The 60,948-nt window shown below is 32.0% G+C and overlaps 3 protein-coding genes across 9 annotated transcripts; 1 reads left to right on the forward strand and 2 right to left on the reverse strand.

Moving 5' to 3' along the window:
• Positions 1 to 23,990: 23,990 nt before the first annotated feature.
• On the reverse strand, positions 23,991 to 26,490 carry LOC18105067 (phospholipase A(1) DAD1, chloroplastic). Its single transcript, XM_006375078.3, has one exon. The coding sequence runs from the start codon at positions 26,283 to 26,285 to the stop codon at positions 24,981 to 24,983; it is 1,305 nt and encodes a 434-aa protein (XP_006375140.2). The 5' UTR covers positions 26,286 to 26,490; the 3' UTR covers positions 23,991 to 24,980.
• Positions 26,491 to 41,439: 14,949 nt separating this feature from the next.
• Positions 41,440 to 44,472, reverse strand: LOC18105068 (uncharacterized). The gene is made up of 4 exons (XM_052447017.1): positions 44,072 to 44,472; positions 43,671 to 43,808; positions 42,862 to 42,982; positions 41,440 to 42,543 (listed from the first exon to the last, which is right to left on the reverse strand). The coding sequence occupies exons 1-4, from the start codon at positions 44,441 to 44,443 to the stop codon at positions 42,428 to 42,430; spliced, it is 747 nt and encodes a 248-aa protein (XP_052302977.1). The 5' UTR covers positions 44,444 to 44,472; the 3' UTR covers positions 41,440 to 42,427.
• A 2,314-nt stretch (positions 44,473 to 46,786) lies between these two features.
• LOC18105069 (uncharacterized) lies at positions 46,787 to 57,172 on the forward strand. Of its 7 annotated transcripts, none has more exons than XM_024584695.2 (12): positions 46,787 to 46,944; positions 47,040 to 47,233; positions 47,937 to 47,991; positions 49,364 to 49,564; positions 49,672 to 49,896; positions 50,064 to 50,148; positions 52,391 to 52,512; positions 52,618 to 52,821; positions 55,371 to 55,412; positions 56,415 to 56,507; positions 56,585 to 56,689; positions 56,798 to 57,172. In XM_024584695.2, the coding sequence occupies exons 5-12, from the start codon at positions 49,690 to 49,692 to the stop codon at positions 56,861 to 56,863; spliced, it is 924 nt and encodes a 307-aa protein (XP_024440463.1). In that variant the 5' UTR covers positions 46,787 to 46,944; positions 47,040 to 47,233; positions 47,937 to 47,991; positions 49,364 to 49,564; positions 49,672 to 49,689; the 3' UTR covers positions 56,864 to 57,172. The 7 variants fall into 7 exon arrangements, with proteins under 7 accessions (XP_024440463.1, XP_024440460.1, XP_052302839.1 ...); XM_024584692.2 differs by having other exon boundaries at positions 49,416 to 49,564; XM_052446879.1 differs by having other exon boundaries at positions 46,854 to 46,869; positions 49,416 to 49,564.
• Positions 57,173 to 60,948: the final 3,776 nt, after the last annotated feature.

Below are 60,948 nucleotides of genomic sequence, written 5' to 3' on the forward strand. Positions count from 1 at the left end.
GGAAATTTCTGAAATACCCCACCGAACTTATCAAGCCATCAAATTGTTGAAGATATTTTCAATGTATTAAACGATTTATAAGTAAACTTAATAACTAGTTAACTCAGATTTAATCCAGATTTTTAAATAAATTTAGTAGGAGTTGAAATCAATTAAACTTAATTGACCCAACAAGTTAGTCCGTAAGAACTCAATGTAATTTTTTTTTTAATTTTTTTAAAATAATATTATTTTAAATGGATATGAATCAACATGTTTAATTAATGATTTGAGTTTTATACTATTGATAACTTTAATATTTTTAGAGATGTCACCCTCCCTAAAATCAAAATTGTACGTTATGGCCCTCCACTTTAGCAAGTATGGACAAAAAACATACCCACGCCATTAAGTGATAGTTATATGATGGACCGATAGTTTTTCATAAAAATAATGAAATATATAAAAAATATTACTATGCGTTGGCCTGTCTGTATGCGAATTAAAGCTATTTGATTTAATGATTTAATGAAAAATATGGTCCCTAAAGACATAGGATTTAAAATTTGGGTTTTATATTGACAGGTTTCAGGTTCAAATTCTGAAAGGGTTAGAATAGCATTTGGATATGAAAAAAAAAAAAACAATTAAGTGGATTACTTTGAATGCATAAATAAAATCAATAATAAGTACACTGCAATTTTCATGCAAAATATTGATGGTGGCAAAGTGATAACATTTGCTGTGATTTTTTCCGATTATCCAAAATATCTTCGTGGGCCTTTTTGATCAAGTGCATTTTAATCATGTGAGGGAAAAACCAAAAACCGAGCCTAAGCTCGATGTTCTTTGTACCAAAAACCATAGCCGAAGAAGGAAAATCTGGAAGAAAAAGAAAGTTGTCGTGATCAATATATGCTTCCACAGAAGTATGAAGGCATAATGATTTATTCAATACTTAAATCAAATTAGGTCCTATGAGTTCAGATAAGTTCCACTTCAGTTCCTATAGTTTGAATTAAAGTTTTCACTATTAAATCTCACCATTATAGTAAAACTAAAAAACATTAAAAAGAAACTAAAAATATTCCAACGATAAATTAGAGATCTATTTTGCAAAATAGAATTTTAGGTATCTATTTTCATTTTGCAATTAAAAAATTTCATTTGGTCCCTAAACTTTTGAGTTATGTATTTTTTAGTCCTTGTTATTTAATAATTTTATATTTTAATCTCATACTTTATTTTTTTAACATGTCAATCTCTAGTATTGAGAGTGAAGATAAAGTTACTGGAAAATACGGAGGAGAGAGAGTGATTGGATGACCATCATCATAAAACTGATTTTGATCTTAATGGATTCACTTTATTAATTACTAAATTAACAGCTAATGGACCTAACAATATTGTTCTTTCATGTTTTCATCTCATTCTTTCTTCCAACTTTATATACAACTAGCTATGAGACTTTTGCTTCGCCGCGGGTTGGATAATTATTTAAAAAAAAAAACAAATTTAGTCGACACAAACATGTTTAAAAGAAAGGATTGAAATCGAATGATAAAAAAAAAAAGCAAAAAAAAAAACAATGTCAATCTATGTTAACCCATCAAGCCCGTGACCCGAGTCATTTGACCAAAAGCAATAAACTTGAAAAAAACTTGAAGTTCAATTCTCAACAAATCAAATGTTGAAGGATGAAATTAAAAAAAAAACAAAATCTAATATACAAAAGGATAAAAAATAGCAATTATAAGAAAAAAAAGACATGAGTTGCTCGATTAAACCCGCCAAACATATAGGTCAAGTTATGTGATTGAGATAACCTGACAGAAAAGCAAATTAAGAAAAACATGAAACTTGATTTTTTTTAAAAAAACCAATGTCGAATTATGAGATGGAAAAAAAATAAGTAAAAACACTGATGCTAACCCTTGTTGGCTTATAAAACTCGTGCCCTGGACCATTTGATTGGAAGCACCAAATATGAAAAAACCACGAAAGCCAGTTCTTAACAAATTAAATAATCAAGGATGAATTTTTTTAAAAAATCAATAAGACAAAAGGATCTGAAGGAAAAAAAGAGAAAAAAAGGCGCGAGCCTACTTGGGTTAACTTTCCAAACTTACTAGCCATGTCATGAGATCAAGATAATCTTATATAAAAAAGTAAAGAATACCATGAAGCCTATTTAAAAAAAAAATCAATGTCGAGTAATGAGATCGAAAAAAAAATTAAGTCTATAAAAAAAATGATGGGAACCCGTGTTAGCTCATAAAACTCGTGACCTGAGATATTTGATTAGAAGCATCAAACTTGGAAAAATCATGAAGCCCTAACCTTAAATTAAAACAAATGTCAAATGATGAAATTGAAAAAAACACTTTCAATCACAAAAAAGAACTAAAAACATATAATAACAGTTAAAAGAATGACAATCAACCTTAAAAAATGAGAGGGTGGATAATTTTGGATTGAAGAAATAAATTAAAAAGAAAAATTAATTTTTCAAAATAATTAAAAGAAGAAACCAACCAAAAACACAAAAAAATGAAATGTTTTTTTTATTTAATATCGAGAATACATTTTATGTATAAGTTCATAGTCTTGTATATTAAAAGAAATAAAATAATTTTTTTTTGGTGTTTTAGAAATACAGACAAATTTCTAATGGGTAATCAAAGGCCTATTTTAGTTTTAAACCAAATAGAGTTTTAAACCCTTGACCCAATTTTGACCTGACCAGGTTAACTGAAATTTTTTGTTCGATCATAAATCGAACCAAAAATCATGATTTGACTAAAAAACAACCAAAAAACAAAACTAAAATAAAAGAAGATTAAACACCATAACTAAAAATTATTGAACAAAACGGATTAAACACAAAAAAATAAAGGACATGAAGAACACCAAAACCCAAACCCAGCAACGTGAAACCCAAAATAGACTAAACACGGTTAAAACAAAGGCACATACATGTTGGAAATCATGCAATGATAAATAATTTAGCATCAATTCACTTCAATAATCACTTAAAAACCATGATTTTGTCAAAATAAGTTTCCGTTGAAAACCAAATTTAGGATTAAAATCTATCAAAAATTGTTATTGATGCAAATAAGCCCTAGATTATTTATTAATCAAGCATAAAGAAGGGTTACGTGAAAAGAAATGGATCAAAACTGGTTCAAATAAAAGGTCTAAAGTAATGTTCTTCTCAAGAACACGAAGAACATGCCCATACTCAACCCAGAAACATGAAATCCAAATTAGACTAGATGCGGTCAAACAAAAGGCACTTATATGTTGGAAAGTCTTGCCTCTCACCAACCTATTATCCTCTTAAAGCTTAGAAAATCTTTTTTGTTAGGCTCCTAAACCGTTACATTTAAGTTTCTTATAAGTACTTTCCAATTTTTTTTCTTTTTTTCTCCCTTTTTTTTTCAACTCTCTTCTTAAGGGGGTATTTATAGGATTTTGATAAGGTTTTGGGAGATCTTGAATCCATTTCAAACCTCTTAATCTTGAGGTAGATGTTGTAAACCCTTTTGTAAACCCTTGATAAGAACTCATTTAGGACTTTTAAGTATGAGCACAAAAAAAGAAGGTCGGTTATTGCATAATCGTGTTTTAGTTATGGTTGACCGAGCTGCCTATTTTCGAGACCTCGTTGGAGCAATTCTGACATCATCGTCACCTAAAGTTGATAGATGGGACTCACACCTTTCATTTGGATCCAACCTTGTACAATTTGAAGGTCTGTAGCTCTACATTTATTTGTTTGAAGTTGCCAACTCGATCAACTAAAAATGTTAAAAAAAGGCCGGTTTACGGAATGACATGTGACTCATATTCTCTTTATTAACTCTGAATGACGCGTCATTTATGGTTTTTAATTTTGGATTGGCAAATTTCAATAGAGTCCTTGTTCTCCCAGTTTCTTTAAATTGCACACATAATTGCCTCAAAACTTTTAATTTCATGCAATTACACTATTGCCAAACTCAATTGTCAGCTCCTAAGTTGATCACCTTTTTCATTTTGGTCCCTCGTTTTGAATTTATGCATTTTGATCCTCAATTGACCAACAAACTTTCAATTTCTTACATTTGACTCTTGATTTGGTTAATTTCAGCCCTTACATTCATGTTTTTTTTTTTTTTGGTTTTGTCATTGGTTTTAGATTTCTTCAATTAAGTCCTTAATTCCCCCATCAAACTCAATATTTATGCAATTAAGCCCCTGATTTGATCAAATTAACTCTTAAAAATTGCACTTCGACAATTAAAGTCTAAATTGACTTCAAAATCATTTTTTCTTGCAATTAAATCCTCAATAAATTTAATTAAATCTTGAAAAAAAATCCAATTGATTCCTTAAACTTCCAATTTTGAATTTCCCTCCTCAAATTGAATTTTTTTTTTGTCAAAAGGGCCTTAATAAGTCGAAAATACACTGTCAGATTTTCCAATCTTGTATAACTTAATCCTCCTTAACAAGTGTTCGGTAATTTCCTGGGCGTTCTGGTATATTCTTCTTACTGATATATTTTATTATTTTGTTCCAACATTTTTTCAATTTTTTGTATTTTCTCTTTTCTTTCTTTCTTGCTAATTTTTTTATTTATGTGAGGCTCCAAAATTGGATAACAACATTATGTTATGAGAATTATATATAGATGTATAATTAGTTTACTTTTTAATAAAATATTATGTTGTGTTAATTGGTAGTTTTTTTATGTGAATTGTGTTTTAATGCTAGAAAATTGATTATTTATGATTGTGTAAATTGTTGTTGTTTTAGGCAGGGAGTTGATGACAAAATAATTGTCCTATGATGTCTTTATTAGAAAAATCGCATATACCATCTGCAACACGTGAGTTGCAATTAGCATTTGTGATTGGCGTGTCACATATAACATCTGCGACTTGTGTGTCATATATACTATTTACAACATTTTCAACTTTACTAGTTCCTAATTAGTTTTACACCTACATTATTTTATAATTTTTTTTTAAAAAAATTTCTTAACAACAAACCTAATCGCTCTCGTCTTCTCTTCACAATTGTAATGATTATCCATGAGTACTAAGCTTTTCTAAATACCGTACGACGAATCAATAAGTTTGCTTTGCATTCCTTCGTGACCATTTCCTTTTTGCCCTTTTTTTGTGGAACTTTACTCTAAAGTAGCAGTCATTTGAACATATGTGCACGATATACATGTGAGCACACCAATTTTCCCCAGTAAATAATTCAAACCAACTGTTTGGAGTTTAAAACAAAAGAAAATATAGTACACAGTCAGTTGAACTGTACAAAGACCAATCGCTGCATGCAACTGAAAATAACATAGCAAAACACCTATGGTGTCTCTGTTTTTTTTTTAATTTTTCTTTTTGGTACTTAACGAACATGATTTTCTCGAACTCGTTTTTATGCACCTTAAATTCTTAATTTAGTGTATTAGAGTTCTTTGCGGGAATGACAGGTGAAAATCAATTTTTTCAAAAGAGATTTTAAGAAGAATCAAGAATTCAATATTTTAATTGTGTTTTCTCAAGATTAATTTTCAACAATTTACTATTTAAAATAGCGTTTTTAACGTGAAAACCCTTTAATTTATGTCCAGCTAATTATGCATATAGGCAATCATCTAGTTTAGCCTAATTAATTACACCAAATCTAACTTGGTACAGCTATACATCTAACATAATTATAGGCTTTTCTAGTGGGTTGGTTTGGAAAGCAAGTTAAGCCCAAGATGGAGAAACTATGAAATTCCTCCTAACGAGGAGTCTCTTTCAATTAAACCCAAACCCAGGTACTCATATCACTATTAACCTAATAAATTTTTTTTCTAAAACTTATTAAAAAATGTACGAGATTCAGGGAAAAAAAAATCATGAGCATTGCGCACTGTATCTTTGCTTTCCTTTCCTTGTAGATTTCTTTTGTTAGGAGAGAAATGAGTATACGAGGTTGGTATTTTTTTTTTTTAAGGGGAACAGGTATAAAAATACAATTAAATTTTACTGGCACGATCTCCATTTCAACAAAATCTACAGTTCAAATCCCCCCCTCATAAAAAAAAAAGAAAATAAAAAGATATCTTAATCAAAATAACAATAAGAAATATTTTGATTCAGAAGTTTCTCTTCGATGTTCTGGTTGAATTTTCTCGACCACATGCTTAATTTCTTGCCTAATATTGCTCACAACCTATTGTGTCATTACCGTGAAAAAAAAGACAAGAAATCATAATCAAAATTACAATAAGAAATACTTTGATTCAGAGGTTTCTCTTCCATGTTTTGGTTGAATTTTCTCGACCACGTGCCCAATTTCTTGCCTGTTATTGCTCAGAAACCCATTGTGTCATTATCGTGATTGGACAACTCGACCAAATATGGCTCACCTATACTTAACATCTGGTTCTACTAATTTCACAACCTCTGCTAGCATTCTTGAGTTTTGTTTTGCACATTATCACCGGTTATTTTATTTTATTTATTAAGAGTAAATAATATTTTCTTTTCCTTTAACTTAAACTTATTTTTCCTTTAGATTATTGTTATTACATTATGCAGTATTAATAAAACTCTAGCCTTCTCCTCTTTTATTTTTGTATTTCTCTTTACTTTTTTGGATTATTTAACATGATATCAGGGCATAGTTTAATGAATGAGACTTAATCTCAAAGCTTTTACGAATCCACATTAACACTCTTTTTAGAGTGATCATATAACTTTGAGAAGATCTTTTTTTAGTTTCTACAATATGATATTTTGTTTTCCTTTCATTTGTTTTCTGTTTTTTTGTTTGTTGATTATGACTATTGAAAGTAATGATTCAATTTTAGTCTGTGAGTGTGAGGTTTGATGGAAAGAATTATCCTTATTGGAGTTATATGATGAGAAATTTTCTTAAGGGTAAAAAGATGTGGTGATATGTTAGAGGAACTCTTGTGAAACCTAGGAATACTGATGATGATTATGCTGCTTTGATAGATCTCTGAGAAGCAAACAATGCAAATATTATTACTTGGATTAATAATTCTGTTGAACATTCCGTAGGTACACATTTGGCGAAGTATGAGATATCAAAAAAGTTTTGAAATCATCTGGAAATATTATTCACGCAATCAAAATTTGCAAAGTAGTATCAATTAGAGAATGACATACAAGCTATTCATTAGAAAAATATGAGTATTTAAAAGTTTTATTTTTGTATGACAAATATTTGAAATCAATTGGCTCTAATAGAGGCGACAGAATTAAATGCATCTACTACTTATATTGCTCGCAGAGAGCAGCAACGATTGATATAGTTTTTAATAGCACTTCGTAGTGATATTGAAGGACATAGAGGTTCAATTTGACATCATTCTCCACTGCTTTCTGTTGACTCAGTTGTCAGTGAGTTATTGGCTGAAAAAATACGTCTTCAGTCTTATTCTAAAAAAGGAATTCTTTATACTTTTAATCCTTCTGTGTTAGCGGTACATTCTAAGTCATTCTCTAGCAATCAGAATAAGCCTGACATAAGAGTTGCCTTCGACGAGTGCAATTTTTGTAAGGAAAAGGTCATTGGAAGACTTAATGTCCCAAGTTGAGATAGTAGAATCAAGCTTGGAAGCCTGACAACTAGTCACAATCTAATGCTTATAGACCACCTTAGAGCTACAAACCACCATACCACAATAATGCAATAGTAGTTTCATCAAGTCCTTTCATCTATCTTACTACTCTAGCTAAGCAATTTTAGAAGTGTCTCTTCTTACAGTCACAAGCTATGTTTGCTTCTTCTTCCATAGATCAATTGCCTCATAGTTCTTTAGGTATGTCACATTTTAAATGGGTCGTGGATTCTAGTGCTTCACATCATATGTCTCCAGATTCTTCATCTTTTGCTTCTGTGTGCCCTTCGTCTTCTATTCATGTAATGACTATTGATGACACTCTCATGCCTTTAGCAAGTGTTGGTTCTATTGTCACACTTCACTTGTCTCTCCCTGATGTTTATCTTATTTTGAAACTCGCATTGAATCTTGCTTATGTGGGTTAGTCATGTGATTTTGATAATTATTTAGTCATCGTTTCCTCTTTTTTTTTGTTAAGAACATGATCTGCAGTCTCAGAAGCTAATTGGGATAAGCCCTAGAAAGAAGGGACTATATATTTTAGATGAGTTAAAAGTGTTTGTTATTGCTACTACTAGTGTTGATTTATCTTCTTTTCGTTTACATCATTCTCCTTCTAGTTTTTATTTATGGCCCCTCCTAGTGTTTCACATGACTCTAGGCATGTTTGCAAGCTCAAGAAAACGTTATATGGTCTCAAACAAGCACTTCGTGCTTAGTTTGAGAAAGTTTCTATTGTGATCTCTTCTCTTGGATTTGTTTCTAGTCGTCATAATTCTGATTTTTTTTTAAATACACTAATGCAGGTCGTATCATTATGTCTTTATATGTTGATGACATGATTATTACTGGTAATGATATTTATGATATTTTAGTTTTGAAGATAGAGTTTGTTAGACTGACAATTTATACAACCAAATTGTCATTTATCTACTTATCTCACATCTTATTTCGCAATCTACTCTTGATAATATGCATAACAGAAAAAACTCTCTCCACTATAGCAGTTTCAACTTGTAGAAGTAATGACAATTTGATAAACATTTATACCAAGCATATATATATTCAATTTGAAAAACTCTCTCTAAATTGTCATTATTTGTTTTTACCATTTTTTTCGCAAGACTAGCAAAACTTTTAATACCAGAGAACTCATCATCATTGCATAGATAAATAATATACATATCAAGTTGGTCACCAAATACCATTAGGTCCACTATAGAGAATTCACTGGGATAAAAATGAGCAAGGCAAATAAGCTTTTCTTTGTTGAAAATAAAGAAAGAGTCACTTGGGTTTAAACATGCCACGCAAAAAAGTAACTTTGTACTCGCCTCGGTGAAACAATCATCCTAACTCATGAAGTTGCATGTTAATGATATTGTTAAACAATTAACACAACTGCACAATAATTTATTGTTAAACAAAAATCAGTTGAGTTACACAATAATCATTAGAACATTACATGGATTTGACTATCAAACAATTTCAATTATATTTAATTCTAAAGTAACAAACATTCATTATATATCGGCAAACTACTCAGTCTCTTAACTAAAAAATATAAGTCCTAAAAATTTGATTTTTGTTAGATACCCATTAAAACTTGAATATAAAATTCTCAAACTTTCTTGAAAGAAAAGAAAAAAAATGAAATAACTACAACTAAATTTGTTATTTAGAAAATTAAAAAAGAAACTGACACTAAAAATTCAAAAATCATAGTAATTTCAAAATTTCAAAAAACAAGTATGATATATATTCAGTCAATTGCGCCCTCTTACCCCAGGTGGCTCCGCCCCTGTGCGCGACCACTAGATTAATTATTTTCAATCGCATATACAACATGCAGTTGAAAAAGTCATAGGAGCTGATGGTAATTTGACATGAGTAATTCTTAGATTTTTCTAACCAGGCCATTTCAAATGCAAAAAAACATATCAAGTGTGATCAGTTGTTGTGCATCTGATATACGCGTAATCTACAGGTCATGCATATAGAATATACACAATTATTGTTTTTGTGTTACAATGAAAATTATTTTTTTTAATATGTTAATTTAAAAATAAGTTTTTTTTTACCGTGTTGACGTGGGAAAAGACTAGCATTCCTCCATGTTTTTTCAGTAAAAAGCTAGTCTTTTCTCGAATCCAAAGCAATATATATAAGACAATATCTTGCACCATAAATATGTGGATTTGCTCTGTTTGCAGTGTACTTTCAAATCTCATTTAGTGGGCATTTAATCACCCAAAAGAAGGACAAGATTTAACAGGAAGTGGGTTGGTGTTGTAATTATGTGGAGTGTTCTTTTAGGTCTTAAATCTTGTATAGCGATAAATAGTAAATTGTTTATCTACAGTTGATGGCCAGATCACACTGACCGGGTGGCACCCTCCTTATACAGGTGGTAATATACGTCACCAGAGGCAGAGAGGAAGCTAAGATACATGCAGTTTTAGTGACCTGATCCGACGGATTTGTACCCGGTTGCATAAAAACATACAATGGGTCGTACCTTACACAACCCTTTTAAGCTAATAGCGGATCATGGTACTTGACGATATTTATTATTCTTTCCCATTACTATCAAGTATCACCCATCTTTTTCGAACCCTAATGGAGTCTCTCAAGAAAAACACAAGACGAGGCAGGGAGACAGTGGAAAAACTTGAGCAAAGAGGTATTTTTTTTTTCTTCACAAATCTCTTCTTTTCAAATTTATTTTTCGCTCTGTCAGATGATTGTGATCCACACAAAAGTATATGCTTAATTTGTGTATTAGGGCTAGGGCTAATTAGTAAATCACTCTAAAATACATGTGGGATTGTGCCAAATGATGGTTTTGTGGTTAGGTTTTAGGACTTGGATCGAGGGTCATCTCTCTCTCTCTCTCTCTCTCGCTCTCGTGTTATGAAAACAAGTAGATCTGACGGCTATTGGCCTCTTTCCATCAACTTCAACCTTTCAAATCTTGTAACTTGGGACGATATGAATTTTGTATGTTAAGTCGTCAAGATTCTCTGAATTTTTTAGGAACAGTAATTACAAAACTGACTGTGACATGGTGCAGCGTGCAAAAGTTATTGTAATCAACAACTAGAACCCTGATACTCTGAAAGCAGTGTGATGAAATAGATGGCTAGCTATTCTATCGCTCGTTTTGATCTTAAACGGGGCTGTTGTGTGAAACCTGTCTTCTCTTGACAGCTATCTTCTTTTCAAATTATTTTTTTCTTCGTAGGCTTCGGAGTTTGAAACCGTCAACCAATCAGAATTTGGAAAAATAAAATGTTGGCCTCTCGTTCTCTGATGTACAAATAAAGGTAGTAAAAAAAAAAAAAAAAAAAAAAGGTAGTACTTCCTTACCGTCCCATGTTCTGTCTCTATTGGCAAATCGCAATAATTCACCGTGATTTTGATTCACCGTCTCCACAGCACTTGAAGCTGCAACACGTAGGCACCTGTCAGCTAAGGTAAATGCTACACCTCTAATCAATTGCTTCTAATTTGCCGGTGTTGAGGCACAAGTTCTTTACATTAGTGTATATTCTGTTCATTGATTAGTTAATTAATGATTTCCAAACTAATCCATTTGTCTTGGGTTATAGAAATTAAGTTTACTAAAACTTGTGGTTTAGATATTCTCTTGTACTATATATTAATTAATTTCTTCTCAAAACACATGCAGGCACAATACAGACGAGGTGAGGTGACAATAACGAGACATGGACCGTGTGGAGGTCTGATAAAGGAGCACCAACGACGGCTAACCTAACAGAATATTAGAAAGAACAGGTGATGTGTAATGACAAATTCAGACACTCTCAGTTTTTTCTTGCTAATCTCTTTCAGATTGTTTATGTTTATTTCTTTGTTTCTTAGATTAATAAAGAACTTAATGGAGTTGCAAATTACTACATCTCACATGAAACTTGGATGCGTTGAGTCTATACGACACATATTATCTATCCAACTTGATGGCTTCTTTAGCTTTGTGTTATGGTTAATTACATTTTGCTGAAAACAAAAACAGTGTTCTTATTTGTACGTAGTTCTCTTAACTATGGATAGGTTTTTTAATGTCAGCAACACTATGGACTCTTTTAATAATCGCTAGCAAACAAAAGCAATCTCAATAATATATACAAAAAAATTAAGAAGACAAGAAAGAAAGGAAATCTCAAAATTTTATTGCAAATACAAAAATACATGGATAAGTAATTAACAAGTAGTGTCACACTATTAATATTAGCCTTTACTGTCACTTGGATGATAACAAGGTTGACATCACTTATTGGAAATCAACTGCTCCTTCCTGCCAATAAATATTGCTGGAACTTTAGCTTTCATATAATAAATACTTCAACCCTTTGGAACCTACATCAACACATCAACATAATCCTTATTTTTATCACCATTCTTTCCTTCGCTAGACTCAATCTATCTGTTTCCCTTAACTCTACTTCTAATGTCTTTGTCTTGATAATTAGAACTTGCACCAATTTCCTCTCTCCCCAAGCAACTTGCCTCGGGCAATTAATGTTTGATATAATCTTGAAGCAATTGAGGATTAAGGTGATGGGCTTAACTGTCTTGTAACCACGCTTCTTCTAGTTTGGGTTTGGATGCCCATTGCACCAAGAACTTGTTATGACCCTCTCTTCTGGTAGACACATATTTATGTCTTAATATTGAATCTATAATTTCTGGAGTTGGCTAAACTCGAGGGATTGTTGAAGGAGGATTCTCTAGTTCATGAGTGGATGCAAAACTATGATAAACTGTGAGATCTTCCACATTTAAAACTAGGCTAAATTGGAATTTTGTTGGCAGATCAATCAAATAGGTATTAGTTCCTGAGTTCTCGAGGATCTTGAATGGACCACTCTTCCTAGCATGCAATTTGTTATATGTTATAAGGGAAACCTTTCAGGTCATAATCTGATTAAAACCAAGTCCCCTTATTAAAAATACAGCTCCCTCATATGTTTATTAACTTGTGCAGTACATTTGACAACCTGATGTTTCATCTTGTACTTGACACTCTCATGTAAAGTGGACATAAATGCTATACAATCCAGCCTTGCTTAATTCACTAGTCTTTTGAGGTAGAGGCAAGGAAGAAACATCTGTAGGAATCTTAGGACACAACTCATATACCAGTTCAAATGGTGTGATTAAGTCTCAACTCACAACATGATCTGTTAGTGACTTTGGTTTAGCCATCGGTTTATGGGTGGATGACACTAGAGAAAAGAAGTTTCATTCCTAGTTTACCCCATAGTGTCTTCCAAAAGTAACTAACAAACTTGACATCCCTGTTAGAGATAATTAAAACTGGAATGCCATGCGGTCGCATGATTTTTTTTAAGAAAAAAAAAGCAGTATGGGAAGCATCAAAGGTCTTTCATTAAGGAACAAAATAAATCATCTCAGAAAATTAATCCACCAACACCATGATAAAATAATTACCACGAATTGTCCCTGGGAGTCTAAGCACAAAGTCTATACTCAAAACAGTTTAGGGTCTTTGTGGAGTTGGTAATGGAATATATAGGCCAGTATTGTGTTTGTTTCCCTTGTCTAGTTGGCAAACTCTACACCTGTTCATAATGGTATTGATCGTCCTCATGTTTAGCTAATAAAAGCGATCAACAACCAATAATGATGTTTTGTCGTGACTTGTCATTCATTCTCCATGCAACTCCTAAATAATAAACTTAGTATTCAACTTGTTCTGAGAATGTAAGTACTTCAATGAGTCATGGTCTGTAAATAGAATGAACTCGCGATGGATAAGGTAAGGTCTCTAGTGTTTCAAAGTTTGAACAAGTGTATAAAATTATAGATCATATGTCGAGTACTCCTCCTAGTATCATTCAATTTTTCATTGTAATTTGCAATAGGATGTCCTGCCTGACTTTGCACACCCCTAATGCCAATGGGGGATGCATCACAGGAAATTTTAAAAACTTGAGAAAAGTCAGGAAGTTTGGGAATAAGAGCCCCTGCCATCTTTTGCTTGATGACTTTAAAGGCCCATGTTGTTGTGGAAGACCACTTAAAGAATTTGGCTTACAGACAATGTGATTGGAGCCATGATGGTACTAAAAGCTTGAATTAATTGACAGTAAAAGTTGGATAGACAATGAAAGCTTCTGATCTCAAAAAATGATTGTGGTTTTGGCCACTTCATGATTGCCCGAACCTTCTCATGATCGGCTTCAAATCCTTGCTGAGATATGATAAATCCCAGAAAATTCACTTTGGATTGAAGGAAAGAAAATTTGTTATAATTAGCTTAAAACTTTTCTTGTCATTTAAAATTTGCTTTAAGTGTTCTAAATGCTCCTCTACATTCTGATTGAAAATAAATATGTCATTAAAATATACTACAATACACCTACCTAGAAAAGATTTCAAAGTCTAAATCATCACCCTTATAAAGGTGCTTGGTTCATTTCTTAGGCTAAAGGGCATCACACAAGTCATCCATACAACCTATCTTTTGTTTTGAAGATTATCTTCCACTCATCTCCAGGCCTTACACGAATCTGATAGTAACCGTTCATTAGGTCTAGTTTAGAAAATAATCATGGCACCCTCTTCAATTTTCCTTCTAATAAAATTAATAATTATTTCTATAAAAATTATCTATTTGTTTTGTTTTTAAATGTAATCTAGTATATATTAAAAAATTTCAACCACATTTTCAAACATTATCTTATCTTGCTTGGCCCATCCCTACTTTTTTTTTTTTTTTTTTTTTTGATTTACGTGGGGTGTCCGGGCCAGCTTACGCGCACCACGACTATTCCCCACGGCCCACTGGACATCCTGCAAGCCCAGGAGCAGGTAAGGCACCGCGGGGGTGACAGGCGTGCACATAGAGGGTCGAACCCGGGACGGGAACGGAACAAGTCACACGGTTGACCACAGCAGCTAGACCCTCAAGTGCCATCCCTACTTATTTTTGTTCCTATCTGTCTTAGCTCCTCCATTGAATCTATATCCTCCTCCCTTCTTCTTACAATGGCAGAAGAAAGCAAAGAATACACTTTTAGCCTTCTTTTTAGGCTTCGAACACGTTGCAAATACATGCAGGTACGTAGCACCGTCATAACAGTACATGAATTTGTTAGAGTCTCGTATTGTAGGCGTGATTACCAAATGAATATTAATTATTTGCTTGCTGGCATCCATTTTGTTTCATTATTTAAAATATTGTTTTAAATTTGTCGGATTTCGAAGGACATCATCTCGCAGTAAAAAAGTTAATAAATAAAAAATAGTCTTAGCAAAATTTAGTTTGGTTCTTAAAAAAAAATTTCTTTTATTTTGAAATGGTTATATTTTTTAGAAGTTGCAAAAAATTCACATGTGTTATTATTTATTGACTACATCAAATTTAGTTTTTAATTTTTTTATTGCTATATATATTTTTTTGAATTTTTTTTTATTCTTTGTGAGTTTTATTTTTTAAAATTTGATTTAATTCAATTTTTATATCAACTTTTATTTTTACTCTTTTGATTGTTATTTATTTATCTAATCCTTTTTTTAATTGCAATTTTCTTATTTGTTATATTTGGTCCTCATTTTTTTATTATTATTTGTTTTATTTACAATAATTTATAAAATTAGAATTTATTTTTCAATTTCATCACCCTTCAACTTTTTAATTTGTCAGATTTGATACTTATTATTTTAATAAACTTGAAAAAAACTTTAAAAGTTATTTTTCAGCTCATTTTTCATAACATAACTAAAAACTGAAAGTGTTTTTCAATTTATTTTTTATGAAAAAATAATTTATTTTTTAAAAATCTACTTTTCATAAAACTATTTTCTAAAAAGAAACTACTTTTTGGTAAACTAACTAGCCTAAAAATATAAATTTCTTATGGACACATCTCACATCTTTTAACTTGAGTATTTATTTTACAGAAAAGTCTTGCACAACACCATTGTAATAGTGATAGCTTCTTAGCAATTGCAGTAACAAACCGGTTAATGGTAGTAAAACAAAGGTAAATACTACATTGGGTCAATTTAGCTAGAAAGCGTAAGTGGGATAATATTTGATTTCCGAGGGAGGGATACAGTAGTTTGTGTATCTGGGCTTAAAATGGTCATGGTTTGTAGTAAGTGGACCGTGAAAAACAGAGGAAACAAAATAAAATCCAATCTCGATCGTACCTGGTTTTGAGCACTCAAATGCCTTGAGTGGCATTGGCTATTTATATCCCAATATTTCTTAGTTAACATTTCTAGTAAATTTTATTCATACAATTATGTTTTTAATCATTCCTATCCTTTAAAGCTTCGGAACTGACCTAAACTAACACGAGTCATGATTAATTTCTAGAATTCTGGAGTTTAATTTTGTAAGATATATAGACAAGGTATATAGACCCTCTTATGCAATATAGCTGGTATGGAATAGTAATAATTTTGTACTAAATTGATAATATAATATAATGATGTTACCTTATATTTAATTGATCATATATATAGTTTTGTTGTTTTGCTAAGTACTACTCCTAACCCATTCTGACCTAGGATTATGTTTTGGATTCTACCTTGGGATAGCCTTCCAATCAAATATATTATTAAAATTCGAGAACAACAACGTATGACGAATTTGTGTGATTTAAGTGATTAAAATATTAATTGCAAAGATATGACAACAAAGGGTGATAGAACCATTTGAACCATATTTGTACGGCCCAAATGAAGTCCCATGATAAATATTTGGCCTGAACTAATACTTTCTTAAGAGTTGAATTATGATCGTCGACCTCGTATAAGTATTGGAGTAAAATAAATTTTATATCAAGGTGATGGGCAACCTAGCTATGAGATTATTAGATAAGTTGAGTACACCATTAGCCTACGCACTTGGATTACTTAAAGTAGCATAATGTAAGACCCACAATAATTTATCCCAACTTGTACATGTTTTGTGAGGGTTGTATATTAAATTTATTAAATTATAAATTATGAATAAATACCTCTCGGGAGTTAAAAACACAAGATTAATGTTGTGTGGCCACGATATGATGGTAAATTTAATCTTAAATATTCAGACATTGTATATTAATATTTATTTTCGCAACAATCAGATATATTTAAATACTTTCTTCAACCATTATTATCCCATAACTCAATGTGCCTTCGTCAAAGGAGAAGCTCATAGAAGAAGTTCAGCTTGTTGTTTTTTTTAACTAAATTTAATTTCATATAATTAATGAACTGGATCCAAATAGAATTAGATATCAATACAAAATATTTAACTTAATACAGAAGCATACATCATAAGAATTAAAATACAATAAAATAGAAAGTAATTAAGTGTGGAAAACTAATCCCAGCATAGTGTATAAAAAACAAGTACACGTATAACAAATTCACACAAAAGGTAAGAGAAGAGGTTGAGATTTTATAAATTCATCTAATATTTTCTTCTTCATCAAATATGCTTAAGTTTTGATAGTTCATCTTCAAATACAAGATTTTTAACTGTATTTATGAGTAGGGAAATAATAACAACAATGTAACTATTTAGATCTAAAATGAACCAAAAGGAGGTTGATGGAATACATTTTAACTATAAGAAAAGAAAGGTAGAAAGAGAGAGAGAGAGAGAGAGAGAGAGAGAGAGAAATTGAGGGAGAAGATGGTTTCTAAGTTCTCAAGGTTCTGATTTGATCCCTTTTCATTGTCACAAGAACAGGACTCAATAATGGTGCCAAACTTCTTGCATTCTTTAATTTGTGCCGGTCTTCTTTGAATCTCCTTACAGTTTTACTATTGATATATTCATTGTTAGACAGATATCTTTCTTCTTAGGAACCACCTACTCATCAGTTTGCATTACAGCCATACTCTGACTAATAATTTGCCACCGACTTTTGTTCAAAAATTCAAAAGCTGAGCAGACTATCGTAACAGCGACCTTGAAAGTAGCTTTCCCATCAAATAAAAATCAATCTCTTTTTCAGTTCAGCCTGACTCTTTTGCCAGTTTCGACTAGGTGAATTCAAGACTTTGATGTTGGGTCACATGAACCTTCTTTTTCCCTTTATCTAGAGGATCCTTGTAAAGCTTTCTCCAAATATTGTGCATAAAGATGATAGTTATGGATGTTGTTTTCATCCAAAATCATGGATTTTTGGTTCACGAGTATCACACCTTGGTAAATAATATCCATCACGTCCTTTTCGTAGAAGGTATGCTATCTTCTTTGATATTGCCTGGCTGTTGTGTTACTTCTCAGGCTCTCACCTAATTGTATGTATTTTCCATTCTTATGACGCTTTAGAGGTCAATCTTATGAATTTTGGATTGGAGAGATTTGCGCTGTTGGCTTGATATTTTACTCTATTTGAGATGTTATTTGCCTCAGGTGAACCATATTATGGCATGCTGCATTAATTTATTTATTGGCTCGATTTCGCTGGAGATCTCGTGTACACATCATGATGCACTTGTTTTACCCTTGCAAAAGACATATTTTTACAAGGAAAAAGAGAGGAGATCTGTACAGAATTACAAATGGTGCATTTTTTATAAAATCTTAGATGAAAGTGAGACAGAATGGGAGGGGGAGCGTTAGGCATGATTTCATTACTGTTACAGTATGAACGCCGTTTTTTTTTTGTGTCTTCTTCTAGCATTGCCACTATCTTCATAGGTCATCTCATATAAGATTTGATTTTGAATTATTTCTCTTTCATGGGCCAAGTTTGGTGGGTTGATTCTTCAGACTATAGATTTGTTATATGCTTTGAAGCCGCAGATCTCTGCTTTGTTTTGATGCAGGAAGCAGACTTATCAGTTTTGATTTCTTAGCACATCGATCGAGGGATGCTCTGCCAAGTGGAGCTCAATGACCGAACTCTTCTATTTGTGAAGTTTATGCAACAAGGTAAGTCCCTTTCGTTCTTATATACAAAGTTAAATGGATGGAGGGTTCCACAATTAACGTAAAATTAATAAACCGTGTTGAGTTTAATTACTTGATGTAAGAATTTGGCTAGTGGTAGGTCAGGGTTGGCATTGTCCCATCTAGATTAGGGAGTGGAATTAGAAAATCTGAAGTGGGGTTGTCGCATAAAAATTATAAAGACAGACTTGAAAATGAATCAAAGTGAAAAAAGATTGGAGAACAGTTATGTAGCTTGATTTGGCGAGGGGGGAGGGCAAGTGCGTTAACTATCATTAAAAGGTCGGCTAATGGTGTCCTTGAAGTACTTTTCAAGAGTCATTTAATCAATACTTATAAGTAATTATAATGTTTATTTTTTATTTTAAACACTTAAAATATTACCAAATAAAACAATGTTTATTTAAATATTTAATAAATGCATTCATATAATGTTTTTTTCTCGAATTATATTTAAACTTTAAAAGGGCCATGTCCACCCATATTCAAAGCATAATGTAATAATTTTACCCTATATTGAAAATCCAGTAGAGTGTATGATTGCATGATTATCCAGATAAGCAGGGGCGGAACCAGAAATTTAGGATTGGATGGGGGTTTGGGAGGGCTAACTAATAATTTATGGGGGTGTAAGGTATTCAATTTGTTAAGAAAATTTAGAATTTTGGAGTGCCAATACACCTAAATCACATGCTATAGGTCCGCACCTGCAGACAAGATAGTACCACACATATCATTTGAAATCCACCGGCAATTGAGTTTTTATGAGGTAGTCGTTGCACACACGGTTTCCCCTTCAAGGCCACGAATAGAGGCGCCGGCCTTTAATACTTGCAAATACAAGGGTAGTAACTTGAAAGGACAATCTTCATAAAAATACCAATGTTCTCTAAATTTGTCCAAGGCCGCGAGCATGTTTTTTCATGACCTAGTTGCGATGGCCGTTTTCAAGAAGTATATATTGCTCAAGTTTTTTGTGGGTTGAAATGAAAGATATACTTTCATATGAATGAACGTTACCCCAAGATATTAGTCACGTTTTGGAATATGCTACGCTCTTATTTTTCTGACGAGACCAACGTTTTCCTTGGATAGATAGAAGAACACGAGGACTGACATCTATGGGACCATCTAGAAACTAGGACGTGCCTCTCTCTTTTTTCTGCGCCAACAAAATTATCATATGACAATATCCTATTGCCGTATCCTATCATTTTCGAAAAAGAAATGATGTTTACTGCTTGCTGACATGACTTCCTATAGCGGGCGATCATATTCGTTTGCGAGCCATTGCAATTTTTATGTGCTTAATTGCTGATAGCATCTTGTTTCCCTTCTCCTTTTCTTGTTTGATAGCGCCAAATGATTTTTTCTTGCAATGTGCAAGAGATCACGTGAAAAATTAGGATGGTAGAGAGATTATCCTTTACTTTTAACAAATTTGTATTCCCCTTGTATGTATGGGATTCATAGAAACAAATTAATTGTGTGTAAAATATAGAATTAAAACTTATGAATTAGTATTGTGTTAAGAAAATTATTTAAAAATGTATTAAAATAATTTTTTTATCATAACTTTAAAATTATTAAAAAATATTAAAAATAAATAAATTTGATGATTTTTCAAGTTAAACGTATTTTTAAAATATATTTAAAACATGAAGGCGCTTCACTTCCAAACGCTCACTAAACAATTTAAGATATATGTATTGTTTTTTTGACATTATATTATCTTTTATAAGTAGCGGGTAAAAAGTTTCAAGTCCTATGTTATTTATTTTATTTTTTTCTAATATATCACAAAAGTATTCATACAATATAGTAGTAGCTTTGCGCAAATTTTAAATGTAAGGGTTTCTTACTTGAGTGGCTACTTAAATGGTGGAATTAATGTGACAGAAATTGAACATAATCTAGTCATATAATTAACTCTTGGAAGATATCAAGCTGTTAGATTACACAATCTCTTAGATGATTGAATTTTAAAGGTAAAGAGAATTGAAATTTTTAGTTTTCCCGATGAACTGTGCTAAAGAAAATATAGTCGTTATGTTATATTATTTTTCACAATAAGGAATTATACAAGTGTTTAATTACATATTGTGTGTATGCGCTGTCGTGCGCATATAAGGTTAGATGCCTATGGTGATTAATCTTGTAATTTCCATGTTTATCAGTCGAAATTAAGTGCACGGATATTAATCCTTTGCAACCCAACTCATGTTTCTCTTTTGCTCTCTTGTCAGAATAAAAAATAAAGAACCCTGTTTGACATGTTTTTTTAACAAAAGAAAAAAACAAAAGAGTCTCAATGCAGCTAGCTACACAATGCGACTTAATTTCCCTTTGTATCAGGTGTGTCAAAAAAAACATTTTGAAGTTTGAAACACTATGAATTGAATTTAAATCAATTTAGAGATTTTTTTAAAAAATATATATTTGAAATTCTCTTGGGTGTTAAAAATTAAATTTCAAATATAATTTAGTCTCTAAAAATGTTATAAAAGTAAATAAGAGAGCTAACCCCTTTGATTTTACAATTTTAAAGAGAGAAATTTAACATTAAAACTAACTTTCTTATAATACTCGTTGACTAGCACTTTTTTATTTAAAAACATTTGAAAACGTAAAATAAAGATAACGAGGATAATATAGAAAATAATATGAATTAAATTTTATTTTTTCTAGACATGTGAATTTAATTTATTTATTAATTGAATTCAAATTAAGTTCAATTACAATAAAAAATTGGTTTTAAATAACTTGTCAGGGTGTAAACTCCGCTTTAATTTACTTTGTGGTATTCCAGCTGACACTCATATTACAATTCGTCATGTGTTTTTTTTAAAAATAATTTGTTGTAATATTTTCTGAGATACAATTCTTAAGAGTTTTTAATCAAAATTTTCTAATCTTTTAATATATTTTTAGAACATCTGGAAATCGAAAGTTAAACAAAAGATCTTGTATGCGTTTAAGGTAAAAAAAAAAAAGCCTGTGGTTACGGGGCACTTGTATAAATTAGTCAGACTATTGTAATAATGCAGAATTGAATTTTGCATTCTAGGGTCTTTGATGAAGAAGTTTGATTATTAGAGATATTTATATGTAAATAAATAATTGGATTGACAAAGTTCACTAGTTATATGTTATATGTTTTTTTATTAAAAAATCTAAAATTATATTTTCTATTTAGAAAATATCCTTGAATTATACAAGGATATAACTAAAACTTCTCTCAAAATGCTTTTTTTTTTTTTAAAAAAAAAATTAAACCTACTTGATCATTAAAATTAAAAAAATATTTTTTTTTCAAACAAGTAGTGTTTTTGAAATAAAAATGAATATAACCATGTCAGTTTAAATAAATTTTTTTATGATAAGATATATTGAAGAAAATGAATATTATAAAAAGTCATTGAAAGCACAAGAACATAATAAAATCTTTTCAATTATAAAAATAAAAACAGACTGAATTATTCACTCTAATATTTATTGAAGATTTACCTTTTACCTAGCGTGGCATCGTTCTTATTTTAACAGATTTCGTACACCGTTTGTGCTGTATTAAGCTGGCATTTCCTTCGTGATCATTATATCTCAAAGCACAATTAAATCTTGTGTTCATGGATTAAAATATTAAAACAAATTAATTTAAATTAATTTAAAATTTAAAATTTGACCACCTCGTTTATTTTTTTTAGTTTAATGTGGATGTACGAGTCAGTTTGCGCGTATTTCAACTAATTTCATATGCTTTAAAATTAATAATCATGTAAATCTTCAGTAGTTATCATATAAACAAGGAGAATACTTTAACCTGAAATTCCAGAAGTAACAACATCTCTTTTATTACACAATACCAAATAGAGGCTAATCATCCCATGTTCATTTCCTTGCCGTCAATAAAATCCGAGGCACGCCAAAATCTTATAGCCACAGACGTGGCATTCCCTTTTGCTGGACCAATTGGCAATTTGGCAAAAGAAATGGTTAGGGCAACCATTTAGACTGTCAAATCGCTTTTGACTTGCATTCTTTCTTGTGTGGGTGTGCTTGTCCTTTCTCGTGAATTAATTTTGCAAGAGAAACCTAAAAATGTCATCGATTTTTGAAGTCTAAGATCACGTTAATTTGTGTCTTCATTCCAAGGTGGTTGTTGAGAGGTAGCTATATTGAGGAGAGACTTGCATTTTTTTTCTTGTTTTAATTTATAGTTTGTTTTTAAAAATATTTAAGTTTTATTTTATTTTTTTATATTTTAAATTAATATTTTTTTAGTATTTTTATACACTAATTTTAAAAATAATTTTTAAAAATAAAAAAATATTATTTTAATATATTTATAAATAAAAAATAATCTACATTTCCAAATATAACTATAAAGTCTCGTCCTGGTGGACACAACGCCGAGTATGAGAGCTTTGTTCTGTTCAATACATTAGGACGGTGGGATACTTTCTGAAGCCACTGCACGAAAGGATGCTACTCCTAGCAAGGAAAGTCTAGCCAGGAGACGTGTCTCTTGGATGGAACACAAATCGTTTAGTAAAACCATATTTATTATTCAGTACTCCATTTTTATTTTTATTTTGACACCACTCGCAGCAAGTACTTATTATGATTGCTTTCTTCAATCTAGACTAGGCTTTTTAATAACTACATACCTAACTTTAAAGATGGGATTGCTTCGTGCGCAGAGACTTTCAATGCTGAAAAGTTAGAATTAATTAAAATGGAAAAGTTAGAATTAATTAAAATGTATGTCGCGTTACGTAGAATTTGAAATCTAATTATGAAATTATAATTATTATGTTTTAATTATCTCTATTTATTAAAAGATATTAATTGGTAACCATCTATTAGATAGGAATATGGTTTTAATTATCTCTATTTATTAAATGTAGGTAACCTATAACTTACCTACCTTGAAAGATAGGAATATTGCTGCCCACAATCGATAGGCAGACTTCCTATGTTAACAAAAATTATAAGAGTTAGGATTTTTGTTTTAGTCATATGATGGAGTTTCAATAAAATATTATCACACTAAATATGTTTGATGATAGCATCTCCAAAAACAAATTATAAATACCTTCAGAGAGGAGAGGGCCCCCAGTCTCTGACCTTTTTTTTTTCCTTGAATTTTAAAATGCTGTCGGTATCCTCCATATATGTATGGCACCTTAAACCAAGACGTTGACTTGCATTGTTCTTATATATCACCCTGTCATATAGACCAACTTTGGGTTACAAGGCATTGGGTTTTTGCGCAGAATTAGGAGATTCTCCAAAATTATTGAGGTAATAATGCTCATAGTCTATCATCACTAACTATGTTGAATATATCCCATGCTGATGTTTTACGTTCTTGCATTTATTATTGTACGGAAACCAACTGCTATATAGACCACACAGTGCTAAAATGGATTATATATAGAACTAGACTTGATTGAATCCTCTTACATTATGGAGAAGAGGATCGATTGTCAGCAAGGACAAATTGTGTTGCACACAGACCTACCCAGAAACGAGAAACATGAAATGATCAAACTTCTACGTCAGTCCAATTATAGTTGGAAATAATTAAGCACATACTTATACAATGACTCTTTAAGCTTTACAGTGGTAAACTTGAAGGAACTTCCATTAATGCTATTGTATAGTGAAGGACTGTCACTAATTTCCACATTAACGGTTCTGCGTGATCGGAATGGACGGCTCTTGCATTTGGTAGGGCAGCTCCGGGTCGGTGTCTTTGACGGGCAATTTTCAAGATATTGTTGGATGTAGGGGTAATTTGGTAGTTATAAACTAATTGCTCTCGACTGTATAGATTACTGCTGTGGGACCGAATTTCCTTAGCAGTAAAAAAAAGAAGGTGTATTCATCATTTAAAGACGAGTATGAATTGACAAGGTTGTAAATTTATTAGTAGTTTTTAGTTATTGTTTTGAGATTGAAAAGACAGATATTGAGGACAAGTTTTCATCATGTTTTAAAAATGTAAATATTTATTTAAAGAATATTTTATTTTATGTTTTTTCTTATCTTTTATATAAAATACGTTCTTGTCTTTTCTGTAATATACATACTAAAGAGAAAGAAAAGGGGAAGAAATGATCCGCCAAGCCCGATTAAACGGAGGCAAGAAACTTGATGAAATATGCATTTTAGTTTCAGGGAAGTAAAATCAATGGTGATTCAATTTTCAACTTCTGTTAACAAAGAATGGCAATGCCCACCCCCGCGTTTGGCGGGTAATGCCAACCATGGGGGAAAAATGAATATTTCATTCTACCTGCCCATAACAAAGTATTATTTAATTTATGTACGGATATCCTAAACCCTAGCTTCCATAGGCCTCTTGTTCTTTTATTATTATTATTGTCGTCGTCGTTGTTTATTTTATCTACGGTGGTTGCTAAGAAAAAAACGCTTTGCTTTTGCTCTAAAAGGACAGGAGGAGCTTACAAATCCATTCACCAGATGCAGGTAAGTCTTCAAATCATGACATGCTGCTACATTGATGCTATTGAGATATGGAGAATCCTTGCTACTAAGTCTTAGCTCCCTGCCAACTTCTGCATAGACCCATTGTGTGTCCTCTACCTTTTTTTGGATCCAACTAGGCAAGCTTGCCATATTGAGGTCTCCTTTATTTGGCACATTGTTCTCCCCATCAATTACAAATCCAGGTACTTTTGTTATTACATCATCTGAATTTACAATACGCAGGACTTTCGTTCCTTGTTTTTCCAGGTGTCGTCTGAAACTCCTGTTACCGACACGCGGACCTCCGAAAGAAATGACAGTCACAAGTGGCGCACAGTTGAATGTAGTCTTGATGTCATAAGCAGCAAGAGTAGCAAGTGCAGCTCCAAGACTGTGTCCTGTAATGGTTAAGCTAAGAGGTTCATCACCATAAGTATGGAGTAGCCTTTTGATCTCTTGACGCACCATTTCTTGTAAACTAGGACCCATTGGTGTTCCTGAAGTGTAAAGGCTCAAAAATCCGCTTTCTACCATGGGTCCAGAATCGTCCGAGCCTTTTTTGCCACAATCTGAATTTGGCAGTTGAGTCAGGGTTGCTCTAAGATTCTCCAGCCATTCAAGGCAAGTGGCAGTACCTCTAAAGGCAATCACCACGTCTCTGCGTCCTAGCCTCGCAATTTCTGCCTTGTTTAGAGAAACGGCTACGTATCCAATCCAACTGGACTGGGTAAACACCCAACTAGGTGCCTTTTCAATCCAACGTGGGATTTGGATTCCCGATGTTGCACGTAGATGTTTGGTTAGCCGGTAACCAGTATCCGGTTTACCGGACCGTTCAAACAATGTGCTCTTTGGGAACCGGCAGGTTGCATAGGTGGGTGATGAAGGATCGAAGTCAAAAGACTTATATGCAGCATCGACAAAGTGTCCATACCGAAGAATTTCTCCACGTAAATTATCATCAAGAGGGTCAAGCAAACCTTCCCAGTTTCGAATACCTTGATACTCCATCCATTTCCGTCTTAGTTTAACCGGCCGGGATGCAGTCGCCGATTCATGGCGAACCGGGTCAAGCAGGCCTTCCCAATTTTTTAGAGGTTGATTTTGTAAGAACTTTTTGTTGAGTTTTATGGGTTGAGTGAGAGTGCAGCACTCCAATGTCATGTCTCTAGTGGGTGGGACTGTGCATGGCTTTGCAAGTCCAACAGAAGACCTCATGATTTTGGTTTCTTTGTATTATATGGAAGAGAGGAACTTGATTTTTCTTCTTCTTTCAGATGTGAAAAGGAGAGAAAAGGAGAGAAAGAGGCAAAGAATGGAGATGAAGGAAGTTCTCGATGTTGGTGATTGTTGCCTTCAAGGTGTTTTGGAGGGTCGTTTTTATAGGGAGAAAGAGAAACAGGAGGCATGGAATTTAATGAAGAGAAACAGGAGGCATGGAAGAAAGAGAAAATGTTGACAGAGAGGGGTTCTTGCGTTTAGTTTTGAACTTAAAAAAAAACACGAACGAGAGGAGGGGAATTATTACAAAGACAGCTTTGGTCTACTTAACTTTTATTTATATTATTTGAGCTTTTCTGGAGAACTAGGTTCCTTTATATACATGATAAATACATAAAGTTTGGGATATTATTATGTTATTATGTTCAGTTAATTTAAAATATTGAATTCAAAATAAATATACCATATATGATTTCAATATATATTAAAAATTGAAATATTTGCTATTTTCTTCATCTCATCTAGTTGAATTTTAAAGCAATAACCGAGAGCAATTAGAACATCATGTAGAATATTATTGAGTTATAAAAAAACCGTCTTGTTTTCTATTTTTACATGTGTCAGAATGATTGTCTTGCAAACCATCAAACCATATGCTTCCATACAATTATACCTCTAATTAAAGCCTAATTGTAGTAAGCCTATAGTTGTAAATGGTGTATTTTAATTTTTATTAGAGCAGAGACCAACAATTGGAAATAGGAGATTTTAGAAAAATATTTTTTCGTGACAACTGGAGTATAATGTATGGTGTCAACTGTCAAATATAAGAGCGTCACTGTAATTGGTGGGGAGAGGCAAGGAGTTATTTTATTCTGGGGAGAGGCAACGAGTTAAAAGGAGAGAAGCTGTCGTAACTGGTAAAACTACGTTAGGATCCCAAGGAAGCGACGACCGAGGTGATGATTACCAAATATGGGCTCGAATCAAATCCAATGGTCCACCTTCAATCAAGCTTGAAAGGATTTACTGAGCCCAAAAAGTACCTTTCGACCCGGTTTAAGACTTAAATCTCAACTTAAGCGAGTTGATTTATGAGTTAATAAATCAACTCAGATTTTAATATTTTAAAAACAAAATCTGTCTGGGGAAAAAATCCAGGTTTTTCCATTTGTTGACCGGGGCCAATTCCCATCAATAATTTTATTAAGTTGACTTAGGAGGTAATTTTAATATTAAGTTGACCTACCAGGCGAGCGAGTCTTATATGCACAGTAATGAGAAATCCTCCTGTAATATTGTGGATCAGTAGGGTGTATGATCGGCCTCTCTATTTTTTTAGTTTTATCTTATGTTGACCCTCTGCTAGTATTTCTTGTCTTATCATTCACCCATTCTCTATTTTGTACTACCAATCTGATGAGTCTTCCATCTGTTTTCTTTTGCTATTTAAGGCAGTGTCAAATCAAACCATAATTAATTTACTCTTAACTAAAAATAAAAATAAAAATAAAAATAAAATCCTTTTTTTTCCATATCTTCACCCTTCTTTATTTTATTATTTACTGGTATAATTTTACTTCAATCATTAATGTTTGTTATTATTAAATTCGATAATTAAATTTGAATTTTGTTTAAAATAATAGAATTGATGGTTAATTCTCAAACTTGTATACTATTTTTTGTTTATTTATTTGATGTGACAAAAGTTCTCTGAAAAAGATTGTCTGCCGATGGAAGAACTATAAAATTACCCAAAAGAAAAGGAAAAAAAAAAGGGTAGAGTTAGGATGACGATATGAAGAAATGTAGTTACGGAAAAAAAAACATAATTTAAAATAGGATTAAAATTACAATTAATCAATGATATTGTAGCTTTAGTTATTAGATCCGACAGATAATTAACTCGATGGCCGATCAATATATAATCTGTTCTAGACAAGTTGAGTGAAAAAATATTTTCTTGAAAATAAATATCTTTTCAAAAATTATATAAATTTTTTTGAAATGGTTAACCACTCGGTAAGATTCCAAGCAAGCTCTTATGACTATTATCGAAGCTAACTTGAACGAGCCCCCGCTAGATGGGCTCGGCTTTAGCCGTTTCAAATGAAAGCAGCGTATGCCATGTGTCATAACGTAGGGAAGGAGATAATGACGTGCTTGGTATTATTAGATTGTGATTATTGTATGAACACTTTCCCATGTGGTCACGACAGTTGTTTGGTGCAAACAAGGTAACATAACAGTTCTCTTCTTTAAATCTGCTTTGTTAGTTTACGTGAAAAAATCTCAAATATTATTGCACGTCTCACAGTTTCACACGTTGATTCCATCTTTCAAATCTTCAATCCTCCTCGTGAACGTTTAAATTTTTTCCCGAATGATTCATGTTGAGATCTATCTGTAAATTCCCTTCTACTTTGTTTTTTGTTTTTTTTTTGGAAATCATTATTTATTTATGGATTATCTCCAAACATGATTGCAAGAAATCGTTCGATTTTAGTGCAAGAAATCGTCCTCATATATATATATATATATATATACACATACATGTTTTCAATGGCTGTGATGAAGAACACCTAAAGGTTGAGGATTGATATATATAGTTAAGAAATGAGTTTTAAGAGTTATTAATCAATTATAATCATTAAATTTAATAGTTTGGCCTTTTGGGCTTTCTTTATCTGTAATTCGTTTTTGTCATTTCGCTTTTTATTCCATAAATTTGTTCGTAAGTCTTCGCCCCACCCCCCACCCCCCCAAAAACAAACAAACAAATAAATAAATCATAACCATTAATTCGATTTTTAAATCCAATAGCTGAAAAAGTAAGTGTGTGTGTACCACAACATGCATATTTTAGCGGAATCGTGTTTTCATGTGTGTGTGTACCACAACACATGCATATCTATCTTTTCTTTCTTGGTTTCATGTGTTTTCTTATACAAATCCTTATATTGTCGACACCTTTTTTTGTGTGTGTGTTTTTCTTGTCAATGAATTCTGATATATGAAGAAAATTCCTTCAACATTGATATGCATTGATGATCAAAGATAAAGAAAAAAAAGTACAGATGCATGTGTTGTATTGTCAATATAGCCAGCTGAAAGTCCATTCATGTAATCCTGCCTGATTTGGTGGGTTTTTAGTTGCGTGCTATGAATTTGAGATACTGGTTTTGCTTGGTATATAGACTTTTGAAGATGACTCATCTTATTATTGGATTCAGGCCAAACATTTTGGATTTGGTTGTGGCAAAAAAATTAGCAGATAATAACAAATTAGATCAGCTCTAAATCTTCTAGCATGTTCAAAGCTATCGTTTTCGAAGAATTCCAAATGTGTCGATAATTCAGCATCACCACGTATATTGAGTGAGCTTATAGAAGTTCTGTATCCAAATAAATTGAGTAAATTATGACCCAGTCCATATAGATTAACACAATCAATTATCTGATTTCTATATTTTAAAATCTGGTTATTGTTGAGAGTGGAGAATTACTCACAAAATCAAGGGTTGAAGAAAGGAGTTAGCAAAGGGCTGAAATGAGGATTTGTGGTGATTCGTTGGGAGAAATCATGAATGAAAATGGGGTGTGTGTTTTCTCATTTTCAATTATAAATAGGCACAATTAATTTGAATTAGCAAGAGAAAAAAAGAGATAGAAAAAGCTGTCTTGGCAGCAGCTTGTAGTGACAAACTGGGTGAAAGAGATGGGGGTTGGGTTGGGTTGAGTTGAGTTGAGTTGAGTTTCTTTCTCTTCCATTATTGTGTTTTTGTACGTAGCTTTCTCTATACTGAATATTATTGATTGCTCTGTGAATATAGACAAGTTACCAAACTATATTCAAATTATTTTTTCAGCCTCCTAGCAAAGATCAAACTGATCCTAACAATCATCACTCAATTCCATTATCAAGCTTATGATATTTTTTAATTTATTTTTTTTTCCTTTTTGAGCAATAAAGAAAGAAAAAGTGAATTAGAAAGAAAAGGGAGCTTTCATCAGTGCTAGCAAAGAGAATATTTAATTTACTTTTGATAGTTCTTAATAATTAATCACAATAAACTATAAAGACTAAGCTATAATCCATCCTTATCTATCTTTTATTTTATATAGTAAAGCTAACACATCGTCTCGAAAGTTTTCCACAATTATAAAAAATATATAGTACTTTAAAAAAGAAAAAGAAATACTAGAAGAATAAAGAGGCCAAATCTGAATAAAACCCTTCAGTTTTAAATAAAAAATAAAAAATAAAAAATAAAACTTTATGGATCATAGACCGAAAATAATAATAAGGTAGTTCCTCACAACATGGAGCTAGGGTCAAAAGGCCAGGGTTGTTTGTTTATCAAATTTAAAATAAAATGTTGCTATTAATTTAATTAGGCATTGTGATTTTAAATTGGTGGTCTAAATTGCATACAATAAATCAATTTTTTTCTAAAAATAATTGATAGTGTTAAAGTCCATAAAATTGTAAGTGAATTATTGAACTTAATTGATCTCTAACAATAATTTCTTTAGTTGTGGAGAGTGTTATGTATGTTTTTTATATATTTATTTTTTGGAATGACATATTCATTCACATATCTAAAAGTATTGATATTTAAAGATTATACAAGTTTTTTTATTAATGACTTACTCCATCACTTTTTTTAGTATAAAGTTAATGCAATGTAGAAGTGCCTTTACAGCACATATTCAATTCCGTGTGGTTAAACTCTAGCACTATGTATGTATCTTAGTGACTTAATATAAAATTAATTTTTAAATCTCATTTAATATTTAATTTTTGTTTGATTGAATTTATTCTTTAGAGAACCGAATAGTTATGAAACACTACAACTTTATTATTTTCTAATTAAAAATCAACATAAATAGTTTTTATTTAAGTAAATGTATATTTTTTTATCAGATTGAGAGAATATATTAATAAATTAATATAAATTGTTATTGGAACACTTAATAATTTATTTTTTTGGATTTAGTTGATACTTTGATCATACCTAAGAAGCACGGTTTGCTAATTTCTTTCTTTCATCTTCTTATTTATTTATTTTATATTTTTTTCCGTAAGAAAACATAGTTCAATGGCTTAAATCAATGATAATAATTTAAGAGTTCAATTAATATTTGACTTCTTAATTGTTAGTTGATATTCTTTGACATGATATCAGAATCTTGTTGATCAAGTGGTCACGAGTTCGAATGTTATTATTCTCATTCTATTTAATAAGAATTAGGTTGAATGAATTTGTGCAAGTTTTAAATTTAAAATAGTTTCATCTAAAGAAATGTATTGAAAAATTATAAAAATCATATCTTATAGTTTTACTACAATTTTTCGGTTGATATATGTGTGTGTGGACAAACAAATGTATTTATATTAGGGTGTTGAAAAATTAGACAAAGTCATTAGCCAAACGATTACCTTTTATAGATAATTCTTGATTTCACTCTCTAGATATAAATAAAATCTCAATGATAAAGATATAATATTCTTTTATAAAAACACTACTATATACGTCCAATCAAATAAGGATTTTAAAGAATGGACAAATGATACTTTTGGTATGCACCAACGTTAGAAAAGAAAAAAAAGGAAACCATGTAATTAATATTATATTATATATGTTAAATCAATGATCTATAAAACCATACACTTGGTCTCTCTCCTTTTCTCTCTGTCTGATATCATGCATGATATATAGTAATGCTGTTATGATGGGATATAGTTTAAATATCTTCGAGAACAGTGATCTATACGTTAAAATAAAAGAAGAAGAACAAAAATAGTTATGGATGATCGTTTTCTTTGCAAAAGGCCCACCAGCTCCTTCTGCTAGCTCCTTTATGAATGAAATGAATACCGTTAAGAAGACTAAAACGTTGTCATAAGTAGCCAGGTCATTTTACTCCACAGAAAATGTTTCTCTTCTCAGGAGCAGATCCAAATGCCCAAGAGATCTGCCCCTAGAAATGACCAATATACTAGTATTACTCGGAAAGGACAGTTTAGTTGAGAAGTAGGTGAGTTGAAAGCTAACGTTGCCTGCCTGTGTGTTATGTAACTGGCACAAGGGACATCTTTATTATCTAATTCTCATAATAATAATAATCAGAATGATTGAATAGCACACACTTGTGTGGAGATCAGCTATGAGACGTTTAGAGCTATTAGCCTTTGAAATTCTCCTGTACAAAAGATGGGCAAGTGAGATTTCTTATCCATAAGTAAGACTTTGAATAATTGCAGGCATGCACTACACTTAATGCCTGTCCAAAAGCAAAGAAAATCACTACAATTGTCGTACCAAAGTGTCTTTAATTTTGAAGTGTACATTGGTACTATGATTCATCATTGATTGTACCCATAGCGATTCTGAGCAAGGAGAAGAAAGCGCATCTGTGAATTCACCTGCCCAATATTAATGGTTTATTAATTTCATACTTTTAATTGGGAAACAAATTGGGTTTTAAGCAAAAGCTAATCCAGAATTATTTGAATATTGAAAGAAAAAAAATACGATTAAGAATTAAGGTAATATATGTGCTACCTGATTAATAAATCTTGACTATTCCAAATCGCTAGAGTTTCATATATAGTCTTGACAAGCTACCCGAAGGCATGGAATCCTTACTATATGCTGACAGCGTTTGGATTGATTCTCTCCATTTGATTTATCTCTCGAGCTCTGTGTAGTTTCGGCTACGACCCCTTAATTAATGAGAAGAAAAAAATCCCATATTACCGATGAAACTTAGTATTATTGAGAAGGGTAATTGAGAATGACGTCACTCCATCTATTACCTCTCCATTTTAATTAACATTTATATATTACTTAATTATTTAAATGTCTGACATCTCCATCACTATATTGAATTTTTTCCTCTTCAGATCCGACTCGATATTCATAATTAGGGACATGTTGCATCAGTTGATGAAATTCTTAGTTTTGGTGAGAAACATCGATTGTTTACTGTGAGAAATGAGTTGTGTAGCGTTCCAATTACAGTAAGATTTCATCTTTTTTATTCATGGGTGTCGGTGAAATTGAATCAGGTGAATATATTATATTGTTTGATTATTTTTTTATCTCATAATACATACAGTGTAAAATGTTTTTTTAATTGAAAATATATTAAAATAATATTTTAATAAAATGGACCCACACCCATTGAACTTGCTTGGATCTTCTGCACGTGTGTGTACAAGAGCACGTTTGCAAGTGCTTCTGATATGCTGCTTGGTCGTTATGTTTTATTTCTTTTCACATTTTGGTCCTAACAAGTGGCATGATGCATAAAGGCCTGTTTTTTCTTCACCTATCTACTATTACAGTAGTACTATTACAAGTGGGCACAGGCGCCGCTCGGCCGCAAAAATCAAAGCTGACTCGACTTGCAAGCCGTCATCGGTTCAACTAACCAGGCCTTTCACATGTGACATGGCAAGTTTTTCATGCACCTTATTTGCGTATCGACGGCAGTTTATTTACAGCAGGGTTATTAAAGTGGGTCTTGCCCGACACGGTTGACTCGGTAACTCTTTAACTTAGTTCAAATTAAATTAAATAAGATTTAATTCGGTATGACTTAACAACCAACTCTTAATAGGATTAAAATCTACTTTTGATTTTTATTTTTATAATGATATTATTTTAATTTTTTTCTTAAAATAAAACTATTTTAATTTTACTAAAGCTACCTTGTTCAATTTTTTACGAAAGTTTTAGACTAAATCATGGTTAAATTAGTTTAATAAATCTAGTTTATACATATAAGAATATTAATAAAAGATTCATTATAAAAAAAACAAATATATCCATCCCTCTAGATAGACATTCAGATCCTGAAGCCATTCAAAAGATTTTTATTTTTGAAAGTAGATTGATACGGAGTTCATAGTAGAAACTAGCAAGGTGGCGTGAACATTCTAACAATGTCGCTAAGCTTAAGTAGTGCGCTGTTAAAATAAAGATGAAGACAACGGTCAAAGAGGCGGTAGAAAGTGACAGATGAGAGAGAGCAACTATCTCTGTTCAGAAATAAATTCCTGGAGTTGTCTGTTCCCCCAATTCCTACTAATCTTTGGAAATCATTACCAAGACAAGAGATGATTTCACTTGGTTTCCTTTGATTTTCTTGACTTTCACCTCCGTTTTCTTTTCTTTTTCAAGTCATTGGCAAGTACATAACGAAGGTATGAGTTGATTCGATCCAATTTAAATAGAGAGTTTTATTTTATTATGCTCAAAAGGTAGTGGGACTTGATTTTTAGCCTTCCAATGACCAAGAAAATTGAGAAATGAACTGTGCCAAGGAGCACCCTTTTCACCTGGCCTCATCGAGACATAAGATGTTGGACTCACTGATCATTTCACAGCAAATGAAGGTAAGATGTATTGATTGGGCAGTGAAATACCTGCTGATCTTTAAACAACAAAGAGTGAAATCGAGGGGACTTGATAGATTTTTGCATAGATAGCAATTGGTGTAGCAAGAATGTGGAATGTTGTGGATGCTCTTCTTCTCTAGTGGGGTGGGGGGCTTTTCTTTTTAAATTAAGCACACATATAACGAACTAGTTTCCTGATGTGGGAACACATTCTTTAGTGTTGACTGAATTAGAAATGGGCTATGGCTCCAGGTTGATGTGAACAACGGATTCTCATGGGTTGGTGGCCGAGCACCTTTGCCCTCCTCCATCTTTGGACCACCCGAATCTCAAGTTGGATGCAGAATAGGAGAGATGGAGAAGGAAAAAAATCCCATTATTGGTCCAACTCTCATTTCTGAAGTTATTGGCCTCAAGAAAAACAGTTTCCTAACCACCATTTTCTTTGCATATGTTGGACCTCATACGAGTGCCAAGCTAGAACAATTTAGTCAATGAAAACACATTTCAGTAAAGAAAAATTTAATTTGAATTTTAAAAAAGTATTTTTTTTTAATTTTGAACGGATAATGCATTCAATAAGATGTGAGAAACTCAGAAATGTCATATTATTTATTGATTATATCAAATCTGATCATCAATATTTTAATTGTTATATATTTTATTTTAAATTCTTTTATTTCAATTTTATCCATCAGAATTTGATTTATTTTGATTTTTATATTAACTTTGATCTTTATTTTTTATTGTTATTTGCTTTTCTCTTATTATTTTTTTAATTGAAATTTTTTTATTTATCATATTTAACCCCTATTCTTTTGATTGTTATTTATTTTTATTTGAAATAATTTATGAATTTTTTTTAATTTCATCATCTTTCAACTTTTTTATATATCAAATTTGATCTTTATTATTTTAATTATTATTATTTTATTTAAAATAATTTATTAAATTATATTTTTTTCAATTTCATTCTCAATTTTTTTTATTTATAAGATTTCATTATCGTTCTTTTAATAAACTTGAAAAAAAATTAAAATATTAATAAGTTATTCTTCGGTTTATGTTTTATAACACAGTCAAATACTGAAAAGTTTTTTCTAATTCATTTTTCATAACAATACCAATACTGAAAAATAACTCAATTTTTAGTTAGGAATTCAATTTAAAAAAAACCATTTGTTAAAAAAACTGTCCATTTAACAAACGGCCTCAATAAAAAAAAAAAATTCAAATGGAAAGCCTAACGTCAAACTTCATTGTACAGAAGCAAGGGATATCAGCCTCACTTTGAATATAGTGTCGTCTATTTGACTCTGGATTTTGATTAAAACACACACACACACACACACAGAATGTTTTTATTTTGAAAAAAATAAAATAAGTGTTGTCGGTACATATTTTCATAAATTTCTTATACCTATATCCCCAAAATGAGTTTTTCTGTAATGGTTAATATATGTGCTTTTATATACTGAAATTAAAATCTTAATTTTCCCAGCCAGATCATAGATAAATAATCCACATCCTTATTATTTTTTACATCTACTTAAATTTGAATCCATAATAAAAATAATAATACAAATAGCAGAACCATTTATCTTCTCTTAATGAGTACCTCAAGATTCACATAATGAATTTGGGGCAGCAGATCTATCTATCATTTGAACGGTACTTGTCAAAGTCAAAATTATATGACAATAGAAATATTGTACTAAAAAAAAGTTTTGAAATTCAGCTTTCTAGTGAGTAATTAAATATATAATTATGAGATTTAACTCGAAAGTCTACTCAATCAAAAACCTACCTGGGTCGCCTACGAACAGGTATTACTGCTATTTTCTTTTCTTCCAAAAATAATCATCAAACCAAAAGGACTTTACTTTGTTATATATTCACAACCAAAATGGGTTTTATATTCAATATACATCCTCACGATCTAAAAAAATTCTCTTTCACCTTCAAAATTAAATACATTAAAAGAAGCAAGATATGTACAAAATGTCTTGAAGTTCCAAAGTATTTACTAGAGATGCTAGCTAAGATTGGTTGTGTCTCCTTAAGGAATTAATTGGTTAACAGATGCTCACATAACTTCAGGTCTCTCTGGGTTTGAGTGCAACTGCTACGGGAAGATCAAGGACATGCATACATGGTGACAATAATGATTGGCATTTCTGGTAGGAGGAAAATCCTAACTAAAGAAAGATCAGTAATAATACAAAAACAAGAAAACCCCGAAAGGCCAAAAATCATTTGGAATTATGGCCCTCCTTTATGGCCTGCCTTTTGACTGAATGATTGATCAGTATTTTTAGATGACACTGTTTGAGACTTTTTGGGTTACCGACCTAATTATTCAGGGGGGCTTTAACGATAAAATTGTTTGTGGGGCTAAGAAGATCCTGTGAGTTGTAATTAACAAGTGCCATTCTTCTCTTGGTTGTGACTTTCCAGCCTCTAATTAGTCCATTCTTGCTGCTAATCTGAACAATCTAAGTCTTCGGTATTTTTTCCACACAGCTAGCCGTCTGCCAATCGGTAAACACAATTGCATGGGAATGTAATATAGCTCAACTGTAACATATCTTAGTGCTTGATAAAATAGTGTGTGTATGCAAGTTGAAAAGTACGGATGATTCTAGCATGTTCATGGTTGCAATGAGCATATTTTCTTCATAATTCTCTCAACATTTTGGACAATAATTGAGATCATACTCAATGTCGGATCTGAGTTTCATGGCCATTATATCTCATGGGGCAAAATGCTTTCTCATCATGTCCCTGCATTATTTTTCGCTAGTTGGATCATTGTCAGTGACCATAACAAAAGGTGTAGAGCAGAATCTGCCCAAATCCTGGGGCAACAGCATAGTTTAGGTACTGCACTATATGCTTTCCTCTCTTAGAAGGTTACCGAGATTCGGTTGTGTTGTAACTTCCTTTACAGCATTTCTGCAACTAGTGGGAGCCATAAATCACTACGAATGTTTCATCGTCCATCAGAAAATGTGGGTGTCATTTTTTAATCCCCGTTGCAATGGGAATCGTGCTTGGGATTGATTGAAAGAGATGGTGGTGTTTTGGATTATTAGAGCACGATAATAAATGATGATGAAAGTCCTCTTCTTTGAGGCGCAATAATAGAAGTTGATTACCAGAACTTTTCAATGTTCCCGAAAGTGTAAAGAGAGAAACTAATGAATGGCTTGAACTTGAAAAACCCGACTGCAATTTCCTTTGGATTGCAAGTGGATGGATTTTGAGATTTATAGTGAAGGAACTCTTGTGGTGTGCAATGCATGAGTCCGCGCTTCCCTTTCTTTTTTCTAATGAAAAAATTATGCAATTTCTTCTCCAACATCACCAATTGCAACAATTTATCCAGCATGTTCTATACAAAAGAAGCAAGACTAGCATGTTTGTTATCGGATTTAATTGCATTACTGATCCAAATTTCACTCCTTTATTTTGGTTGGAGTATTTTTCTATTATGAGTTCAAACTCATAATCTCTCCCTTCAAATTACGAAAAAGTATCACCAGCTTAAACGATTCATTAATGGAGCTGAGTTAATATTTATGTTTACTTTAAATGTTGGGAAGGTTTAGCAAACGGATAGAACATAATTAGAAAAAAGAAGATTGTCTCGTAAGAGATAATTAAAGGTATAAATCACATGTAAATCGAATATGATTGGAAAGAACAAGATTGAATATATAAGCCAAGACTCTCTTCTCCAATTTCTAGTCGTTGTAGCGACTAAGAAACACGAATACCCCAAAAAAGCATCCATCAAATACGAATACACCTCGAATACATCATGGTATGTATCATATATAAAGAAATATATATGATTAAAAGATTAAAAAAAAAATTGTTTTAAATATGAGAGGGATACATGAGGGGATATTTTTATCTTAAATTTGTAATTAAAATAGACTCAAATATAGTTTTGAGTTTAATGAGATAAAAAAAAAAAACTAAACTCGACATTATTTCAACATTTTTAAATTAATTATTCCTAATTTATAAATTTTTAAAACTATGAGAATTAATATCTAAGTATGAATATTGATGATAGCATCGTTTTTATATAAAAGAGTTATTTGAACTAAAAATGTAAGTATCACAATTTTTAATTTATAAACTTTATAAGAAAACATGAAATCAATATTTTTAAATTAAGAAGTCATTTATTTTTTTTCATAAACAACAAGATAAAAAAATATGAGTAGAACTGATTAGATTTAAAATTAAATTAAAATAAAATTATGATTGATCCTTTCATGATTATTATAATCTTTTTCACGATCAATTAATTCTTAAACATCCAAAATTTATTTATAATTTAAAAGAAAATATAAATAACATGAATTCTACTTCTACTTTCATATATTTTTATGTACAATCCATCATGTTGACTTTTATTTACTATTGCGATAAATTCTTAATATAACATATGAAATAATTAAAAAAATTAATGTTCTCTTCACGTATCTTGATTTTTTTTAATTACTGTATCATCGTATTCATATCCTATGGTACCCGTTGTTCTATATCGGTCTCCATGCTTCATGGTGTAGCACAAGGTGCTTAACAATAACTAAACCTTCACTAGTCTTCGCCCAACTCCTTGTCTAGATGAGATGATTAATAAATTAATATGACAAAACTTTGGTTTGAACTAAGAACTGGTAACTTTGTCGAACAAATTCCAACCTACTGACCCACATGTCCGAATTTCCACCGATTTATTTCCCCGTTAGTGTTGACGGAATTAACATGGGATTTTCAACTATCTTTGTCTACATTCTTCAAAACCAGTACCCCGAATTACTAGTGATATAGAACGAAATCCCATGTTAAGCAAAAGCCGGCGTCAAATTCAAAGTAAGCATTCTTACCAGAAGTCAGAAGATTCGAAGTAAAGCCTGTAAAGTGCTCTTTTGATCACTTTCACAATCAGCTACTCAGCACCACGGGCCACAAGATTGCCTTCTTTATTTTCTCTGATTCATACTACTGTTAGCATCCCACAACTCAGTTTCAACTTTGATTTCTTGGCTGTAGTTTGATTAACGACAAATTATTCATATAAACACTAAGAAATTTATAAAAGTTTTATTTCTCAGAGTCTTATCAAGATTTAACCATATAAGACCAACCCGTTTAAATTGAACAAAATTCATTTATGAAATTTCAAATGTTTGCGTTGATGAAAATGAAAATGATATGCAACTTGTATTTGAGCGATTCTATAGAAAAACTCAGGTATGGATTCAATATTTGAGCAATTTATATTAGATGTTAAAAAAAGGAGCAATTCAGCTTAAATTCAAAACTTGAAAACTAATTATTCTGGAAAAAAAAAATAGAGGCGGTGATGTAATAATATGGACTGTCTTGTACAAGTAATTGGTCAAAAAAATTTAAAATTGTTCTTACAAATTCATGTGCTAGTTGATATATAAAAGCGTAGTGTCAACGCATATTGTGAATAATTAATGTGAATCAAAGTAATAAAACCAAATATGCCGCATGACCTGGTATAAAGTCAATCATGAGTTATTCTAAGTTAATTTGGATTAATTTTTAAAATTACTTAAAAAAAATTAAAAAAAAATCCAATTATATTTTAATAAAGTTAATCAAGTTTTTTTAAAACTCAACTCGATTTAAATTTTAAATCGACTAGGTCTTGAATTGACATATTAGATCAAGTTGAGTGTGATATTTTATAAAACTCTCTTTTTATGGATTTTAGTTTCTATTAAGTTTTATGTTGGGCTTTCTTTCTCGTTGCCTTTTTAACCATAAACATTAAAAAAAAATACATTTAAATATGAAATACATTGATCCATTACTTTTAAACATTAAATATAATAAAACATATCATTTTTATCTTCGTCTTTGTGTATTCCATTCCAATATAATAACTAAACGAAAGTAGGTTATTGCCTTTGTACACTTAAATTAGTATATCAAATTGTGCTATAAGTTCAAGCTACGCCCTCAAACAGAATATCTGTCATCAAATTCAATTGCAACATGCTAATTACTAGTCATAAACTAGATTTTGATACAGAAAGAATGATTTTTTTAGTATATATTTTCATTTCGATGTAAATTTGGATTTTGCTCATAAGAATGGTTTCTTATACTTTACTATTTAAGATTCTTAAGGATTTGATATATACAAGTACTGCTCACAGATTATACAATTTTATAATCTGATTGTTTGAACCAATACCCTCATTTCAACACCCTTGCTTGCAAAACGAAAAGGAGAATCTTGCGCTTCTGGATAGTGCATAGATTTGCCACCATAAAGCAGGCCGCAGGCCGTCGTGTAACAATGTTGCATCAGACGTGTATTGTCTTGGCATGGCATCTCCTGGGCTTGCTATAGACTCGATCCAATATCATTTCCTCTGCCCGTTGCTGCTTCATGGATTTAAAATGGTATATTAAAATAATTTTTTTTTAATTTTAAAAAAATTAGTTTTAATATCCGCACATCAAAATAATCTAAAAACACTAAATAAATATTAATTTAAAATTAAAAAAATTCAATTTTATTTAAAAATGCAAACACAAAAACAAACATTACTTTGGGCAAAATATAAATTTCAAGTTGAAGTATATTTTGGGCCGAACTCCTAGCTGTTTAAAACAATCAGATTAAAGTGCAAATATTCTTAACATTTCTTAACCAGCACTTAAATTGACAACAAAATAGAAAAGAAAAGGAATATTATCTAAGAAAATAACCAAGTTCAAAAAAATAAATCGATGATGGTTGAGGTTTATCGGTTTACAGATAGCGGCACCATGGAAGAAAGGAATACACATGATAGCTGATTTTCACCAACATAACAAATCACACTGCACCTCGCAAGCTTGCATCTCTCTCGCTTGCTCGCATGAATATTCAATTCCCTAGATATTTTAGCATAAACCAATTTCAAAAAAGAAGCCACAATTTCTGTTCCTTCTAATTAGTCTGCAGTACCATTCTCTCTTCTGACCCACTGACTGACTGATCTTCTTGAATTTTGTACTCTCTGCTTCCTCTTGCCTGAGTTCCTGGGCTTTCTGGCACGAGGTCTATTTAATGAACCATCGATTTTTGTACTAACTGCTTTCTCTAATAAATTTTTTTTAAAAAAAAAAATTATTTAAAAATATATTAAAATAATAATTTTTTTAATTTTAAAAAATTATTTTTAACATCAGAGCATTAAAATGATCAAAAAACACTAAAAAAATTATTAATTTGAAGCAAAGAAAAAAATTAAAAAATTTCAAATTTTTTCAAAAACACTTTTGAAACACAAAAACAAATAACACCTAAGCAGATGATGTGCTTGTTGTGGAAGATATGCAAAAAAATTTAAAGTATTTATTTTTAAAAATATATTAAAATAATATTTTTTTTATTTTTTAAATTTATTTTTGATATAAATATATCAAAATAATTTAAAAACAGTAAATATAAGTTCTCTAAATCAGAATGAAGGATCATCTCCTTATCTTTGACCTCTGCTCCAGAATTCTGAGATCAACACAGATCGGTAAATACTATGCTGCATTTGAATGAACAAGAATCCACCAAACAAACAACAGGTGATGGAATTGAACAGACAGGGTTCATTAGAAGTTTTTATCATGGAAGCAGCTATTACCAGTTCAAACTGTTGGTAAATACACTTCAGATGTATACCAATCATTTTGATGGCATACCGATTGAGAAGCTTGAGTTCGAGTCAAGCACATGTTCATAACCCTTGGCATGGAAAACCCTTCTGTCAACTGGACAGTTACCCCTTTTTCCTTCCAATACTACATGCACATCTCATAACCCCAGTTTGTTTTAAGAAAAATTAATAGCATGATAGTTAAATAACCAATGTCTTCTTGATTAAAACAATGTTAATAACCAGGCAGCACATGTTCTATTAGCCCAATTATAAGACATACCATTCTGATTTCCCATGTCTCATGTCTCATGTCTCTGACAATGCATTCACTGCCACAGTTTGAAGAAAAAAGATAAGGATTACAGGGAAAATATTTAAAGACCAAAATCAAAACTAAAACCTAGTAAAGTATCATCTAGAAGAAAGAAATCAGAACTCTACCTGTGAAAGAAACGGAATCAAGACATCAACTTCATAAATGCCAAGGCTTCATGTTGTTCATCATCTGGGACTAAAGGGTACAAACACAGAGGACAATCACCATCTCGGTGATTCATAACAGAGAGCTTCTCCACCACTTCCTAAAAATGTAGAATCAACGAATCTTTGCAACTTCTATACATCAGTCAAAGAAAAACTGCAAATATACACAAATTCACTGCTGAAGCTATGTGTATTTTAGATTGGGCAATTTGGAGGCATTCCTGTCAAGGTGCTGGAAATCTAGTAAATAGACATTCACTGTTATTTTTGGTGCAGCGTCCAGGTAAAACACAATACTTGGTAAAATAGCATGCCATGAATGTGTTTTCACCCTGGTTACTGTGCATATAGATTCTGCCAAAAACTATTATTAAATTACAATCCAGGATCTTTCATTACCTTGATGATTCTACACCAACAACCTATTTTAGCACTGCAGGCAATTCAAACTTATGCTCATATCTTGAAAATAACAGGCATTGTGATATCAAATCCTCAACTGAAATGTTAAACAGAAAGAATAAGACGCATCAGAGCATAATCTTAATGCTAATTGGCACAAGCCAAATATCACAGCGCATGCATTTACTTTGCAGAACAGCCAATTACTTAAAGACTACCTACAAATATATGACAAATGGAAAAAAGATCAAATTAAGATGAGGATTTTCTACTGTTTATCAAATATGAGGCAACTAATATGGTTTTCTCAATTCGTTAACACAATATAGAATAACAATATCAATGCAGAAAAAATTCTTGTTATGTGAAAAATGCAGCAATTACCTCGCAAAGTGCTACAAGCATCAAACAAGAGGAAAGTTCACATGCTTTGTGTTGTCCACTAGTTATAAATTGTTTTTGCCTTTCTCCATCAAGACCCTTGGATTCTATGAGATCAATATGTAGAGGTTCGCTTGGATACTACCATGGAATATGGACAAAATATAGTATCGATACAAAGGTATTCAAGATTTCACAAACAATCTACAGCACACATGGAGCATCCAACCGCTGGTAAAAATAAATACTACAAAAACAGTCATAAGAGTGTTAGAAAAAGAAAGGCAAAAGATAGTATAATTCACACTGCTACAGCTGGATGCGAAATCAAGAACCCTTAAGCTGATTTTTAGCTATGAGAATTGATATGCAATAAAACTAGTGCAATTTTCCCTTCCAATTCATAGTGCCAATAGTCCCAATACCTCACTTATATCCTTACACAAAAATATTCTACAAAAATACAATAAACACATTAGAATCATTATTCTAAATAAATGGGTTTGCTCAAAGGAATCAGCACTATCAACTTTTAACAACCAGCTTCCTTGATAAGAATCGTTTTTATTTCCCAGAAAATGTTTTCTCGAATTTTGTTCTTCAAAACCAAAAAATAAGCAGACCCCAAAAGTAAAAGAAGGGGAAAGAGAGTGGTGGACCTGTTGAGAGGAGATATCAACGGTTCTGGGTTTGCTGTGGAGGTGAAGATGAGGAGGGAAAGAATCGAGAATTGCACAATCGTCGCCGTACACGGCCAGCACCGCTTCTAATTCCATTCGGTTTGTTTTTCAATTTCAAAAAGAGTTTAAATTTCTTTTTTATTTTAAATTAATATTTTTTTAATATTTTTAAATTAGTTAATACATAATATCAAAAATAACTTTTTAAAAATAAAAAAAATCATTTTAATATTTTATTAAATAAAATACATTTTAAAAAACAACTAAACTACAATCTCAAACATTTTAAAACTTCTTCTGCCATTCCTTTTTCTTCAACAGCTGCCTATGCAGTTTTTGTCCCTTCAATTTTTAAAATTTTTTTATTCTTAAGGGTAAATTTTAAATTTTTTTATTTTAAATTATTTTTTATTTTAAATTTATTTTAATATGTTAATATTAAAAATAATTTAAAAAATATTATTTTAATTTATTTCTAAATAAAAAATCTTTAAAATACAATTATTATAACATTTTTTTAAAATCTATTTAATCTTCGATAGCGATTGAGAAAATAGTTGTGGGTCATGTTTTATATGCAAATTTAGTTTAATATAAATATTATTGAATTTGTTTAACTAACTAATTATTATATTTATAAGAATGATATATTCAATAAAACTTGAATTATCTAAATTTTCTTAATCAATTTAGTTAACTGATTTTTAAGAATTTCTAAGAACACGAAAATTTGGGTAATTACCTGAATTTCTTTAGGAACTCATTTTAATAATAATAATAATAACAACAACAACAATAAAACACTAAAGAATGTGGTTTAATTATTTAGACACAGTCATAAAATATTATTAATTGAAATAGTATTTTATGTTTTTTTTTAATTTTACCATTCAATAATTTAATATTTTTTATTTTTTTATTTTTATTATTTAATATTATGTTATTTTGAAAATTATGCTTCATAATTTTTTACTTATTTATTTTGTTGGATTATATATATATATATTAATCACATGGTTTCCTTTATTTCAACATTTGATATTATATATTTATTAGAGTGATACTTTTTTTTCGATTTGTTTTCTATGAATTTATCTTAGTATCATAAATCAAGTCACAAGTTTAACAAATTGATTCATATTAACTCAAGTTGTATTTTTGGGCTATATTTTCTAATTGATTTTTTTTATTTTACCATTTAACAGTACATTGGTTGGAAATTAAACTTTGTGATTTTTTTTGTACTTTCTATAGGGTTATCTTAATCTCATAATAGAGTTGTAAGTTTAGCAGGTTAATCTATATTAATTCTGATCCAATTGTTGAATTTTTTTTTCTTTTAGAAAATTCAACTTTGTAATTTTTTTATTTGTTTTTTATGGAGTTATCTTGGTTTAATAATCTAGGTAGCAGTTTGGTCAATTGACACATGTTGAATCGGTTTCTTTTTTCAGGTTCATTTTTAATTGAATATTTTTATTCAATCTCACCCTCCAACAACTAAATTTGTTTTTTTTTTATATAGTTTTTTTTTTATCACAATGTATCATTATCTTAATATTTTAAAAAAATCGATATTTAAAAATGATATCTCTTAATATACAACATATTTTATATTCATGATTATTTAAAAAAAAAAAAAACATGCTAGCAATGCTTGAATGTTTTTTAACATTAAAAAATTTGATCCAATACACAGCTAGTGATATGAAATAATAGGAATATAAAAATGTAAGGGAGAGTTCTTATCCAATGCTAATACTGTAGAGATTCCAATGCAAACGAGAACAACAACGAATGTTGAGGAATATTGCCAGTGTCAAGTAGCATTTGAGCACAAACATATCTACAACTTAAAAATAAAGAAAATTTAAGCATGCATCTGTATTTGGTTCTATGTTCATGTATGCTGTTCAACTTGATTCAAATACATTCAACGTAACAATATAATATGATTCATGTTTCCTTCCCCAGCTTGTTACCTTGTTCCTCTTCTTGTGCAGGTACTCAAATGCAGATATTTAGCTCATTGAGAGCAGATACATATTATATTATCTTGATCCATGAATGTATGACTGGGATGTATAGTTGATCCAGCACCTGATGTTAAGTATTTGGGAGAGGTAGGGATTTGAGAAGTAAGAACATGAATTTTTCTCAAGCAAGATGGTTACCAAGTTCTAAAGTGAATCTTTTCTTGCATTTAATTATGTGAACAGAGCTTTGATTTTTTGAGTCTCGATAAATGATGTTTTGCACTTGGAAATCACGGTTTCAAATTCTCTTATTGAATTATTTAAGCTATACGGATCAATAAAATAAAAAACTATATGGATGGTGGGCCTTCAAATGGTGGACTCGTAGTCATTCTTTATTAAAGTCTTTCGTCAACGTTTTTTTTTTTTATTATTTTGTCTGTGACTGTGATATCTCCTTGCAGCCACTTATAATCTACCCCGGTACTGGTACTAGTTTTTTGTGTGGACGATCTGTTCACTTTTATCACTAACTCAAATATTCAGGTTGCTTTCTTCTTCTTCTTTTTTGATGAAAAAAAAATCCAGGTTTCTGCTGGTGCCATTCTTGAGAATATGCAAGTAATATACAGCTCAACCTCTACAAATTTTATTTCTCTCCAATTCTCTTGTTTCTAACTTTGATTTGTCCTTCCCTTGATTGAAAATGCACACAGGTTAAGGCAAGAAAAAAGAGAGCAGCAGCAGAGATGCTGGAGTTTAACTATAGCAGTTTAAAATGCATAATCCAGGCGTGATTCAAAACTTGCAACTTGAAGATTTCAGCGGTGGAGTTGCATACATGATTGATGGATGACAAGCAGCAAGAAAAGAGATGAGGTCCGGACAACACTGGAGCATGATAATTAAGGTACGTACAAGTCTATATTGAAAACTTGGCTCATAAAGAACTACTTTTATCTGATGTTTAGCCGTTTCGTTCTTGCAAAATCAAATAAAAAAGAGAGGAGAAAAAACAAAGGTTTCCTCTAACTATGTCCCTTCTCTTTCGTTAACTAGTCTGAGATTTCTGTACTGAACTGCTCAGCATTAACCCTCAAGGTTTTCATGTGGCCAGAATTGAACAATAAAATTTCATTTCGAGACCAAACCCTCATACGGGCCTTTTTATTTGGGCTTTGGCCCGTTATTTACCCGAAGAAAAGTCCATGAATGTTTTTTTTCATGGCTTCAATCATTGAAACCTTAGGTTAGTCGACATCTAACAAAGTCTCCGAGATGTCTCTTGGTCCTCGGGGTGTCGATCTCGAACAATGTCTCCAAGATGTCTCCTCTTGGCCCGTTATTTACCCAAAGAAAAGTCCATGAATGTTTTTTTTCATGGCTTCAATCATTGAAACCTTAGGTTAGTTGACATCGAACAAAGTCTCCGAGATGTCTCTTGGTCCTCGGGGTGTCGATCTCGAACAATGTCTCCAAGATGTCTCCTCGCAGCTTTCATCTTTATATCGACACTTTTAGTCTCCGTATGAAATTCACATCTTCCCTACTTTCTCTGAATATTGGCTAGCCTTTCTTTCTTACGTCGTCCTTTGCTTAATTTTCCATTCTAGCAAGCTATGGAAGCCAACACGATCGAGCTGGATCCATCTGGCCAAGAACTCGAAGGTACGTGTGTTTATATCTTTAGATCAATATTTATCTGCAGCCTGCAGGTTTGATTTTGAGCTTAAAAGAAAGGCGTAGCTGTAATAAATTATATATGATCATCATTTCTTATTTTTAACATCAAACCCATCTAGACGACGCACTCTCTTGTTCCTCTTCTTTGAATCCGACTCTATAACCCATTCCCCACAGCTGATTTTAACTGCATTCTTGATTGTAAATACTTCAGCTTCATTTGACTCTTTTGCACCAATTGTTCATGAGAAAACACACTTAAAAACGCCACCAATTCCCTTTGTTTTCGGCTTTCCTAACCAAAGAGGAACCATCGACATTCCATGTTCCAGGACTAGAGAGTATATCAAGGACTTTACCTTTTTCTTTTAATCATTTGATCAACCTATATCTTATTATCTCCAGATCAGTTGCAGTGGGATTAAAGTAAGATAGATAGGTTTCATGATTGCTTTTTAAGATGTCAGAACATTTAAAATTTAAGATGAGAGAAGATTGAAATGAATTTTTTTGTTTATAATATAGTTTTTTTTTTTAATCTTATTTCTAAACGCACAATTGCGTGAATAAAAATTTTCTAGCTGTGAGCTACAAGCCTTATTTTTATTATTGAAAAGGAAACTCATCAACAAGTTCATTTTTAATAAGCAAAACAACAAAATTTCCTATTGTATATTTATTGACCAATAAGTTCATATTTAATATTTTCTTTCCAAAAACATTTAATTTTTCACGTACTTTCTTCATTGGTACCCTCTAGCATCTTACATTATCAATCTTCAATTCATTCTCTCCTTCGCAGCCATAAATTTATTAAGAGTAATTATTATACTCAAGCACAACTATCCTTACTTTCTGCTGAAAAAATAATTCATATATCATCATCTTTTATTTCTCCATAGCATGTCAATTGTTAGGGTTCTCTTTTTAACTCAATTTTCTTTCATCAGTGAGGCAATAAATTTGTTTCGAAGATTTAGTGTTTTTTTTTTTCCAAAAACAAAAAGTTAAAATTTTTAGTTGACATTTCATGTTTTGATGGTTCATTTAGAAAATGTTTAAAGAATTGAAGTTTTTTGGAATAAAAATTCAAAAATGAACTTATTGATAATTTTCCTTATTGAAGACACGTATTATTAAGGTAGGAGGTGCAGTGTCCTGAGAGATTTCTATACAGTAAGTAGCCAGGAAAAAACGAAAATCATATGCAGAGGGGGAAAATAAAGGAAGGATAAAAAAAACAAACAAATGAAGGATGGTTCCTTGAATTCTTACTATACACATATACAGCACCTGCTTGAAGCTCTCATTGGCATCCTTATTCCTTAACGCAAGTTTTTAAATGTTTTCTTCTTAGTTTAAACGCAGCTCAAGCTAAAACCTTAATTGGAAACTCAAACTGCACGCAGGCCGCAGAACTATCGCAGGGGAGATCTCATCCGTGAATCATCGAACACCCTGCCCATCAGCTCCACCTATAGAAGGAAGAGTTAAAAGCAATGATCAGAAAAGACAAAGCAAGAGCGAAATTGATAAGAGATACAACGAGAACAGGAAGGTATAATGACTAGCTATTACTCCTACCTCTTCCTATTCCTTAATTGGTGCTCTTTCTTTTCTTTCCTTCGTGACTAGTATCAACTTCCTTTTCTATTTATTGTGCAGCAAAAGGAGGATGAGATTATGAAAGAGCTCGAAAGCCTGGACAAAATTTCTGGTGAATTAGAGCGTGAAAATGACAAGTTAGAATGGCAAGAAAATCAGTTGGAGGTCACTGTATATGAGGAATATAGAAAAATTGTTAGCCTGTTGGAGGACAATAATGCAGGACAAAATACTGATGTGCAGGGGGCAAGCGCGCATGCCGGTTTTCCAGATGCAAATGCTGATGTGCGTATAAATTTTTTTGATTTATAATTTTTTTAAAAAAATATTTAAAAACAAAATAAAAAAGTAATATATTCATTTTTTTGAAAAAAAAATAAAAAAAATTCTACCCACAGCATCGCGGCGGGTCACATAGTGTTAAGCTATGCTTTGTTTTCATTGTTTTGCAGATCAATACTTCTGGAGAAATATCAATGGGTCATGATGGGCTTAATGGGCTTAAACGAGAAATGAACCAAGCCCCGATCACGAGCAGTAAGTTCAGTTCCACCTAGAAAAAAAGTATATCTATTACATTGTTTTGATGGCATGAATTTCTATAATAACAATAAACAAACAACCATTTAATGCCTGTTTTAATACTTTAGAAAACTCTAAAATATATAACTGGAGTCAATACGGCGTTTATTTTGTGGAAATGTAAAATACCTTATATTTTATATGAAATAAATTTCATCATATTTATAAATGATGATTTTAAAATATATGGTAATGAAATAACAGATTAAATTATACATTTGATTAATGCCAGTATATGAAACAAATGCTCTATTAAAAATTTCTATATGTAGTTGAAATTTAACAAGAATAAAGGCCCAAGTGCTTGAATTTGGAACAACTTACGCGACTGATCCTTATTTTTTTAATTTTTTTAAGGAATAGATGATAGTTGTCCACTCTTTAATTCTTTGAAAAAAAAATTATAGGCGACTTATAGCCTTTCCTGCTCAGATTCCAACGACCTCTAGTCACTGAAAAATCAGGCTAGTTTACTTAAGACTAAGAAAAATCTATTTTAACCACATTTTGATAAAAAAAAAAAAATACAAAACCTTAAACACCTTGTAAAACATATTTATAGCCCCTAATAACGCAAGAATTATATCTAAAATCCATAATCAACCTGAAACTATTTTTTTAGGTTTAAATCTATCATTTCTGACAAGTTTAGGGGGGGGGGAATACCTTAGATAAACTCTCTCCATCCAAAAAAACTTATTAACATCCAAATCACCTGTTTTTGTGGTCGGAATCGATGTCAGCCAAGACTTTCTTTCTCTATAATTGGAATTTGATTACTTTTTCTCTCTCCTCTTAAACCAAGGACAGAAAAATAAGAAAAAGGAAGGTTGGGATCAAATTTGAATTTCATAAATTCTTAAGGATTGAAAGTTTATAATTTAAAAAGTTAGAGGACTGAAGTGTGCATTTAGCTCAAAGTTTAGAAAAAAAACATATCTTTTTGCCGTGTTTTTCAATGTAGTCCTCTATTTTTGAATGTTGCCCTTTCTTAAATGTACTTTAATTTGCCATCAATTTAGGTTTATAAAGGTGTAATCAAAAGAAAAAGAAAAGAAGAAGAGGGACTAAAAATAAATAAATCACATTGGCATTCTAGGCATTATATAGTTATTTGTCTATAATGAAGAGTGGCATGAAGAACAATATTTTTTTTTAGTGTATTTTTTTAATTTATAATATTTATAAATTGTACATGTATATTTATAATCCATGGCCTCATAAAAATCTATGAGACCAGTATAAAAATAATTCATAAATTCTATATTTCTATAAGAGAGGAGTACATTCTTTTATATTGAAAGAATTAATGTTCATTTCCTTTTATAAAGTCAAATCTTAGGAAGTAGAGCTAGATTGTGGTGTTTGATATTACGATGATGAATGTTGTTTTTTGAAGTATTTTTTACTTAGAAATGAATTAAAATAAAAAAAATATTTTATAAAATTTATTTTTGATATCAACACATTATAACAATTTAAAATAATAAAAAAATTAATTTAAAAAAAAGATAAAAAAATTAAAAAAAAAACAGAGATAAACTACACAAACAAACAGTACCAACAACAAGAAGTTGATGCCCCAAAGTTCACGTTAGCTCGAATTATATGAATTTTACAAATACATTTTTACAAGTTGTAGACAGTTTTGAGAATAAGAAATTCGGCACCATAAGTAAAAGTTTTGCTATTGATAATAATTTTTTAATTCGAAATAAAATAAAATAAAAACTAAAATAGTTGATAATTAATAATCCTTCATATATATGATCTAGCATATTGATCTATCTATTTCTCACTTAATGTACATTAAAATTAATTTCTCTCTCTTAATTTTATTTCCAATTCCAAGTCTCCTAATTCCTGAAAGCAACTTTAGGTAATTGCATGGGTTGCTTGTGTATTCTCAAAATTAATCTGTTTAAAAAATATGACGATTATCAATCACCACCTAACTCTAATTAAGTCTTCACCTCATCCATAAAGATATGCATGAACGTCTTCATCATTGGCTTCTAAAGGCTCTACCCAGTGCTTCTTACGTACGTACCTTTATGTGTGTGTGTGTTTGTCTTAGCAATCTGATAGGCATCCCCTAATAAGGGTTTTGTTCTTCTAGAGTTCAATTGCTGTTCAAGTAAACATGTTCACTAGAAACTGAATAGAAATGTGTGTGTCTATATATATATATATATATATGCAGGTACTTTCTCTAGAGAGAACGCATCCATGAATCTTCAACTTGCAGGAAGTTCTGGCTTAACTGATATGCGAGAAAAGAAAAGGATAGCTGACAAAAAATGTCGTGAAAAAAAGAAGGTATATATTCTCTTATATATACTCCTTTGTATTATTTCTGTAAATATATATTCTCCTTATATATAATTACTCTATTTTCTTTTCTAAATATATATTTTTGTGCAGCGTAAGATAAATGAAGCCCAGGAAAGGATTAAAGAACATCAAAGAAAAAATCATAAGCTGATGTTACAGAAAGTCAAATCAAAGGCAAAAGCAACTCAGTTGCAAAAACAGCTCGCTCAATATCGCAACATCAGTGCGCTGATGACTTCCAAAAATGCTAGAAGAAATGCTCTGCTGGAACAGCTGGTTTTGAATGATCGTGTGGTAAGGATGCCCTTCTACTTCTATGCTACTCTTTTCTATTTTTATCTTCTAATTTACTAGATAATGTTTTTAAAATCCACATCATTGAATTTAATTTGATATTTAGGAATTGTGTTCAATATTGGATAATTATTTAAATATATGATTGATGCCATTCTGTTTTTATACCAATAGAATATTCCATTGATATTTGAAAAAACTTTTCATCAATAATTACAATATTAATGGAATTGCCAATAAAAACATGTTTATTATGAAAACATGTCGTCAACAAGTTGCTTGTTGAGGATTTAAGTTCCGTTAGTGTTTCTATCAGCAGCTTTCTTTTTCATGTTGCTAGAATTAAAAGTTGAGTCAACTATCATTTCTAACCTGGTTTCATAATAAACACATGGTTCTTAATTTGTGTGCAAATCAATATAATTATTTCTCGACAAATCTTTTTTAAGTAGATGTATCGTAACATCTTTATAGTGGAACTTTATATTCTTACACTTTACACATGAACATTTAGTTTCACCGTCACTAATATTTTTCAAATTAAAAAGTATGAAATTAATAAAAACCCTCAATTTTTTTAAGATAATTTTGTCTATACAACCCTTCAGAAAAATCTTGATACATCTAAGAACAATAATAATTCATTAATTATAAAATCTTTATAGAATATTGATAACAATATTTATTAATAATATAACTGTCAATTCAAAATTAGAATTTTTATCAAAAATAAATTCATAATCCAATAACTAATTATCATTTCTATACAAAACCAATTTTGCATCAAAATATGAACTAAACATTAATAAAACTAACAACAAATAATAAGAACTCAACTAACTATCCATTATTTATTTAATTTAAACTTATTCAATCTAAATTTATACCTTTTAATTATTATCAATTTCCCTAAATTTCCTCAAATTTCTAACTTCACAAAATGTAAGTGGCACCACCATTAAATAACTCATTATTTTTTCAATAATAATACACCTAAGTTATAAAATTAAACTCAATTTCATAAAATGACAAATAAAATGAATTTCTCTTAAATAAATAAAAATCCCAACATACAAATCATATATTAATACAATAAAATTCTCTAGGAAAAATTTGTAAAACACTTAATTAAATATATAAATAAAAATATTATAATTTTTTTAATAAATTAACCTAAAATATAAATGGATTTAAAAAAAAGATATGTTTATTTACTTGGTGTCGTGAAGTTTTACAATAAATTAAACCAAGAGATCAGGGATGCTAACACCATTGATAAATATAGGTCGATGCTAGTGGTTAATTTGGGGTGGCTGAATTTTTTAGGATGGTGGTTGTATTTATGAGAAAATAAGGAGGGGTTATTTTTATTTTTTTTTTAAGATGAAAATAAAAAGGAAGAGTCAAGAGAGTTTTGGGTTTTAATTCATTTAAATTTGCTAATGAAATATCCGTTGAAAAATATTGACGTGTCAAATTTCCAATAGAATATTTGCTGATAGAATTTTTTTTTCCTTTACTATGTTAGAAATTCCAATGGAAATGTTTCGTTGCTACTTTCGTTGGATATTAAGATTGAATATTTTTTGTTGAATTTGCTAATTTTATGGTAGTTTGAGTAATGATTTTTAAAAGAAACTGTAACCACTTCAACGGTTTAGATTATGCAAACATTATTGGTTTACACAAAACCACTCCATAATATGAACACGCTAAAATGAAATTGTTTGTCAAAGCTGAAACTTAATGCACTGTTAACAAACTATTGGGACTAAATGTGGCAGAATGCATATATCCTTTCACATGCAGTTGGAAAAAAAAAATCACATTGTCAAAAATTACTGGCTAGCTAGCTAGCTGGGGACATTCACTGCTATGGATTAATTAGGATGCCTTCATGTTCAATAATATTACTTAAATTTAAACAAAAACAAATTCAGAATGAATGAGCATTATGATTTTAATGTATGTAAATTGAAATCAAAGGAATTTTTAAAGGAAATCCCAAGATTTAAATGTTGAACTATCCGTTTTGGGGATTACATGCATATGAACCAAAACACTTCAAGAGATACAACAAGTTGTCAAGGATTTGCATTTGGCAATTTCTTCTCTAGTTCTCCTCCAAGAGGGTTTAGATTTCTCTTTCTTTATGTCACGCACCTGTATACTCTCCTAGCACTTGAACATATACTCTTGTGAATCAAAACCCTTTATATATGTGTGTGTGTGTGTGTGTGTGTGTGTAAACTATTAATAAATCAATAGAGAAAGAAAAGGGTTTTGCCCTCACAAGAGGTAATACCGAAAAGGCACAAGCCTAAAACAAAAGGAAACAAAATCCTGAATACGATATTGAGATAAATTAAGATGGTTAAAATTAAGTATTAAAAGTTATTGTAACATAGAATGATGTTGTATGTTTTCTCAAAACATCTGGAAATCAATCTTGCAAGGTTGCAACTGTGTTGTATTAACCCTTTCGCTTCTCCCATTATCATAAATCACAACCAACCTAATAATTTCTTTTGCTTGTAAACAATTGGCAGCTGCAAAACTCTGGCCAGGGAAGCACACCTTTCAACACACAGGTGCAGCTCTTCACTATTGTTTCCTCTTTCTATAACATGGCTTGTTGTGCTTAACAGATTTGTTCATAAAGATGAGACAAATTAAGATGGTTAGAAGTATTAATAGTGATTGTCTTTTCCACACTGGTTATAGCATGGAACGTAGGGATCAATTTTTTTTTTTTTTTTGTGCTTTTTCTCATAACATCTGGAAATCAATCACCCAATATTGCAATTAGGAGTGAGCAAAAAAATCGGAAAACTGATTAAACCGAGAAAACCGGAAAAAAAATAACCGAAAAAACCGAACCGTAAAAAAAACCGATTAAACCGGTTAAAATTTTGAAAAAACCGGCCGGTTCGGTTCGGTTTCAGTTCGGTTTCAGTTTTATAAGCAAAAAACCAAAAAAACCGAACTAAACCCAACCCGAAAAAAACCGGAAAAAAAACAGAGCCAAACCAGAAAAAACCGAGCCAAACCGGAAAAACCGAGCCAAACTGGTTTGAACTGATTTTTGTCCTAAAAAACCAAACCGAACCGAAACCAGTCGGTTTGAACCGGTTTTGGTTTTTTAAAAAAAAAAAAATTTCGATTTGGTTAGTTTTTTTTATAAAAACCAAACCGAATCACCTCTAATTATAACTGAGCTGCATTAACCCTTTTTTAGTTCTCCCATTAATAATTGATTGATTCACTCATTAACCCTTTTACTTCTCTCATTACTTCTCCCATCAACCTAATAATTGTTGGAGCACTATCACTCAATAACAGAGGAAGGATTTAATTAACACTCACAATTGATTCTGCCAACACATTCTGGTGAAATACAAAACACTAATTAATAATACTCTCAAACCTTAATTTCTTTATCAGAATTCATACAATATATTAACACTAACACAAACTTCATAGTATTTCTAACTTTCATGTTTATTTTTCAATTATTTACTTTAATATACTTAATTCTAATAAACGAGTTTAATAACTAACAATAATTTCTTTTGCCAATAAAAAACTTTCAGTTGCAAAACACCGGTCAGGGAAGCACATCTTTCAGCACACAGCTGCCATGCTTTGATATAGGGGATCAGGGAAACACATCTTTCCACGAGGATGTACGACTCTTTACTATTGTTTCCTCTTTTCTCTTTGTCTAGATTAGCTAGTACTCACTGTGTTATTTTGGTTTCAGTTGAACTGGTTCCTGGACGGGTACAATGCCTCAGTCGAACGTCATAAACCGGAGATAGAATTGGTTGAGGTGGCTGCAATGAGGGCAGCGCACGACCCAGAGTTGGTAATGCACCAAACCTCTCTTTCCATTGTTGCTCGAAAGTCGTATAATATCCTAGATATTCTTGTGTTCTTGCGTTCTAATTAATAATTCTAAATTGTACATATATAGGAGAACGAAAGGCAGTCGCTTGTTGATCCGGTCTTTGATGTTGATGACTTGTTAGTCATGTTTTGATAACTGAGACACTCAGGAATATGCGCTGACAAATGCATGGAGACAACAAGCAGCTGGATGATGAGGAGAGGGAAAGCAGGGAGACTGGAAGATTGTTTACTGGCTTTGTTTTTTATCCAGTTGTTCTTGAAGATTTTGGGAGATACTACCATGGCTTCTCTTGTTTGTTTTATTTTCTTTATTTTGATTTTGGAAGTACTCTGATTCTAAGTTATGTGTGGTTAAATTGAAGTTTTTGAAATTAAAATATTCTTTCGTATCATTCATTTAAAGGAATTGCTGATTATATAACACGAAACCTTTCAGCTATTTATTGATTTGCTATCATTAATTTGCTAACTACACACTGTTAGCTATTTGGAGACAAGCAATGTCCCACCTCCACTATGTGCTTAGTGGGAATACCTAATCTCCACTTAGCACAAGTGGAGGCAAACGGTGGGCATAAATCATGGCATGATTTATGCCCTTCACTCCTAGCTTAATATATATGTATGCTCAGTGAAGAGCTGGAGTGTTGGTGTGTGAAGAACACAGAGAAGAGTGAAAACACAGAGAGAAAAACGTGAGAGAGAGAGAGCTTGAGTTGAGTAGAGAAGATTTTCTCCTCCTCCTTTGTTTGTATTGTTTGTAAGCTTCATTAATACAAACCAGTAGCTCCGTGGAGTAGGCAAGTTGCTGAACCACGTAAATTGTGTGTGTTTGAGTTCTGGAAATTACCCAACAACTGGTATCAGAGCTTGTTCTTGACAAAGAGGGTGTTTGATCCAAACTCAAAAATCAAAGTTCTCCAAACGTATTTTTGAACATACCATCGTGTAGAGGACAACCGGACGAATCCACTGTTGCAAACCCGGCGAAGAACCGACGTCCTGCATGCCCGCACGCGCCAACACGCGCCGACGCCCAGACTGCCCACGCGCACCAACGCGCCGTACGCGCGCCACGCTCCATCTTCGCCCGGCTTCTGCAAAACGGGTCGGGCTGACCCGCCACGTCAGCACAGCCGTACGGTCCACGTCCGCGTCACCTGACACGTCACCTGCCACGTCATCTCTGAGTTTTGTTCCGATGTGTCGCAGAAGCTGATATCTGACACGTGGCTACATCATAACCGTTGAGGGGTTTTGATCCAGTACGACGCAGGATCCAATCAATTGACACGTGGTTAAATCAGGACCACTATTGAGTATTGATCCAGTGTGACTCAGGCCATAATCTGCTGACACGTGGCTTCATCATAACCGTTACTGAGTTTTGATACGGTGTGACGCAGGACCTAATCAGCTGACACGTGGCTTCATCAGAACCGCTACTGAGGTTTTGATACGGTGCGACGCAGGCGGTACTCTGGTTGACACGCGGCTGCATCTGCACCGTCCGTTAATTCAAAACTTTGATTGCTAAAATCTGAGTCATCCGAAGTCCGATTGGGGTGATCTCAGTGTCATTTCCAAGGTTGTCGGCTGTTCCGGACACATCTGTAAGGTCAGATTTGGGAAATTCGAATCGGAGAAGTAGTAAAAATGGCAGATGAAATAAAAGCAGCTGGAATTGAAAAATTTGACGGGACAGATTTTGGATACTGGAAAATGCAAATTGAGGATTATCTATATGGGAAGAAACTTCATCTTCCCTTGTTGGGGAGTAAACCAGAAAATATGCAAGAAGAAGATTGGCTACTTCTTGATAGACAAGTTCTGGGCATTGTCCGGTTATCCTTATCAAGAAGAGTTGCTCACAATGTTACGAAAGAAAGATCCACTGCAAGATTGATGGAAGCCTTGTCTGGGATGTATGAGAAGCCATCAGCAAATAATAAAGTGCACCTAATGAAAAAGTTGTTCAACTTGAAGATGGTCGAAAACACTTCTGTGACACAACACCTCAATAACTTTAATACCATCACAAATCAATTATCATCTGTTGAGATTGAGTTTGATGATGAGATTCGTGCACTCATCTTGCTAGCTTCACTTCCAAGCAGTTGGGAAGGCATGAGGACAGCCGTGAGCAATTCAGCTGGAAAATCCAAACTGAAGTATGATGACATTCGAGACTTGATTTTGGCTGAAGAAGTGCGAAGGAAAGACTCGGGTGAAAGTTCAAGCTCAGGATCAGCTCTCAACCTCAACACTCGAGGGAGGAGACATGATAGAGGCTTATCCAGAGGCAGATCAAAATCAAGATATAGAAGTAAAAGCAAGTTTGGACCCAGAAAGCAGGTTGAATGTTGGAATTGTGGCAAACCTGGTCATTTCATGAGGAATTGCACAAAACCGAAAAAACCTGAAGCTGACTCTGCAAACGCTACCACAAATGAGGTGCAAGATGCTTTGATTCTTGCTGTGCATAGTCCTGTTGATGATTGGGTTCTTGATTCTGGTGCTTCATTTCACTGTACACCACACCATGAAATGATGCAAAACTATATTGCTGGAGATCACGGTGTAGTCTATCTGGCCGATGGACAACCATTGGATATTGTGGGTTTAGGAGATGTACAAATCAAGACAATGAATGGATCTATATGGACCTTGCAAAATGTAAGGCATGTTCCTGATCTAAAGAAGAAGCTGATCTCGGTCGGACAACTTGATGATAGTGGTCATTCAATCCTTTTTTCTGGAGGTATGTGGAAGGTATCAAAGGGAGCAATGGTTTTGGCTCGTGGAAAGAAAACCGGCACCCTGTATATGACCACAAGATTTGCAGACATTATTGCCTCTACTGAAGCAGAAAATCAAGCACATCTATGGCACTGTAGACTCGGCCATATGAGTCAAAAGGGGATGAAGATACTTCAGTCGAAGGGAAAGCTGGCAGAATTAAAAAATGTCGATCTAGACATTTGTGAAAGCTGTGTTCTTGGAAAACAGAAAAAGCTCAGTTTCTTGAAGGTTGGCAGGACTTTAAGACCAAGAAAGCTAGAGCTGGTACACACAGATTTATGGGGACCGTCTCCAGTAGCATCTCTTGGAGGTTCTCGGTATTACGTGACTTTCATTGATGATTTCAGCAGGAAGGTATGGGTTTACTTTCTGAAAAATAAATCTGATGTGTTTGAAACATTCAAGAAATGGAAGGCTATGGTTGAGACTGAATCAGGTCTAAAGTTGAAATGCTTAAGATCTGATAATGGAGGAGAATACATTGATGGAGGTTTCAAGGAGTATTGTGCTGTCAATGGTATCAGAATGGAAAAGACCGTTCCAGGCACACCGCAACAGAATGGCGTTGCTGAACGGATGAACAGGACCATTAATGAACGAGCTAGAAGCATGAGGTTGCATTCAGGGTTACCTCAAACATTCTGGGCCGACGCAGTTCATACCGCAGTTTACTTGATCAACCGTGGACCATCAGTTCCTTTGGAGTTCAGACTGCCCGAGGAAGTATGGAGAGGAAAAGAGGTACAACTCTCTCATTTAAAGGTCTTTGGGTGTGTTTCCTATGTTCATATAGATTCTGATGCTCGCAACAAGTTGGATGCCAAATCCAAGAAATGTTTCTTCATCGGCTATGGAGATGAAGAATTTGGCTTTCGGTTCTGGGATGATCAGAATAGAAAGATTATCAGAAGCAGGAACGTGATCTTCAATGAGAAAGTTCTGTACAAAGACAGATCAAGTGCAGAAACAGATAAGGCTGATTCAGATACAAGGCCACAAGGATCTGAATTCATAAGATTAGAAGGCCTTCCCGATGTTACTGAGCAGAACAACAATCAAGAGTCTTTACAAGAAGACTCAAGCATATCTGTACCCGCTACTACACAAGAAGATGCGGAGCAAATTGAACCAGCTGTTCGCAGGTCTTCGAGGACGATAAAGCCCCCGCAACGGTTCACACTTTTACTGAATTACATTTTGTTGACAGATGGTGGTGAACCGCTAACTTATGAAGAATCCTTACAAGATGGAAACTCAAGCAAGTGGGAGTTAGCCATGAAGGATGAGATGAGTTCGTTGCTGAAGAACAAGACTTGGGAGCTAACCACACTGCCTGAAGGAAAGAAGGCTTTACAAAACAAGTGGGTTTACAGAGTGAAGACTGAGCATGACGGAAGTAAACGGTTCAAGGCA

Source organism: Populus trichocarpa, chromosome 14 (assembly GCF_000002775.5).
Source record: "Populus trichocarpa isolate Nisqually-1 chromosome 14, P.trichocarpa_v4.1, whole genome shotgun sequence".
In the NCBI taxonomy this organism is placed as follows: Eukaryota; Viridiplantae; Streptophyta; class Magnoliopsida; order Malpighiales; family Salicaceae; genus Populus; species Populus trichocarpa.

What these genes read in the sequence shown, in the direction of transcription:
- LOC18105067 (XM_006375078.3), bottom strand. Translation starts at nt 26,285, where the DNA reads ATGAGGTCTTCTGTTGGACTTGCAAAGCCATGCACAGTCCCACCCACT.
- LOC18105069 (XM_024584689.2), top strand. Translation starts at nt 47,793, where the DNA reads ATGTCTCCAAGATGTCTCCTCGCAGCTTTCATCTTTATATCGACACTT. An exon ending in AATGTCGTGAAAAAAAGAAG is followed by an intron (nt 52,513 to 52,617) that starts GTATATATTCTC and finishes ATTTTTGTGCAG; the next exon opens with CGTAAGATAAATGAAGCCCA. An exon ending in ACACATCTTTCCACGAGGAT is followed by an intron (nt 56,508 to 56,584) that starts GTACGACTCTTT and finishes TTTTGGTTTCAG; the next exon opens with TTGAACTGGTTCCTGGACGG.
- LOC18105068 (XM_052447017.1), bottom strand. Translation starts at nt 44,443, where the DNA reads ATGGAATTAGAAGCGGTGCTGGCCGTGTACGGCGACGATTGTGCAATT. An exon ending in TATTGGGACTATTGGCACTA is followed by an intron (nt 43,809 to 44,071) that starts TGAATTGGAAGG and finishes ATTCCATGGTAG; the next exon opens with TATCCAAGCGAACCTCTACA. An exon ending in TGCTTGTAGCACTTTGCGAG is followed by an intron (nt 42,983 to 43,670) that starts GTAATTGCTGCA and finishes CTACATTTTTAG; the next exon opens with GAAGTGGTGGAGAAGCTCTC.